The sequence below is a fragment of the Centroberyx affinis genome, unplaced genomic scaffold, assembly GCF_046629955.1.
Source record: "Centroberyx affinis isolate AG114_WGS23_722 - 3 ecotype Tasmania unplaced genomic scaffold, CSIRO-AGI_Caff_v1 ptg002079l_1, whole genome shotgun sequence".
In the NCBI taxonomy this organism is placed as follows: Eukaryota; Metazoa; Chordata; class Actinopteri; order Beryciformes; family Berycidae; genus Centroberyx; species Centroberyx affinis.
The window spans coordinates 1-68,440 of record NW_027280407.1 but is presented as its reverse complement, the minus strand read 5'-3'; the positions used below and the strand labels follow the sequence as shown (position 1 = coordinate 68,440).

At 41.7% G+C, this 68,440-nt stretch overlaps 6 protein-coding genes and 1 non-coding gene across 8 annotated transcripts; 2 read left to right on the top strand and 5 right to left on the bottom strand.

Moving 5' to 3' along the window:
• Positions 1–10,073: 10,073 nt before the first annotated feature.
• On the bottom strand, positions 10,074–25,402 carry rel (v-rel avian reticuloendotheliosis viral oncogene homolog). Its single transcript, XM_071531426.1, has 11 exons — positions 25,307–25,402; positions 24,765–24,803; positions 23,223–23,362; positions 22,506–22,654; positions 21,605–21,696; positions 15,312–15,452; positions 14,295–14,399; positions 13,858–14,076; positions 13,580–13,645; positions 13,354–13,434; positions 10,074–12,751 (listed from the first exon to the last, which is right to left on the bottom strand). Exons 1-11 carry the CDS (start codon positions 25,311–25,313, stop codon positions 11,811–11,813), a joined length of 1,980 nt encoding a protein of 659 aa, XP_071387527.1. The 5' UTR covers positions 25,314–25,402; the 3' UTR covers positions 10,074–11,810.
• A 1,675-nt stretch (positions 25,403–27,077) lies between these two features.
• On the bottom strand, positions 27,078–40,310 carry papolg (poly(A) polymerase gamma). The gene is made up of 24 exons (XM_071531423.1): positions 40,025–40,310; positions 39,090–39,248; positions 38,756–38,822; positions 38,483–38,564; positions 37,849–37,958; positions 37,488–37,541; positions 37,109–37,220; positions 36,778–36,867; positions 36,147–36,285; positions 35,930–36,002; positions 35,513–35,633; positions 35,077–35,161; positions 34,610–34,663; positions 34,186–34,305; positions 33,455–33,564; positions 32,968–33,089; positions 32,648–32,811; positions 31,434–31,534; positions 30,795–31,003; positions 30,534–30,617; positions 30,387–30,446; positions 30,063–30,166; positions 29,853–29,953; positions 27,078–29,552 (listed from the first exon to the last, which is right to left on the bottom strand). The coding sequence occupies exons 1-24, from the start codon at positions 40,039–40,041 to the stop codon at positions 29,377–29,379; spliced, it is 2,514 nt and encodes an 837-aa protein (XP_071387524.1). The 5' UTR covers positions 40,042–40,310; the 3' UTR covers positions 27,078–29,376.
• A 910-nt stretch (positions 40,311–41,220) lies between these two features.
• hcar1-3 (hydroxycarboxylic acid receptor 1-3) lies at positions 41,221–43,435 on the bottom strand. 2 transcript variants are annotated; one of them, XM_071531429.1, is made up of 2 exons: positions 43,330–43,435; positions 41,221–42,754 (listed from the first exon to the last, which is right to left on the bottom strand). In XM_071531429.1, exon 2 carries the CDS (start codon positions 42,662–42,664, stop codon positions 41,657–41,659), a length of 1,008 nt encoding a protein of 335 aa, XP_071387530.1. In that variant the 5' UTR covers positions 42,665–42,754; positions 43,330–43,435; the 3' UTR covers positions 41,221–41,656. The 2 variants fall into 2 exon arrangements, with proteins under 2 accessions (XP_071387530.1, XP_071387531.1); XM_071531430.1 differs by having other exon boundaries at positions 41,221–42,747.
• A 5,278-nt stretch (positions 43,436–48,713) lies between these two features.
• On the top strand, positions 48,714–50,189 carry LOC139654382 (transmembrane protein 229B-like). Its single transcript, XM_071531434.1, has one exon. It carries the CDS (start codon positions 49,163–49,165, stop codon positions 49,679–49,681), a length of 519 nt encoding a protein of 172 aa, XP_071387535.1. The 5' UTR covers positions 48,714–49,162; the 3' UTR covers positions 49,682–50,189.
• A 391-nt stretch (positions 50,190–50,580) lies between these two features.
• haao (3-hydroxyanthranilate 3,4-dioxygenase) lies at positions 50,581–59,016 on the bottom strand. Its single transcript, XM_071531433.1, is given in 11 exon segments — positions 50,581–51,088; positions 51,462–51,544; positions 51,803–51,871; positions 54,703–54,848; positions 54,964–55,007; positions 55,130–55,197; positions 55,200–55,227; positions 56,050–56,156; positions 56,304–56,387; positions 57,501–57,579; positions 58,867–59,016. Coding segments are annotated over 11 exon segments (870 nt in total). The 5' UTR covers positions 58,956–59,016; the 3' UTR covers positions 50,581–51,015.
• Positions 59,017–61,737: 2,721 nt separating this feature from the next.
• LOC139654373 (trichohyalin-like) lies at positions 61,738–62,946 on the bottom strand. Its single transcript, XM_071531422.1, has one exon. It carries the CDS (start codon positions 62,944–62,946, stop codon positions 61,738–61,740), a length of 1,209 nt encoding a protein of 402 aa, XP_071387523.1.
• Positions 62,947–66,569: 3,623 nt separating this feature from the next.
• trnai-uau (transfer RNA isoleucine (anticodon UAU)) lies at positions 66,570–66,663 on the top strand. The gene is made up of 2 exons: positions 66,570–66,607; positions 66,628–66,663. It is a non-coding gene; the product is annotated as a tRNA-Ile (tRNA).
• The last annotated feature ends 1,777 nt before the right edge of the window (positions 66,664–68,440 follow it).

Here is a 68,440-nt window from a genome sequence, read left to right as displayed (position 1 = left end):
TGTGTGTCTGGTGAAAAGTTAAATTAACAGTCTTAGTTTGGACATCTACAATGAGCATTACCTGCACTGGGCAAAAAAAACTGAAATGTGAATTGAATGACGATATTTTCCTTAACAAGCAAACCTAAATGAACTCACCCACATGACACCAACAACCTGAGCTGTAATGCTGTTGACTTGATTAGTGGCCTTTCAAATGAGGATAGTTTTGCACATGACATGATTGTCTCTGTTAACACACACAACATTTGCTTCTTCTGTTCTGTGAAATACACCTTAAAACAGAATTCAAATATATTCTCTTAAAGAGTTCAACCACTTTTTTTGTGACTCTGCATAACTCCCTTCCAAAACAGAAACAATGGCTTCTTTTGTGGTATAATTAAGAGAAAACTGGTAACACTTTACAATAAGGGTCACTAAGTTAAGGGTTAGTTAATGCTTAATAAGCATTAATTAACCTTAATTAACAGTTAACTAATGTGTCTGGTAATCATTTACTAATGGTGTGTACTAATGGTAAATAATGTAGAAATTAATACCTTAGTTAACATGAACACCATTAGTAAATTACGCATTAGTTAACTGTTAATTAAGGGTTAGTTAATGCTTATTAAGCAGTAAATGCTTATTAAGCATTAACTAACCCTTAACTTAGTGACCCTTATGTGTTACCAGAAAACTTGGAGCAGCGCTATTGACAATGAAGACTGACATTGTGGAATGATTGAGCTTATGCATCCAAATTAGTTTTTTTTTTATTTTATTTATTATAGCCACTATTTGCTCAAAGTCACTCTCCATTTCAATGTTGATGTGAGACTTGTCTTTTGATGACATCACAGCATCATAAATCTAGGCTATAGAATTCTGGTGTAGGGTGGATCCTCTCTTTGAGCCTTGCCAGTCTGTCACGATCAGGCCAGATGTCACTCGGTTGAGGCTGTAGTGAAGGGTGTGTGAGTGGGCGGCTTGTGACGCTCGCTTTAGAGGCGGCCGCCGCCTTGGAGCTGGAGGAGAGCTCCACTGTGAGCGCAGCAGGCGAGTGTAGAGGTGCGATGGTGTGGTTCAGGAGGGAGTCCTGTGATGTCAAAGTGTCGGTGTGGGGGAGGGCTGTCGCATTCGGGTCTCTGGGGTTAGACTGCAGAACATGCCTCGATGCCGCCGCAGTGTAGGTGTGTGTGAGTGACGCCGCCGTACGTGACGGTCGCAGGATCCCGAGGCGGAAGGCGGGAATCCAAGGGGTCTGTGATGTCGTTAAGGCGTGGGAGGGCGCCCTGAGCCGACGGTGGTCCTGGTATTTGGGGTTTTGCGTGGAGCACCTGTGACCTTTTGGAAGCGTGATGTTGTCGCCGCTTTTCCCACGCCTCCTACACCTGTATTATATTGTGTACACCTGTCACAATATAACAATGGTACTCTTCTGTTCATGTAGAGTGTAAAAGTAATCCTCAAAAGGGAGGTCAAAGGCAGGTCGAGCCGAAGTCTAGGAGACCTGATGGCCAAGAAGCGACCGCCTCTTGCTTTTCATCTAGACTTATCTATGTAAACGATTCATCAATATGAATTTGACCCAAAGGCAACACAACATCAGTGTACCTGCAGTTCATCTTGTGAATTCGGCTCAAATATTCTCTCTAAGGGTCGCGATACTAGGAATTTTTGGGTGGGCAACGTAGACGGGAAACGTTGCCGGCAACAGGCAACAAAGTTAGACACAGGGTGAAATGTTGAATCAAATGTTTCCTGATAATAAGATATTCCTTTGAGATCTTTTCTCTGTTGCTCTCATAAGCTAAATCTGTCAAATGTCTGTGCTTTCTTCTTCCAGAAAAAAACAGATATACTGGTCTGACCAGGCCTATGACTTCATCCTCAAGGTTGCAGAGCGCAGCATTCCTTTACTAATTCTGCCGAGATAAGAGAAATTCCAGTGTTCCTACTGGTTCTACGGTGTATTTTGCTGGGCAGCACGCTGGATTGGCCTGAAAGTGATGTCGGTACTTTTCATAAACATTGGTTCCTCTTGCTCTGTCTGTGTGTGTGTGTATTGCGCATGTCGTGTTTGTATGTGTGTGTGTGTGTGTGTGTGTGTGTGTGCATGACATATGTGCCTGTTGGGGCGACAAGATATGTTGACATGGTTCTACATGGCTGCATTGTCAAAAAGGGAACCGAAATACCTGATTGCATCACTGCGGGAACAAAGTAGCATTTGATAACACTGAAAGACTTAGTATGTTTTGTCTACCCACTAATGTACTGAAAATCAATATAATCAACTTCTGTAATCGGGGCTGTAACAGTGACATATGTTAATATTGAATCATAAATTGTGGATTGGAGTGGTTATTCCACTTACATTAGCATAAACCAGGTGTTAGGTTATTCACCTGATTTACTCACCTCATACAACATAAATTATAAAACAGATAAAATGAATGAAGCAAGGTTCCTGTGTGTGTCAATGCCACATGTACCTATTGAGGGCCCTGGAACAGACAAGTATACAGTGTTTTGGTCAGACATTCACAGTGAGAGCTCCATGGGATTTTCCCTGCTCTGAAGTATGAGTTACGTCTTGCATCAGTTAGCCATTCTAGCAACACACAAGGTGACAATAGCTATAATTAAAATGTGCTTCAGGAAGTTTTATAAATGGCAGGCGCAGAGGAATCGCACTCAAAGGATGGGAGTAATAACTGCTCTCCATGTTTCATAGAGAGCGTTTGGCTCAGTGACGCACACTTAGGCATTATGTCTCAGTGGAAAAGATGAATATTATGCGATCGTGACAGTATTTGGGCGTAAGTGCATGAACTGATGCGGAAATAGAGCTTTTACGGTAACACTTTACATTAAGTGTTCATTGTTAACTAATGTATTTACTATAATATAATAACATAACTAATTAATTAAGCATGAATAACAACATTAACAAAGCTAATGCTAAATGCACATGAACTGTATTAATGTTATACATGTTTGTTAATGTTTACTAACATGAATTAAGTATGAACAGTGACATTAACAAAGATGAGTTCGTACTGAATGCACAATAAACTGCTTTAAGTAAAGTTGTTATAGATGTTTGTTAATGCCAATGTATCGTCTAAATTGAAACCCTAACTCAATTCATGTAAACGTAAACATATCCTGGCATTAACTAAAGAAAGTAAGTCACAACGAGAATTACCTAACATGAATAGTGGGTCATTCATGTAAAATACCAGCACCACCACCAACAACAACAACAATGAAAGAAGCAAAGAATACAGAAATTAAAGAATAGAGGAAGAGGGATACACATCTTTTAATTGCTTTTTTAAGGTATTAAGTGTATAAACTTCCTTGTGTGTGTGTGTGCCGTCTGTGTCTGTGTGTCGTGTTTCAAGGCATCAATGAAGAGCCTGTCGTAGCCCCATTCAGGTGGATGTGTGAACGGACACCAGTGTTGTCAGCAACTGTTGGCAGTGAGAGAGGGTTCCGAGGTTCAAAGGAAGGGGAGAGGAAGGGAGGGCAGCCGAGCGCAGGGGAGGAGACAGAGCAGCAGAGGTGGGGCATTACTGGAAATAGGTGGCTAAACAGGTCTAGCTTGCCTTTTCCAGGACATGGTTAGGAAATACTGAGAGACATGCTGTGGTCTCTAGGACATACTTTCAGTGTACAGGCACTAAAAGCGACTGCACACACTGACGCAACACGTGTCCATGTGCAACTACAAACACATATTTGGATTGTGACTGATGACATTCATTAGTTAACCCCTAACTCACCATGACATGCCTGACCTGAACCTTTACCCTAAACTAAACCTAATCCCATGTCTAAGGCAAGGCAAGGCAAGGCAAGTTTATTTATATAGCACATTTCAGCAACAGGGCAATTCAAAGTGCTTTACATAAAACATTAAAAGCATCGAGACAAAATGAAAAGGATAAAATTCAAATAAAAGACCAAGAAAAATAAAGTTCATTAAAGAGCTAAGAGTATAAAAACCCCCCAAAAAATAGGCTAAAATAGAATAGGACAGGTGTAAAATACAAGAATAAACCTTAACCCTAAACACAACCCCAGACAATAAACTAACTTTAACCCTTACCCTAATTGAAACCTAATTCTAATCTTAACCCTAAACCCAAATCCCAACCCTAGATTTGCCCCCTGTAGAAGTGAGGACCAGTGAAAAATGTCCTCACTTTCTTCATCTTGCTATGCCTGTGATGTCATTCGGTCCTCGTAAATATAGAAACATTTACCAAAACACAGGATTTGATGTTGCAATCCCTTGTGTCACAGTCCAGGGCTGAGCATTCACACACAAGCCCAATTCAGATGTTAAGAGAATGATGTCCTAACCACAAATGCAACAGCACACGAACACGCACACACACACACACACACACACACACACACACACACACACACACACACACACACACACACAGCAATAGTTGCTGGTATATTCCAAAATTCACCAACCACTTTCACTATTTTACCAGCCAGCTAGATATTTATGAAAAGAACAGATCCTGCAAATGATGGATGTTGCCTTGCATGATGGATGTTGCCTTGCATCTACCTCCAGCCTGGTCTTACGTAGTCTATCTGTTTATTTACTGATCACCTAAAAGGAAATATGAGGTCTTCTACGGAATTTGAGTGAGTTCCAACCAGGGCCGGGGTCAACTGAGTTTCAGTTCAATCAATTCAGGAAATGGACTGAACCAAAAATGAGCGCAAATTGATTGAATTGAAAGAACCAAAACCAAAAGCACACATGCAGGTTGTTATACTGTGCATTGAGGTTAAATCAAGGTTGTTTGTGGTTCCTTACAACAAGACATGTAGCTTGCTTCCTGTCTCCTTACAACGAGACAGGAAGCAAGCTACATACAGCTTTTCCGCTTTTCACCTCCGTCTCCCAATGCAAGAGAAAACAAACATCTCCAATCTAGCACGCCCTGAGTTCCTAGGTAATGACGCCACTGGAGGCATTGTTTGTAAAGTACCTTGGGGTCGCTGAACACAGAATTTATCAAGAAAAACGATTAGAATCCCTTGTCAGATCATGAAAATATGAAAACAGAGCTGAGAACTGTAATTCTACAGCAGATTCAGAGCTACATGATTGTCAACTACATGACTGTCATGGATACACAATATAATTTTCAAAGGTCTTCAACTAGTGGCACCGGGTGCAAGTGGACAGAGATGAAAGACCTTTTCCCCTCTTCTGACATTTAAACTGCCAATATAGGAGATCTTATTACCTTTATTTACAGTGTGTCTTCAGTTATACTGTCACATCAGTCTGAGTCAAGGCTGAAAATCACCTGAAAATTACCTCAAGGCCTTAGGACAGAGATGCCCAACCTTTTCGATAAGGATTTTGCTCAGAACCCTTTGGCATATAATTTGGGGAGGTTCCAGGTTTGCTCTGCCACATGCTGGCCCATTTTGGGTAGAGATGTAGAGATGGAGATTTACCATCAGCGGGTCAACTTGGCTCTCATTGTGGGTTTCTCTACAATTCAATTACCACAAAACTCTGACTGGTTTGGTTACTGGGGGATAACAAGGCCTGACGGTTACATCATTTGGCTCCCTGAGTGAAACCAGATAAGAATTCACTATGTGGGTAGAGAGAGTGCAGATAAGGCTGGTGACGTGGGAGTAGGTAACTATTTTCTGATATAGCCTGCTAGTTTAAGCTAGTATAGCATGGGCTAGCTTGGCACTTAAAGTTCAAGTTCAAGTTCAAATTCAGGTTCATTTATTTATATAGAACTTAATCACAAGCATGTCTCAAAGGACTTTCCAGAGAATAGGTCTACCTAGATCTAACTGATCAATCAATCATAGGACAGAATGTAACACAAACACAAGGAAGCAGACCAAAGCACAACAGCAAGTTTTAGCAAGACATAGCAAGCCTTCCTATCCATAGCCTAACCTACCCGGCACCACCAGCCTTAGACCCTCAATGCCTACAAGGAAAAACTCCAAAGAAAACCTCATTAGGAAAAAATGTGAGAAACCTTGGGCGGACCAAGTCAAAGAGGGATCCCCCAGTAGTAGATGAACTTCACTTCAGATCATATTTACAGGATTCCTTAACATTTTTAGACATGAAAATATAATGCAATTTCCATGACCACCCTCCATGACCCAGGCCCATGACACTTCCAGACAGCTAACAAAAATCCCGGACCATCATCTCTAGACCTGCAGTCATCACTGATCAAAATTTCGCTCATCTAACTACAATGACACTGCATCTACACTTAGGCTTGAACCTAGTCTACAAAATCACACCCAATAGTTACCAACCTTACCATCAATTTCAACAATAGGCTAATGGGATGGCTGAACCTCTTGGCTTGAAACAGTCCGCTCAGCTGATCAGAAAATGAATCATACCAACATTCATAAGCTAAACCGGCTTACCCTGCTGTGCTGCTCAGAAGTTCTGAAGCTGAATTGCTTAAAGGACTACATCGTTTTTTAGGAATTTGGCCCATTGGTCACCTTATCCAATATCTCAGAAGAGGATTGGCACCAAAATCATCTCTGTCTGGTAAATAACTGTCCGGTATGCATGCTAATTCTTTAGCATACAGTAGCCTATGTTAAGTAGTCGTAGGCGATTAGCATTATACATGAAATTTAATCTTTTAGTAATACAAAAATGGTATTGTTTTTTTTATTGTATGACCTGTAGATTCATGACTTCTGAAAATCTCAATCTTCATCATTACTGAAGTCCATTACAAATCAAAGCACAAAAACTTTAGCTGTCTGGCTAAGTTACACCTTATGGGAAGAGAGATCTTCTGCCATTGAACGCACTTTATTTTGTCAAATTTTATGTCTATTTTACCAATCACCTAAGCCTGTAATAATGCTAGTCACCAATGATTATTTAACATACTGTATGTTAAAGCCATGCACTGGACAGAGCTATATGCAGATCTACCGGACTCACTTTGGTGCCAATCCTCTCATCATATATGGAAGATCATATAATGGGCCAGACTTCTAAAAAGCCATCATCTGATGTATTACTCAGTCACGAGATAGACTTTGGACCCAAATAGTGATAAATAGGGCCACTTGCTGCTTGTGTCAATATTGTGGATACTGTCCTGTCATGAAGCATCTTTTTAATGTTTTGGAAGTAGGTTTCAAGTAGGATTAATTTTTTATGACATTTGGTACTCTACAGAACTTGAGTGCTGCCCTCAGAGGGATGTGTGGTACTGAGCCAAATGTGTTTTCCAGGTCTAGCAATACAACATTGTGTTGGAAAGACTGAATTTGGTGCCACATCAGGCTTCACCATGAGAATCATGCTATTTTTGCACTATGTGTCACTGAGTTGGTTCCTTGACAATTCTGGTAGACTGTTGTTTACCTGATAAGGGACTCCATTAGGGCTTGGGGGTGAAGGTGCTCTTAGTTGGATATCTGGAGGATGCCTCAGCTCCCTTTGCCTTTCCCTTGTATGTGTATCTTTTCTAGGTGACTTCCTAGCTCTGAGTTTTTGAAGGGATTTTGAAGGAATCCATGTAAAACACTTTTTCCTTATGAGCAAATTTCCATGACATTTCCAAAACATTTAGGATATTACTAATTTTCCACAACTTTTCTAGAGCCCGAAAACACAATTACATTTCCACCTTTTCTACAGCCATTGAAGGAACTCACAGCATGTCGTCTCATATAATATCAAGTCAACCTATAGCTTTGAATCCGTTTTCAATGGATGGTAAACCCCTATTGAAGCAGGATTAAGGGGATCATCCATCATATACTTTTCTCATCTTCTCAAAACTATTGTGCAACAGTAGAGCAAGATAGCAATAAAAGCAAAAGGATCTGTCCATTGCAGTTGAGTGTAACAGGAACACAATGTTTATGGCAACTGTCAAACACAAACTCTATTCAGGAAATCTTTGTCAGATGAAGATTTTACAGCTGTGCGTCTGACTTCCTTATTCCTAAGTGTTTCTTGATAAGCAGCCAAATAATAATATTGCAGGTTTGGCAGCAATTGCACCATGAATGATGGATGGGACTGATACTGGTACTGTCCAATTTTGTACTTGTTAGTTGTGATAAATTTTGTAGACAGTTGTCTTACTATGCTGCAGTTAATTATATGCAGTGATGTGGCCAAGATAAAAGTCTATAAGCTAAGTCTCTAAACAAAAAGCAATTATATATTCAGAATAGTAATATTTAATTGTTTTGAAAAGGACTTATTTTCATTTAACTTTCATCAGCCTGATATTTATCACTACTATGAATTTAGATCATAAAGATTTGTATAAGCTCGATAAATAAAAATAAATCAATGCTCAGTATTTTTATTTTTATTTTTTATTTTTTTAGCTTGGAATAAGTCAATGTAGAATTCATATAATATGATTTCTTAGGTTTTGTAAATGTTTTTAAGCTCAGTGGTTGAAAATAAAAGTTGATAACAAGATGGGCCTTTCTATGACATGGAGGTTTTGAAAGTGCATTGACCGAACACCATGTCCACTTGCCCAACAGAAATTGCTCAACAGAAGTGACAGTAATTATGGTCACTACTTTTCCTTTATTATGCAATTGGTAACTTCTAGGTTCAACCATATTATATCCACAAACCTGATAACCCCAAATCCTGATAACAATGATAACAGCAAAGTGGGTAGCTCTGACCTTATACCTTACGGGCTGAGTCATGGTGTAGCTCTAAATTTTATTCCATTGGAAACATTAATGGGGGGAGGTGGGGGCGTAGCTACATTGTAATATCAACTCTCCTGGGTGATTAAGTCTCAAGTTCAATGTTAATATGGCTTGCAACTATGTGTAGAATTTTTAAACATCAATATATCATTGACAAATTATTTGTAATACCTTGGTATATCATTACTGTAAACAAATGAGGCCAAGATGATTGGCAGCCTCTATCTCAAGCCAGTGATATTGTTAGTGCTAGTTGTTCTCAAATTTTAGACTACATATCCCATAAAGTCTGTTGCTTCCTGCTGTAAAGAGGATGTTTCTTGGGATGGGTTTTGTGCCATAGAGCAATATCCCTTTGTGCCATAAAGCAATCCCGCAGATTTCCCGCCAAATCTGCTGCCACACATTTAAAATGCAGTCTAGAAGCTGGTAGCCTTAGAACACTGGCAGCCTGCCAGTGTTCTTGGCATTTATTGGTGTTAAAATGCTACATATAGCACCTTTAAATGAGTCCAAGGACATTAAAGTAAAAGGTTATGAGACTGTACCAAAAATTGTCGAAGTCAAAGCTAGGATTTAAGTTAGCTGTGTCTGACTGAGGTAAAAAAGGGAAGGAAAAATGCTTAGGCCACCACCAAAGGCTTGATCATGGTGAAAATCTGCAGTCATCTGAGGACAAGCTCAGTGCAGCTCACTCTGAAAGTGCCGAGTCATCTGGCATAATGCGTCAGTGTATTGTTGAGACATGCTTCAGTCAGAGTCAGGTAGACATCCTTCACTGTCTCCCTTTCAACACCTTTTTATCTCCACCAACAATTTATTACACCTCACTGCCAAGGACTGTCTCAAGCTCCACACCACTGCAGTCTTTCCGCACACACTCATGTTTGACACTTGTAATGTTTGCAGTCTAGGAATTTACCCTTTATTAGCTGTGACCAGACTATTCCTATTGATGCTCAAAACTCATTTTTATAAGCAAGCTTTTCTGATTTTAATGAATTCCCCTTTTATCTAATTTTATGTTTATTTTATTGTTTTTTGTTTTATCTTATTGTTTTGTTGCTTTATTTGCTGTGTCATGATTTTATCTACTATTTGTTTTGTGGTGCTATTGTTTTATTATGTCACCTTGTCTTTTTATATACTGTGAAGCATAGTACAGTATAGAGGAAAAAGCCTGAATTAGGTTCACAACATTAATGCAACCTAACTCTCTTTGTATTGTGTTTTGCTGTAAAAGTCAAAGTCATCACCTGAAATGTTTATGGAAACATGTTATAAATTACAGATAACAATGACATATATTTGGATTTCCAGGTCATGTATACAATCTTTGTCGTATTAAGATGATAATTAAGTGCACAAAATGTGGAATAAAGACAGATTCCTTTTTTATTAAGAATAGATCATGTAAAAAAACCTCAAAAATACCAAATCTGCTTTAAAAAAGTAGTCATCAAAATAATTGCTTTCATTTAAGACAAAAAAACAAGCTTGTAGAAGGCATACAGGTATATGACATGTAGGTAAGCAATGAACGTTAGACTAAGCTAGGCTAGAGGTGACAGGGTCGCCTTGGAACCAAAGAGGACCATCCTGTAACCAGGTCACAGGCTTGATTCCCGCAACAACCAATAAATGAAATGTCCATCAATACGCCATGTGTCCCGCCAAAGTGTCCTGGAGCAAGACGCTGCACCCCTGCCTGCTCTCTGTAAGTATCTCCACGTAAGAGCGTTAGCTAAATGCCTAAAACCAAAAAAAGTGGCATATCTGATGAAAACAGCTGATCTGATCTGATATCAACGCTCTGAGAACTCTGGATAGCACATGTGATCGCTGGTATGACATAGTCATTACAAAGGAAATACACCACTGAATGTGCTTCCCCCCACTTCCTCAATGGAAATTTCAGTACCTTGCCATTTCTTGAGAGCTTCAGCACGATAACTGCTTTCACTCTCAACTCTGGCTAACATGTATGTACAGAGCGCACTTAAAGAAATGTTCCACTTCATGGGGGTTATTTGGCACTTGACCGCCATAGAAACCAGAATATAAACTAATCACCAAGATTGGATGCAGCTGGGAGGAGTTTGTATCGTTTTCACTTCCCATTCATTTGAATGAGCCACAAAAATAGCCTGAAAATTTGCATTTAACATGTTTGTGAACAGGTTCAACAACAGATCCCGCTTTAAGACAATAAAGCAGCTGTCGGTCCTTCATCATTTTGCATTTCTATTCTTGCTTCACACTAAAATTATTATTTAAAAATAAAAGTAGACCCAGTCTCCCAAACAGGGACTATCTCTCCTAAATACTATCCCTCCGCTATGTTGTCGTCTGTCAATAAAAATGCTATTTGGCGAAATTATGTTCTAAAATGTTGGACCAACAGTCAATTGAAAATCACAGCAGCAGGATCTGTTGTTGAATATGTTCACAAACGTGTTAAATTTCAGTTTTCAGGCTATTTTCGTGGCCTCATTCAAATGAATGGGAAGTAAAAGTCCGAATTCGTCCAGCTGCATCTGATCCAGTGATTATATTCTGGTTTTCATGGTAGTCAAGTGCAGAATAACCCCAATACGTGGAATATTGCTGAAACAGCAAATGCCTTGATATAAAATTGACATAACCGCTATCACAGTGACACACATAAACTGAGATCTGATATATAAATCTTTAACAAAGCAATAAAAAGTAAGCCCATGACAGTTAAGTCATCTGATATGCTGATGATAGCATTGTGGCAGCCCATGTTAAATAAAGTACTTTCAAAACCAGTAATATCCATTAACCCCCTTTCATTTGAAGATCAGCCACCTAACACACCCACAAACCATTGATTATTATATGTTGACAGTGAATCGAACTTGACCTGAGAGAGACTAAGAAAGCAGTACATTCACTTCTTAGAGCATCTGGATCTAAGGTTGGTTTGGAAAACATCAGCATGTCTTCTGATCTCATCACAGCCTCACGCGTGATTCATACACATACAAGTCCCAGTATTTCCTTGGAGCTGCTTGTGCTTTTTCTTGATAAACTTGCCGACTACTTCACTCTTTGTAGTCACTGGGCCGAGATTTGATCCAGTCGGCCAAAGATGCAAAGTGGGCATCGTGGGCCATGCCGTTGTTAGAGAAGGGGTTCTGCAGATTTTTGAGGGACTGCATGTTGCTGTTACTACTAACTTCATGCCTCATTGCATCCATGTTGGTGCCGTTGCTCATGGGCCGAGGGAGCAGGTTGGTGTAAGTGCTTCCTTGGCTGTCCATGGGGGATTGCATGAGGGTAGCGTGGCTCTCCTGTCCCACCTGGATCTGGGGCTCCTGCTTCAGCTGGAAGGTGGCCTGAGGCCCTCCCACCAGGTTCTTCAGAAAATCATCATCCCCTTCAATGCCCTCTAAGAAAGGGAAAGAGCCCCTTCCCAGCCCCAGGGTACCCCCTCCATCTCCAGGACCAACCCCGTTATAGGTGCCCTGGCCTGGATTGAGGGAACTGAAGTTGGTCCACAGAGTCTGGAGACCCTGGTTCTGGGTTCCTTGATGGTTCTGGACCCGGGCTTCAGAGACTGGCTCCTCCCTGTGGTGCTGCAATTGGAAGAGGTGCTGGGTCTCTGGTTGGGCCTGGCTCATCAAAGGGCCCTGGGGCCCCGGGCCTGGGTCCAAACACTGCAAGTCCCTCATGGAGAGCTGAGGGAGGATATTACTGCCGCTGCTATGCTCCACCCTCTGGGAGTAACCGGATCCACGGTTTGACTGCTGTTGCCTACTGATATTAGTGCGCGATAAATTGCCCATGGCACTAGAGTTGACGGTGATCGTATCCATGGAGAGCGCCGGGTTCGGGTTTGGCCACAAATGGTTTACAGGCACATTAGGAGCCTGTGTTGTCATCATTGCGCGCCGAGGGCCTGGCTGGTAGGGTGGGCTAAATACAGCGGGTTGCTGGTGCATCGCAGGTGTGGGCTGTTGCTTCATGTACATGTTGGTGGGGTCTGGTAAAACAAATAGTGATTTTTAGTGTGATAGGAGTGCAATATTATGCTTGTGTTTGAATCTTACCATGCTTTCAAACTGCCAGCAACTCAATCAACAAGGGCCGTTCCTTTCTTATAAAACTGAGCGATCAGGGAAACTTAGCCAATATGTGGATAGTCAAGCGAACTTTTCACAATCATTGGCCGTCAACAGCCATTTCTGTGCTTCCTCGTTTCCCTACCGATGTGATTTTAGTTCATGAACAATAGTTCCACCTGACAAGTGCAAAATGGATGAGAAGTTGATGACAGCCATTCAGAGCTTCCCAATAATTTCATTTAGCTTTTTCTGTTCATTTTCAATTAATGCTACCTAATGAGGGCTTGCTAGCTGGATTAACTCATCAAAACAATGTAACGTTATAACGATATACGAAAGCAGCAAAAAATACGATTTCCTTGTTCAAGACCCATCATCCAAGTTGCTTGCAGTGTGAACAGATGGTTTGATACTTTGCAAAAATTCTGCAAATGTTCATCAGATCTGGATAGAAGTTGATGTCAGATTTAAAATTGAGCTTTGCTAGTAGCATGGAGCAGAGCGTGTATAAAGTATTTACCTTTTCTCATGACTTGGGCCATCATGGGACTCTGTGACACCGCCTTTGGCCTGTTTGCCGCCAAACCAGCAAAAGGACCGGCTGAAGATCAGAAAGAAAGGCCAGAAAGCTTTGTTACACTATATGCATTGATATACTCAATACACACACACACACATACATGCAAATAAGCACACATGCAAGCACATGGGATGAATCTTCCTGTACTATATGCCGTAATTCTTACCGGACAATCCCGACATCTTCATCAAGTGCTCTCTTCTCCGCTTTTTCTCATTGCAGCCGTACGGATCTGCAGAAAACACAAAAATAATCAAATATGTTATGTTCATTATAGCATCAAGGATGTGTGGCAATCATATATGGTCGGTCCAGGTGTGCCAAAGTGAGGGCTGAAGTATCTGAATAACCTTTTCACTTGGTGGAACTCGAACTTGTCTTTTCACGTATCCCTCCTCAATAAACACAAATAATCCCCCCCCACATCATCATCAACCCGCTCACCTTTGTCATCAGGCAGATACCGGAAGTCCATGGGCTCGCTCACTTCCTGGTCGGTGGGCCGGCGCAGCTGCATGCGCACGGTCACGGAGCCCGTTATGGACGGGTCGTAGTAGGGCGGGGTCTTGAAGACGATGGCCACCTGCCGATGGACGTCGGCCTGGGAGAAGGAGCCCCTGGCCTCCCAGCCGTCGGAGGAGAAGAACCGCACCTCTATGTCGTCTGGAGGAAGGGGGGGCAGGGGGATGAGGGGGGTGACAGGGATGGAGAAATGAATGAGAGCAAGAGGAGATGGGCGCTACCGGCTGAATGGATGAATGTTTGGATCGATGGAGGGTGGATGGTCGGGTGGACGGATAGAAGAATAGATGGATAAATAAATGAGTGGGAAAATCATTTATAAAAGCATAACAAAGTGAAAATACTACACATCCGTATACCTTTCTGTACTTTGTCACACAGCAGGAAGACCTCGTCCCCGCCCTTGACGCTGCCGCAGTTCCTGTTGACTCGACAGATCCTCAGCTCAGCTGTGTTAGGGGCCCCTGATGATGCACACGCACAAGCAAACACACATAAAGTGTTAGACAACAGCACCGGAAAGTCACATCACGTACATACAGTAAGGTCAAATTTGCTCTTCCACTGTAAAGGTGTCAGTCTGTTGACATGAGAGCGACCTTCTTTTTTCTAGTTTGTTCGTGCACAGGTCTGAAAAACAAGCTGCGGCTCCGGCTCGGCGTTGCATCGGCCTCGATTTGGAAGGCGATGCTTTCAGTTTACGAGCCGAGCCTCACCGGGTGAGTCACATGTCACATGCCTGCTGACAGAAGAGGAAGTGCTCCGTGGTAACAGTGTTGTTTGAGGGTTTAGTGAGTATAGAGAACTTCCCCTTTCTCACTGTGTGTGAGGAACACCGAACTAGTTCACTGGGTGCAACATTTGAAAACAGTGTTGGGTGAATGTTGGCTGGGCGGTCACACACACATACACACACACAAGACTCATAACAAACGTGTGCACACACACTACTGGTACAGGTACATTCATATTGTTCTCTCGCACAAACTGCAGATACACACATGCCTACTTGTGCAACTTCTCAAATCTTCGAATCTCTGAATATACTATTATTATTATTATTATTATTAGAAGTAGTAGTAGTAGAAGTAGTAGTTGTGGTAGTACTAGTAGAGGTAGGGCAGTACTAGTAGTAGTAGTATCCTGGGTTTCAATAGAGAGTTTTAGTATCCTATGATGGTGTAAATGCTGTTTCCACCCTGACAAGAATAAAATCGGCTATTGACAGCTTTAATTCAAATCAGTATTGGTATATGCCTTCAAAAACAACAACTGGTGTAAACACACCTAACCTCGGGTAGCCTGTATTCCTGTGATAACCTGTGTAACTGTCTAGGTGTGAGCAGTGTTTCTGCAGGCGGAGCTCGGCCACTCACTGTTGTCGTAGATGGGGTTGGTGACGATGGGGCTGAGGGCCCGGCTGTACTGGCCGCTCTCGTCCTGCAGGAAGACCTGGATGCACAGGCGCACCACGTTCAGGTCGTACTCCTCTGTCTGCAGCAGCTGCTCCCGCGGCACTGAGGTCACACAAACACACACACACACACACAAACAGGTGTCAGTATCACAACCGTATGAAAGACAAACACAAATGCAGGTAACACTTTACTTGAAGCGGTGCTCACTGAAGGCATTATAAGCAGTGATGTAGCGGTAAATAAAAAGGTGGGTAAACTATGATGGTATGTCATCATCATAAGGTAAACAACCACCAATATAAGCAAAAGATAATTCAGATTTTCAGAAAAGTGAAAGCTTTTTTCCCTTAAAAGTCCCTATGATCAAAGAACTTATACCAGTTTGATATCACTTTTAATGTGTACTATGAATTTCTGTCATGAGGATTTAAGTCAGGTTACACCCCTCATTATAAGCCATCATAAGGCCTGTAAGCATGATAATTAATACAATCAGAAGATGAAATCAGAAACCCAATGTTCAAAAAATGTAATGGGTTGAATACTTTACGGAGCAACTTCATAGTAAATGATATTAAATTGAATGTTATTTTCTGATATTTGCCATGATTATATTGTGAGAAAAGCTGCTTGTAGTGCCTCACATTGCACTTGCAAATGCTACCAAGGACTACATATCTTTATTGTATCTAAACTGCAGCAACAAAATCGTTAGATAGATAGATAGATAGATAGATAGGTAGGTAGATAGATGGGTAGATGGGTAGATGGGTAGATGGATGGATGGATTCTCATGCTTGTCAGTCAAATCTGTAGGCTGTAGCATAACACGTCACAGATGTGGTTCTTCAAGCCTACTCAGCCTACATACTCATCTACACACACACACATACACACGCACACACACACACACACACACGCAAACATCACACACATCACCCGCAGAGGCAACATACACAAACACACACCTTGCAGTGAGAGCTCTTACTGAGAGACGCCCACGCACACACGTACACACACACACACACACACACACGCACCAAGACAAGGTTTTCACATCTGCCTACTTTCTCTTCCTCCATCTCTCAATTTCTATCTCTCTGCTCACGTTGAGGCCATCCCCGCCCACAGATGTGGCCGTGTCGCCACGGTGACGCTCGGTGACGTCACCGCAGGGTGGAAAGAGGTGTGTGGGTGTGTGTGTGTGTATAGCACAGGACTCTGTGATGAGGTGACCATGACGACTCCTGATATGTGACATCAGATGCCTATAGTATACATGTAAATGCAAAGAGTGACACTATACTGGAAATAGGGTTAGCACTTCATTTAAAGTGCATTGTGCGGCATTGCAAGCACATTATAAGCCCAATAGATGCATAACTTCTCTTACAATATAATCAGACACAAATCAGAAAATTACATTCCATATCATGACATTAGCTGTAGTGTTGCATCACACACTCAATTATTTGTATATTGTCTTTGTTGTATTATGCTCTGATTAAAACAATAATCAGAGCATGGGCTTATATTTGGTCTTTGGTCTTATAAAGTTAAATGTTACCATAATAGGAATAAGGCACTGTAATAATATAATATGGGACCTATGTCTGCACTGCTGCCATGCATTTTTTGTTAAAAAATCGAATTATTTTGACAAGACACAGGTGCTGTCTGACCGAATTTCACACTGAATTTCACACAGTGTAATTTGTACTCAGGCTCTTTACATTTCCCTATGAGACGTTCACATAGACGTATGTATTTCACACAGACAGGCCCCCCCCCCCCCCCCCCATGGAGCAGAGGCTCAGTGTCTTGTACAAGGCCAACGCAGCAACAGCATAGTGGGGATTGAACCTGCGAACTCCCGGGGAAGCGGACGGCAACAAACATCTCTATCAAGCATCTCTATTTTTTTCCGATTTCTGTTTGGTCATCAGCTTTGTTTGCTGTGGGTGGCAGAGACAGAGAGTGGAGAAACCGAAGGAGGGAGAGGGAGTGTATGAAAGTGGAACTGTCGAGAGAAAAAAAACATATCGGTGGAACATACTAAGTTGGTATGGGTTTGCGTGCGCGTGTGTGTGTGTGCGTGTGTGTGTGCGTGTGCGAGCGAGTGTATGCACATGCGAGAGACAGATGCCGGACAGGTGTAAGAAAAGTGGGTTGTGAGAGTAGGTGGAGGTGTGTGTGTGTGTGTGTGTGTGTGTGTGTGATGGAAAGAGAGCGAGCCCCGAGCTGCAGCTGCGGAGGACATGGTCACTGGCAAGGCTGGAATGAGGCGATGAGGGGAGGCAGTAGGGGGGGGGGGGGGGGGTCCAGGGGTAGGAGGGGGGTAGGTGGTAAGTGGTTGGTGTTAATGCGAATGTGAGAGTGAGAAAGAGGGGGAGGCAGGTGTCAAGCCTCACCACAAACAGTGTCTCCACTCGACTGTGTGACTCATGGCTTCTCCCGGGGGTTCAGGTGGTGTTTATCACCGAGGCTGAGAGAATGACTCCAGTGCACTATTTATATGATATTATATAGTTCTATTATATCCTATGAGACATTATAGTTATAGTATATAGTATTATAGTATAAGTAGTGTGAACAAACAAGACCATCGCCGAGAAGACTGTCAGCCTCTACCAGCCTCTACACTGCATTTTACACCGGGTCGGATTCGGCAGGGAAATCTGCTGTATTGCTTTACGGCACAAAAGGGACTCGAGTTCCTTTGTGCCGTAAAGCAATCCAGCAGATCTGCTTTATGGCACGAAACGGCAAGAGAGCGCTGTTCTTCCAGAGCAAACGGGGCTAAATCTTTCTGATCACTTCCGACATGTCGATCCTCTTCAGTAAAGCCAAGGAGAAAACAAACACGGCAGATATGGGAAGTGGGACATCCTCTTTGTAACCGAAATCAGCAGGGTTTATGGGAAATGTGGTCCTAAATTTGACAACTGGGATATTATTACTGAAATTGCAATTTCATTTGCATTTGTTACACTACACGTCACCGGGGAAAGCGACAACATTACCGCTATTTCTCATCCACAAAAATAAACAAAGAAATGAGACATATGCTCAATCATATGTGTAACCGCACACACACACACACACACACACACACACACACACACACACACACACACACACAACAGTCAATTCTGTACTATTACTATTAGAACTGCCGGGATGTAGACATCGGCCTGAGCAAAAGTGGACCAAGCGTACACGCAGGAAGTGAAGGGAGGTCAGGGTGTGTGTGTGTGTGTGTGTGTGTGCAAGTGTGTTAAAGTGCAGGGGGGGGGGCAGCTTATCTCTCCCACCACAGGAAGCAGCTGAGTTTCACAGCAGAAGTGAGCTGAAGAGAGAGGGGAAGGTTCGGGCCGTATTAAAATGGCACCCCGGGTCCCTCCACATCAGTCTATGGCGCAATGGCTTTCATCGACGCCAGTGGTTCTCAACGTGGGGTCCGGGGACCACCAGGGGTCCTTGAGGGCGCTCCAGGGGGTCCCCAGCAAACTGATGAATTGTTAAACGTCAGAGAATGTAGAAGAATGACTGTTTTGATCATAGTTTCTCTGTTATCTCTCTACCTACAATACAGACAGTCATGGGATTCTGGACAAAATCATATCTAACAATAACAAATATTCTCAGATTTGGGTCTGAGAGACAAAATCTCATCAAATAGGGGTCCGTGGCCCCAAATGTGGACTAAATGTGGGGTCCTTGATATGAAAAAGGTTGAGAATCACTGATCTACGCCTTGGTGTGGCAGTGCAACCGGCCAATCACATGAAGGACCATATCAAATCCCGCCTCCGGCCTTTTCCTACCTCCTGCCTACCGTTCTACCTTTTCTCCTCAGCTCTTATTACCATTTTGGACACTTCTCCATATATGATCATTCGAGAATCACAAGACTATTTTGTTCCATCCATTGTCAGTGCTGACTGACTCTTGTACTTCTCAGTATTGGCTGCTTATAATATTGCTATTGTAGCTTATTCTACTATTCCATAAGTCAGTAAGAACATCAGCTAAATACCAGACATTTTAAATATAGTGTTAATTGTCAACTTCTGTAATTCATACTCTGACAATACATAATCAAAAATGAAGATCCATTCCCCATTAAACTGGACAATGACGAAGCTCATGGCTCTTCATGGACAGAACACTGACCAGACGTCCTGTGTGACCGCTTCAGTGTTAGAGGCCAAAGCCTGGGTGAGCTGTCCGTTCACTTCCCTATACTCTCCCTTTCAGCCAGAGAGGCACGTACACACACCTACCATATACGGCCTATCCCAGCCCATTTGTGAGACTGAACAACCCCAAAGCCAGAAACACAGATATTAGACTCAAATTGGTCAGGTCTACAGTCTGGAACTGAGATGGGTATGATGGTAAAGGTGGGCGTGAGAGCAGCCAGCGGCATTTTCTAGGAAAACAGCACGATTTCCTGATACCACCACACAATAAAGCTCATTTGGGTATAGAAACTCTCCGGCCACAAACTCAGTCACCCGTCCAGTGACTAAAGATCAGCTCCAGACCTCATATCCGATGAGTCTTACTTCTGTTGTTTTGCTTAAACGTATTCATTGCTCCATCCCGAGACCACAGGAATAACTAAAAGACCCACTAAAAAACGAAACACTCTTGAGTGATGATAAGCAAATAAAACCGCATAGACGTGGTTAGATACTCTAAAGCTCGACAATGTCAGGTTTAGGGGGGTCCGTATCTCTATATTCAAGTTGTGTTGAAATTCCCTCTAATTGAGTGGGAATGAGACACAAGTTAAATTCTGGTTTCGGGTATGGTCACTTCCCCGCCCACACAGCAAGTGAGGAATCCAAACTTCAGTGTGAAATCCACACTGTCTCCTAAACAGCAGCGACCCACATCTCTGTCCAGAGAAAGCTGGACTCACCAACATTAGATCTTCTCCTCTCTCGTCTCTTTGGTATCTTTGGTATAAAGTGTCATAGACCGGCCGGGTTGGTAAACAAGAGCTGCCAACATGCAAAATTGCCTAGTGCAGCTTCAAAAATGTACAATATTCTCTCATATCTGTAACAGCCATTGGATAAGGGTCACCAAAACCTGTGCTATGTTAACGTAGATCAGCATCAAACACACACTATGTCTTTGAATAACAAAAAGCATGTATTTCCTAATTCATTCTCACCATAAACCGCCATTCCATTCAGGTTTATCCGCATGGATTTACAAACCTATAAAGCACCATACTCTACTTTTCTCATGATCTCTGCGAGCAGGGGGAACCCCCTCGGCCCCCCCCTCCCCCTTTTAATGAATCCTGCATTCCCAGCTCTCACGTGGCATCCTGCACTGTGCTGAATTGAGCAACTGTGACAAAGAATGGGGAAGTAGCCCAACGCCTGTTGTACATGAGAGCTGCTGTCTGTCTGCATATGGAGGACCGCAGCCTGAAAGCGCATTGAGGAAATGGCATTACTGTAGCCAGGGTGGTGGCAAAAGAGCGGGTTTTCAACTTGATATCTGGAAACTGTTGTTAACGGCACCAGAGCTGGGTCAACCAGCATGTGCAAACCATTGTTTGAAATTGATTTAAACCGCTTAATAGTAACAGCAACAAGAACAGTAACAGTAACAGGAACGGTAACAGCAGCGGTAACAACAACAGTAACAGCAGCAATAATAGGGTAACACTTTACAATAAGGATACATTAATTAAGGGTTAGTTAATGCTTAATAAACATTAACTAAGCCTTAATTTACTAAGGTATTCATTTATACATCATTTAATAGTTTATAAAGATGACTATTCAATAATGTATAAATTAATACCTTAGTAAATGATTAGTAAATGATTAGTAAATGATTACCAGACACTTTAGTTAACTGTTAATTAAGGGTTAGTTAATGCTTATTAAGCATTAACTAACCCTTAATTAATGTACCCTTATTGTAAAGTGTTACCAGTAATAGTAACAGCAACAGCAACAATAACAGCAACACTAACAGCAACAGCAACACTAACAGCAACAGCAACAGCAGACTTCAGATCGTGTCAGTTAGGTTGCTACCAATTCGCATCAAGTACTTTGTCTAAACTCTATGCCACTCATCATTTTGCCCCCCCCACTAATTTGCTACAGCTATCAACAAACGCTGTTGACGCTGACCTAAGTCTGAGCTGTAAAAAAAATCATAAAAGCAATAGATAGAAAAGTGATGGCAGTAGAGAGAGAGGGAGGAGGACTCACCGTTGAAGGGGTTGATCCCTCTGGCCACCCTCTGCAGGATGGCGTCTTTCACTTCCCTCCTCCTCACACACTGGATGCCCAGGTTCTGGAAACTGCACGAATGAAGCAACAGGGCGATGAGAAACGGGAGGGCTCCGGCACAAAATGCTCACAAAACGGTCTATGTTAAAACACCGGTGGCTCGACCGCATGGGGCCAGACCTGGGAGAGGCAGTAATTCCGAAAATGATTTATAGTATTCAGTTTAACAAGTACCAGATGGACTGAATAGGACAGTGCAATGAGTGCTAGAAAGCAGATTAAAACAAACACTAAAAATGATTTGCTAATACTCTTTGACCCAGGTCTGCATGATGAAATCATAAAGTAATCTGAATTCACTACTGTAATCCATGAGGGATTCGAAAAATTACACACATGAAGAGATACTGACTCATTCACACAAACTCATTGACACACATGCACAAGTACACACACGTTCGCACACACACACACACACACACACACACACAACCTCTTTTTTTTCTCTCTTTTACACAGCAAATAAGGGTGATGTCACTTGGGGAATTCCCACATTGCCATCCTCATCACAGAGATGGTTAGACAAATATGCTGTGTGTGTGTGTGTGTGTGTTTGTGTGTGTTTTGCTTTGTGTGTTCATGCCCCTATGTGTGTGTGTGTGTGTGTGTGTGTGTGTGTGTATGCGTTCCATCTGAGCGGTCACCTTTCTACACATGATGCTTTTCGAAACCATCAAGTGAAACATGAATTACTGTTAATAGAAATGATATCGCGTTGGTGGTGTGTTTTTGTCTTGTGGTGCGTTTATGTGCGCGTGCCAGAAAAAGAGATTTCTCGATTGCGTGCGGGACGCTAACGAAGTGGGGGGGGGCGACTCACGCGATCACCCTGCGGTCCGGGCCAAACTCGGCCTCGTAGTAGCCGTCTTTACAGTCCTTGCCCACCAGGTCGTGCGGGTGTGGCCGGTAAGGCTCGTTCTTCGTCACCAAATACACGCGCACCTTCCCTTTGCCACAGTAGTTCAGGATCTATGGAGCACAGAGAGACAGAGAGAGAGAGAGAGAGAGAGAGAGAGAGAGAGAGAGAGAGAGAGAGAGAGAGAGCTCCTTTAATTGTCATTTCTAGGTAGTAAAAGCACATGCCATACCTAGGAATGCGTGCATGCAAAATTATATGGAAAGACAGAAGAAGACGAAGAAGAAGAAGAGGGGGAAAATGTAATGCGAGCAGATGTGGCCGCACAGCTGCTCACTCCAGCTAACTGGCTGTGAAATTGTATAGTGAGCGCCCAGCACAGTAAGGCCTTGTTTATCTGAAAAGAGGTGAAAGAATGAAAGAAAGGAGAGGCTTCAGGAGAGTAAAATGTTGGGAAATGTTGAAATGTGTTGAAAACTCCAGACCAAGCGTGCAAATGACATTTAAAAACCATCATAGAAAGTATTTGAGGGTAAGCTCGGGATACATTTCTATGACTGATAACTCATCTGACTCAAATCCACTCCATAGATGATTTTAGATGTGTACATGAAACATGGAAGTGAGTTTAGGGGTGTGTGAGGTTCAGCTGGTGGAGTGCGTCGTCCTCCCCGTCCTCACCTGCAGACTGGGGTAGGTCCTGTTGTTGTCGGAGCTCCTCTCGCCCGGGATGCTCCCGGCCGAGCGCCCCTCGCACTTGTACCGGAAGCGCATCCCCCTCTGCTTGGGCTGCTCGAAGATCTGGATCTCCGGCTCGGCCACTGCGGGGAGGAGGAGGAGGAGGAGGAGGAGAGGTCAATGGAAAGATGTGTGTGGGAGGAGGGAGAAGGATGGACGGGGGGAGTGGCTGGTGAAGGTGATGATGCAAGCACACCCAGTTAACACAAATCATTCTCCACTTCTCTTTTTTTTTTTTTTTACCCGTTTGGAGTGGCAAGTGGGCGGTGTTTACAGATTTTCAGATGTTTGTCAGGTACTCAACTCACTTTCAAATACTTTTCAACCTTTCTGACCAGGAGCATCAACTCATTAAACCCTAAGGTATAGAACAGGCCTGTATCTAATACCATTTACCATCAAAACTTCAAAACCTGCTTTTATCAACTAAAATTCCAGGGACAAAGTGGAGCAATGACTGATGGTTGACATTACTATTTGGTCAATGTGATCAATTATTAGACATAGGTGAGTAAATTATCAGCTTAGAGGGAACATTGATCCTGAATGCTTCCTTATGTGATTTTTTTAGACATGGCAAATTGCTTGATCTTTGTTCTCCAATAGAATGACAGAAGCAGAAACAAATTTTGATTCACTCAGGCTAAGGAATGGCAAGAGCCGCACCTCGCCATACCTAACTGACACTCATGATTCTGACACATTGTTTACTCCTATAAGGCCAACCCCAGCCATTCGCCAGTACTATGTGACTGTCGTCTGATGTGAGGCAGCAAGAAGCAAAAGCTGCAACGAGAAGTCAGCCTCAGAGGAACTGAGAAAACGATCTGGGAAGTGTTGATTTTTTTTTTTTTTTTTTTTTTTTGCGTCTACTGTGTTGATCTTTTAATAACGCAAGAGTTGTGTGGACATGAGAGCAAAGTGTTTTAGCAGGATTGTTTTTTGGTTTTATTTGGTCGATCATCAGTGAAGACCAAGCAGCAGGGATCACTTTGAAGTTTTGTAGGTCAGTACATGGGACAAGTCATGTTACATTTCTGTCCTAATAAAGACATGTAGGTTTGGTCTTTCTGTCCTATTCTGGTATGCAAAAGCTGCTTCACAGTAGATGGAGAAGACGCTCAAACCGCAGAATTGAGGACACACACACACACACACACACACACACACACACACACACACAGAGCCGCACATTTGTAATCCAACACAATATAAACACATACAACACAAACTTCGAAAACTATAAAGACAGTAATTACAAGAGTCGCTCTCTGACTTTCTCTCTCATACACACACACACACACACACACACACACACACACACAGCAGAAAAAAAGGCAGTGTCACTTGCTTACCAATAAGAGAAATGAGGAAGTGAAAAGAGAGGGTGATATACTCAGTGATTTTCTTTGGCATTTATGAGCTTTGACTTGTGGAGGCAGGCAACTCATTTAGACAGTAAGAGAGGCATTGAAATGTACTTACTTATGTGTTGATCGTCCCCTGAAAAGGAGGGCATATGAACTGTGGAGGAAACATGTTGGCATATATATTACTTACACTTATATATTAAGTGTAAACACAAACAGTTGAAAAAAAAAAATATATATATATATAGGACAGTAATAAAAACATTCAAAAGGGATTATATTCCACATAAACTAGTATGTAGTCTTCATCAAAATCATTCTATTCTGCTCTAGTCGCCATGTATTTACTGACACTGACTCAAATGACAATGGCAATCATGCAACTGGGAGGAAGTGTTATGTTTTGTTAAAAAATTAATCTATTTGACAGACAATTTTGTCACATATTGAGCAACTGAAGAGTTAACCGCTGGTTTGGAATTCTACCTTAAAACCAGAAATAATCCTAATAATCAAAAATCCCACTTGAGAGTCAGTGAATGGTTTTTGAACATCAGAGATGCTGCTATTATTGTTATTAATCCCACTCATTCTTAACCTCCCAGTCTACCACCATCAATCACTACTGTTATTATAAAAAAAGGTGCTGCTACTCACCGTCCATGATGCACACACACCCTTATCACAGGTTATTGTCTGTTTGAGAACCCAGCACTGAATGAGTGACAGTAGACAGGAAGATTAATATTTGTACAGAGAGAGAGAGAGAGAGAGAGAGACACTAGCCTGGGAATTCCCCTCTCTCTCCGCCCCCCCCCCCCCCCTTCATCTGAATCGGACCAATGGGAAGCAGGGGTGCCTTGTGGCCACGTGCTGGGAGTGTGTAATCAGACCGAGAGGCTTCACTCCTGCCTGCTTCCGTCTTCGCTTACTGAGCCTTCAGAAACTATTCAGCCCCCCCTTGACTTTACATTTTTTTTTGTCACTGATTGACACACAATAACCCATAATGTCAAAGTGGATCTTTTTTAACTACACATTTTTTTAAAATTTATATTAAAAAATGACAAAGTGAAGAGTGAATAAGTGTTCGACATGTTTGCAGTGACACTTGAGTTAAGGCGTATCCAATTCCCTTTGCATGTTTGAGATGTCTCCACAACTTAGTTTGAGTCCACCTGTGGCCAGTTCAATTACTTGCATGTGATTTAGAACAAAGACACATGATGTGTCTATATACAGTCACACAGATGACAGTGCATGCCTGTGCAGAAACTACCATGAAGCCCACGAGTTCAGAGACAGAATAGACAGAGATGTGGGGGAAGAGTAGAAAACAGTTTCTGATGTTTTGGAGCACAGCAGCCTCCATCATTAGGACTATTAGAATAATACAGAACTATAATACAGAACTTGTAAAAAAGACTCTTCAGCTGTAAGTGCTGTTTGTCTCCCTCGCCCATGAACAGCATCTTTACTGTGCAGCACGGTGGTGGCAGCATCATGCTGTCGGGGAGGGAGGGGGTTTACAGCAACAGGGGGACTTGAAAGGATAGAGGAAGAATGACTTGAGCCAAATACAGGGACATTTCTTGAGAATTTAAATTAGGGAAATTAGGGGTGACGATTTACGTTTCACCAGGACGATGACCCTCAGCGTACAGCCACATCAACACCGGAATGGCTTCAGAACAAGAAAGTGAAATGGTGAACAGTCCAAACACTAAAACTGGATGAAATTAAAACATCAACTTTTTATGGAAATTAGAAGCTAAACTAAAATTGAACTCTAATTTGAAAATAAAATATGAGGATATTAAATTCTGGTTGTGGCCTCGTCCTTTTCTTGCACAAATTAGTTAATAGTTCAGTATTCATTGATGTTCTGATATCAGAGTACAGTTCATGCGCTGTTGCAGTCTGGTGGAGGAGACCTTACATGAGCTTCAACAGGATGTGAACGATCTTGACAGTTAAAAGTCTTTGGCTCTACATCACAGCAGCGACCACACTGCTAGAGCTCAGGGCATCTTGAAACACACACACACACACACACACACACACAGGCTGGGTCATTATAGCTCAAATTATGCTGAGCAGGTATCTCTGAGTTTCATCAAGTTAAATTTAAGACTGGAAGAGCTTTTTAATGCTGCTTATGAAATATGAGACCGATTTTGCACACAACCGTGAAAATAAAAACTAAACCCTATCAGTATATAGATCTGCATGACTCTGCAGAAATCTCACCAGAAAAACACAAACTAAGACATAAAATGCTGTATTTAGCTGTATCAAAGACCATTATGGCCTTGAGTTTAGACAATGGAATTGAAGACATTTTAAGACTTTCCCAGGATCTGCAGACAGTCTGTGACAAAAAAAGAGTTGACCAAAAAAACCACAAATGGACACCGGCCTAGGGTTTAAGGGTTTAATGGGTGTAAAGGAAGTGATAAACACATACAAAAATACCCTCTCAATACATTTTAGAAACAAACATCTAAATGACCTGTTTTGTTAAATGTTCCGAACAGCAAAACATGAGATGTCTGAAACAGAGTGGTGCAGATTTCATTCAAAAAAGACCTACCTGCTATGAATGCTATAAAAAAAGATCACATGGTACAAATATGCAAATATAAATAAAGTGATAAGAAAACCCCCAATAATGAAGAATAAGCCTTTTTGAAAAACGGATGCTTTCTGTACATTTCGTTGGGGAAACTGACGCTGGAAAAAAAAAAAAAGAGCACCCCTGTGTCCCGCTTCTCCAGCTGTTCCGATGAAGAGGGCACCTCATTAGCACTTTACATGGATGCAACAGCATTAAGTTTGGTGTAATAGCACATGCATATACCAATCCTCCGTGCTGAAATCCATACAGGATGATGCCCCGCTTCAAGAGGAAACGCTGCAGAGTCGGGGCCCCGAGTCTCCTGGCCCCCGCCGTGACCCCAGGAGATGCCTTTTAAGAGCCTCCACAGGAGGCGCAGAGGGTTAACACCCAAAACTAAGGGAATTCTCTTTCTCTCGCCACCACTCGACACACGAAACAACCACGTATGCGTGCACGCTCACACACACAAGCACGCTCAACCACATACGCATGCATACACACACATCAAAAGCTTTGAACCATTTTCACAAAGCACCACAAATCCAGCCTTGGACATGGAGGAGCTCACAACCAGGACCTCGCTTCGACACGACGCGCCTTAGCGGCCGTCGAAGCCAGGCTCAACTGCTGTTCCGATTGAAGGGAAGGATCGGGAATTTTGGACCTATACCTGAAGCTTCACTCACAAACAGACCGTGTTGAACGGGACCTAGGGGTCAAGCAGTTTGTCAATCAATTTTATCAGTTTATCAATCACATAAAAGCATACAAAACTGATCTTCAAATACTTTCCTGTGATCATCTAAACTGTCTACACCCATCTGACATCTATGTAGGCTAAAACAAACCGTCACAAGTATTTGCAGCTGATATTTGACCTAGCTGTGGTAGTTGCTGTAGGAGAGTGAAACATCATGAATAAGTTCAAAACCCCTCAACCTTCCCTCTTAATCCCCAAATGAACAAATGACGCGTGAACATCCCATCCAGGTCAACTGCACTGAAGCTGCACTGGACAGAGGGCTAACACACTGATATGGTTCTTCTAATGTTCTTATCCAAGAGCTAAAGAACAATGAAGGTGTTCTACTGCACACTGAAAAGCTTCAGACCCATTCCATTACGTTCATGAAATGTGTGAATGTGTATTGCAGTCACTGTTAAGGATAATTATTCCTGCTCTTACCGGCACCTGAGAAAAGGGCATCTACTACCTTTGCTATTAATCCAGGATCTGGATAATATGGTCGTCTGTGCACTGCAGCTCCAATATGGAACCTGGAATCCTCTTTGGGTTGCACTGGTGGTCCAGAGTCATGGTTGTGATGTCTGCCATATCCAAGCAAACCCCCAGTAAATCCTCCCTGCAACTGTATCCAAACCTATACAGTGTTTACAAAAAATATTCAGGGCTGGAGACAATTTGTTTTGGACAAGCAGTAGAGAAAAACAAAAAATACAATTTTTTAAACTTTTTTTTCTTTTTAGATAATAAAAACTACAATAGAATGGTCAAAAGACTTAACAGTGATCTCTCGCGGTTTTTTTTTTTTAAGACAAAAAAATTATGTACATCAACATTTACTGTACAGGTTTCTGTTCGGAGGGGGGGGGAAATAAACAGCGTATTCCGGGAGTGTGTGTAGCAAGCGTGGATAAATGTTTAAGGCCGTTTTAAAATGTGTTAACAGGAAAAAAAAAAAAAAGAAAAAAAAAAAAAAAAAAAGGAAAATGAAAAAAGAACGACACCTCATTTTCCATCTGTTTTGTGTACATTTTTAAACAGTGTGGGGGAGGGGGAGTTAGAAACTACCGGCTTTAGTTCTCATGTCAGATATCTCCGTGTCTGAACTCGGTGTTGGGATGAGCGCCCTCTGGCTTTGGTGAGTGTGACAGAGGGTGCTGACAGGGAGGAGGTAACCTGTACCGAGAAAGGTCCCGTCTGACCAACCAACTATCCATTGGCAAACCGGTAACCGTCGGAGGAGCTTTGAGGTGCGGCGTCCATCCCGCTGCTTCACACTAAAGACTGACCAACGTCTGGCTTATTGCAGAGCCCCGCCTCCACACATCCGAGTATCTATGCATCCAGTCTACAGTCGTGTGCTCAGGCTATGTGGATTCTAGCCTTCTCGGTCTCTTTCAGCCTCTTGGCCTGCTCCTCCAGCGAGGGGGAGTGGGGTCTCTTGGAGGCCGCTCCGTTCATCGGGTCGGCCCCTCGGCTCACTAATGTGGGGATGGAGCTGCCGACGGGCGCGGCCACATGTTTGGACGCCGGGTGTTCTACAGAGATAGGGAGAGGACAACGGAAATGGGTCTTGGTGATCAGCACCGCCATCATGTTATTTACCAGGGATGATGGTGAAAGAACAATTCACAATTTACTAGCAGTACTGAAATTAGAACAACTGAGACTTTCGAGAACAAACTAAGTATTTATTAGACCCCCGGTTTTCCATGATTGAGGAAGAAACGTTTTTTTGTTTTTTTTATAAGTGCAGATTTTTGAAAGGTAGAAGAAGATCATCTTTCCCATGGAAAGCCGGGGGAACTAATTCATACCACTTCTTTCTCGACACTCACTTGAGCCAATGACAGGAATGGACATGCCTTTTTCTTCGCTGGCAGGAGGGGTGTCGGTGGTTAAGGAGTCCTCAAACACTGGCGGCTTGGGAGGGGTGATGCTGCAGGACAAGAGATCGAAACAAACACATCAGAAACACAACCGAAAACACCTGAGTATTTTACCTATAATCATTTGTCCAGATGGTGCTGTAAGGCGGCTGCGCTCACTTGTGGCGGTTGAGGGCCAGTTTGATTGAATTCTTCACCACACGACAACTGTTGCTGGCCGGGAGGGGCGAGGAGGCGTCTGGCAGCTCCATACTAGGAAGTCTCTGAGATAAGGAACGGTGACACTATCAGTCCACACAGACTTAATCTACTCTGTGGTTTGTGCAAACAATGAATCTCAAGTCCAAGAAATTAGGTGCTTTACCAAAACCCAAGTCCATCAGATGGAAACAAATGACACAACTACAATTAAAAGTCAACAGAGAAACAAATCAGTTAGAAAATATCTCACACAGGCTTAAAGATTTACAAAGGATGAATTACCTGTGTTCTTGAGGTATCGATGGTTGGAATGGGCTTAGCCTTTGATCCGGAAAGAGCAGTCTAATGGGGAAGAGACAGAAGCCAAATGTGAGAATGTTGAATGTAATCAGTCCACAGAGTCAAGAGTGCAGACAGAACGACACCTACAATATTGGGTCCATCTCCTTGTGTGTGGAGGTCACAGGATGGTGGGTATGGCTCTTTGAATGCAGAGTCATCACTGGACACCACCTTCAGTAAAAAAAAAAGAAGAGAAAAAGACAGCCTCAGGGACTGAAAGCAAAGATCAGCAGAGAGGTAGACATAATGTATATTTCCAGGCCCACAAAAGATAAATTCTATGATTTTCCCCCATGTTTTCTCTGTACTGTGGGACCCTGGACTTTGAGCAGTAAACAGCCTCTCTACCTCTGTGTCTTTGTGCCTCTTGGCCAGGTCCTCTTGTGTAGGTGAGTGTGGTCTCTTGGTAGGAGCTCCGTTGATGGGACCCTCCAGGCCGTTGGGCGAGGGCTCCTCTCTGGGGCTGCTGGCGGCGTTGGGCTTCACATTCCCGCTCACCACTGTGGGGATGGAGCTGCTGGCTGGTGGCGAAGGGGGCTTCGCTTTAACCGCTGGCTCTGTAGTGAGAGAAGGACAGACAGAGAAGAGAAGGGATCAGGACTATTAATCCGCATCTTTGAGATGTTTAAACATGACTGGCTTTCTACAAAGTTATCAAATCAATATTCCATCTGTTTTCCAGATCTTATGTTCTTTACTGGATTTGAATCTTTTGGTGGGTGTTTAATCTAATGTATGCTGATAGTGGGTGGGAAATAGGACTGTCAACTAGACCATCTCACTCTGTAGATGATTATTGCTCACAATAACAAATACTACAAAATGACAGAGGGTTTACAGTAACATACCCAACAGACATATTTTCTATCTATCTTCTATCTTATATCTATTTCTTTCCAGACTTTACAGATCAGTGTAGGAAATATGATAGGAAGTGATTGTGTATTCAGATGCCTATGTAATAGACACTAGAAGAATGAGACTCACTTGAGCCAATGACAGGGATGGACATGCCCTGGTCTTTAGCAGTTGGTGAGGTGATGGACGGCAGGGAGCTGTCCACAAACAGAGGCTTGGGAGGGCTGACGCTGCAAAACACAGAGAAGAAATCACTTTAACACATTCATTCACTTCATGTATTTTAGGCATTTGGTGTATATCCTCTATCCATAAGTGCAAAATCTTCTTGATGCAATAGCTGTGTATGCAAACATCACTGAACTGCAAATGTGTGTATATGCGGTTAGGACTGTGTGTTCCTCTGTGTGTGTGTGTTTAAGAGTGTTATGTATACATGAGCAAAATCCTTGTAGCCGTTAGTTCACAGTAAGATGAAACATTAATGATCCTCAAGAGGAAATGAGAAAAAACAAGTGCAGTCTCACTAAATGCTTAGTCAGTGGACATTCCATTCCCTGATAGGACATGGTTCAAAGTTCAATATGAATTTTGTGATCGGACCGATCGAACGCACTTGGGCGTGTTCCAATTCGCTGCCTGTCAATCAATGACCAGGAGCAGTACAATTACGTGATAGAAAAGATATTTTTCAAGAGGGAACATTTCTGGCAACCAGATGAAATAACCGACGTGGGAGCAGTAAGTGTGTGTGTGTGTGTGTGAGAGACAGAGTTGAGTGAGTCCTAGGGCTGGGCAATATATCGATACTGTTCTAGCTGTTCTATTATTTGCCTTTACCCACTTAGTCATTATATCCACATTACTGATGATTATTTATCAAAAATCTCACTGTGTAAATATATTGTGAAAGCACCAATAGTCATCCCTACAATATTGTCGTAATATCGATATCGAGGTATTTGGTCAAAAATATTGTGATATTTGATTTTGTCAGTATCGCCCAGCCCTAGTGAGTACTATGCAATACATCTCTATACAGAGATTGTGTTGTGTGTGTGTGTGCTTCAGTGAGAGAGCTTGGTAGATATATTTAATCAAACTGATCACTTGGATAGATGTAATTGCACATAAGTAGAAAATAGAAGATCAGTTCTCTACACAAAGCCGAAAAAAGTATTTCTTGCAGCACGGAGGTTTGGAGCTGTGGTACAAGACATTTTTTTGTATCTGTTTTATGAACAGTTTTTCCAGTATTACAGTAGTAGTACATGACAAAAACTAGAATATAAAATATATAGGCCTATACATAAATGCCGTCTCCGGGGGTCTCCTCGTCATACCTGTCGTCTGTGTCTGAGGCAGGCTTGGAGGGTTTGCTGGTGGGGGTCGGGGAGCTGAAGGGAGTCCCTGAGTCTGTATCTCTGGAGCTGTCCAGATGACTGCTGTCCAGGGAGATCCGCTTGGAGCTCCCTCCGTTAGAGCTGCGGTTCAACTCCGCTATGCTCTGCATTGAGGAGGAGAGATTTAGGAAAAGGGGGTAGGAGAGACAGAGAAAAGTGAGATGAAGAAGGGCGAGCAACACTGAGACAACAGTTAAGAGGTTCAATGATTCAAATGATAATGGTATTTTCTGCGTAAGATGCATAGGAAGATAGCTTACCCTCTTCTTCTTCTGCACCAGCTCGGGAGGAAGGTACTGGTGGAGCTGTTTCTTCTTCACATGCGTCGCTTCGATCTTCATCCCGTCCTTTAACATGTTGATGTTGTTGGCTTGTCTGTACACTGCAGGGAGCCATGGGACATAATGCCATTTTGAGGTTCAGTGATTACTGGCATGAATGGACATGCTTTGGACCTTGACTTTCTTCTGAGTGTAGGCCATTTTTTCCATTTGTACTCTTTTGGCACTTTCGGCACAGTATTCCCAAATAATGCTTAGTGTTTTAACCTACTTTGTGTACCAGATGGACATCAGGACAATTCATATATGGTTACCTAAGCAGTCGTAGTCACAGAAAAGTATAATAAACTGACTTCTAAATATTTTCATGCAATTGTCTAAGCTTTCTGTCACTGTATTTTTCTGGGTAGCAAACCACTTCCACATTCGACCCCGGGCTGTTCATAACATAAATGACAGGACCTACCAGTGTCTGTAAAGGACTGGATGTCGTATGTCAGGTCAATGTTCACGCTCTCTGCATTCTCCACTTTCTTGAAGATGATCCCGATGAACCACATGGACACAAAGTCGTTCCTGTTGGGACAACAGAGAAGCAGCTCAGCAAAAATGATCTGAGCTAAAATTCAATGTTTCTACCTCACTAGTCAGAAGTGCTAAAACCTGAAGACCATTAGCTGCATTTTAAACATTATTAAATTATATTGTGACGAAAAGGCTGCTAGCGGTGTGTGGGTTTAAACAATTTCCTACATATTCACATTTGAACCAGCACCTGACTGGATGCGTATATAAATATGGTCTCTGCTCTCCAAAACGCTCTATACTTTCTAAGTCCCCTGGACCGATTAGTTTATAAGTGTTAATTGCAGACCAGAGGCCTAAAATTGAGTTTTTGTTCCTGGGAAATTGGCAATAGCCTCCTGTTACCATCTGTTAGTGATGTTAGAGCAAGTCAATAGCATATAAATGCATACCCTTACTTTCAAAGCTGCAATCAAATCACAGCTGCAGTAATAAGGACTTTTGAGAATAATGGTATCATACGGCATTGGCAATTTCTCAGGAACAAAAACATAAGAAAATCTTTTTGAATGTCCTCAGAAGGGCTTTGATTAATGATTGGTAGAATAGCCCTTTTACAATCCTGAAACATCCTATTAAGCCTGTTCTATGCATGGATAAAATTGGACTCACTCGTTGCGGTTCTCCTTGGACCCGGGAAAGGACTGGGGGTTCACATGGGCCAGGGTGATGTACTCATTCCTCTCCAAGTTTCCCACCAAGACACGGATCTTCGACTCCACCAGACCAATCCTGAGGGAAACATCAGGGTTTATTCGCAGAGCTTCCAGTGTTGCCAGTTTTCTTCTTAGTATTGCAGTATTGTTTCTTGGTTATTATAAAAATACTTTCTTTATTCCATTGTTTGTATGCAACATCTGCTATATGTGGACCCTAAGACTAATTTAAGAGCAATAGCTTCAACTAATGGGGATTCTTCACACTAAAATGAAGAATAATGAAAAGCTGCTGGTTGAGTTGAAATGACTTGAAATGATGATTCATTGATGATTCAAATCATACAGGACTATGTGACCTTAAATCCTCTGGCACTCACCATTCTAAATGGTTTTCTTCTGTGGATGCACTGGCAGTCAGAACAATGTAGTGCCTGCAACAAGCAGAACAGAAATTAATCTTAAGTAAAGATACAACAAATCTACAAAAGAAAAGTCACAGATTCACACAAGTGTAGGTGAACCAAAGCTAGAGGGGCACTCATGTCGGCTACACAGATTCCCACCCAAACCACTGTGATCAACCGCTATACAAATAAACTTTTTGAACTCATTTTGTATTTTTGCTAGCGTGTCATGCATTTGGCAATGCTAACGATCACATATCTGACTGTCTCTGCAGACAAAATGTTAAGAAAAAAAACTTTGTAAAGGCCAGGCTTACAGAGAGACTGGCAGCATCACAGTAAGTTTGCTATACCCTGAAAGTTTCCTGATGGCCCATGTGTATCTACATCTTCCACTCATGTCACCTTGGTTAACAAAATCAGACAAGATGAATACCTACTTGTACTTTTGAAAAAAGTTGGGTGGCTCGAAGAGTTTGGACCATTCCGCTTTCCCCTGAAGAATCTCATCTGTGACGCTGAGACCTGTTCGACACGGAGGGAGAAAGATGTGTCAGGATCGACAATGAAACAGCATTGTGTCACTTTGCAAAATCTAAACCAAAGATGGAGACTCATCGCTGCTGGAGACAGCTCCGGTCTCTATTAGCAACTCTGACCACCTGCCACTCTCTAATGTGACCAAAACAACAGACATTATGTTCCGTTACCACTAATAATTTGACAGCCAGGCTAATAGAGAGCCATCATGCATATCTCTACTGATGACACGATGTCTTCACAATATGTTCAGAAACATGCTTGTTACATATTAATTTTCACAGCACATTCCCAAATAACTGAGGTTTTCTGACTGACACACTCAGTTTTACATACCGTATTTGAACTCCTCACTCATGATGGTACGTGTTGATGTGGACACATTGTATGTGGAGTTCTGCTGGGGGTAGGCAGGCGTGATGATGGGCATCAGGTGGTATCTGTCAGATGGGTTCACCTAGGGACGAGATTGGTCACATAGCAGGAATTAAGGCTTTCACCCACCTTACTGGCTGAGGAGGACGATTTCACACCCACACACTCAAAGGCATCACAAAGCCAATGGTGTACATCCCACACACACACCATCTTCTGAGCTACCTCCAAAAGACCAACAAACTCCTTCTCTCCTAAATCAACATATGAGCTCTAACCAGACAGTGTTCCCTGTGCATGCATAGCCATGCACATACAAAACAGGAGCTGAATAACATTCAAAGACCCACGCTGAACCCCCATAGACTTGATACTCACTCTAGGATCCCACACTGGCAAATTCAGATTACTGTCTTCAGGCTGTTTCAACAGCACTGGATTCGGCCACTCCCTGCAGAAAGGAAACAACAAATGTAGCAAAGTGAAAATAAACCCTTAGATTCAGATTTGTCAATTTTGTCCATAAAGATGTATGTATAGATGATGGAGTTGTTCAACAGATAGATAGGTATAACTGCAGGTGCTTGGTCCTCACCATTTGGAGAACACCAGGAAGAACTTGTGGACCAGTGTGGCAGCCACAGCGTTGGGGTAGAGCTGGCAGGTCCTGGCCACCAGCATGGCCCATGACACTCCACCCAGAAAACCCAGCATGTTGGAGTAGATCCCACGACCTGCAGGCACACAGCACATTACAAAAAGGTGGTGCCATCTTAATATTCTTAAAAAAAGGTTTTTATGGTTTTATGAAACAGTAGTGCATGGTGTCAGTTTGTCATGTAAACAAAAATGTGAGACACTTGTCAGTGGTGGAGACTTCCTTAATTCTATACACAGCTTTGTAACTGCCACTTGTTGAAAAATGTATATATTTTGTTAGCTCTCTGATGCGATTATAACAACAGAAATTGTTTTTCTCTGCTATTTCTGTCTTTTACATATAAGGAAATGTGGGAAATGAGATTTTAACAATTTGATGGTTTGCATAAGAATATCACACATTTCTCCAGAGATGTTGGGTGTCTCCAACAAGTGGTTAGGAAGTGTGCAAATAATGAATTGACTTTTGTTGCATATTTTAAACTGAAAATGTACAACAGAAGAACATATAAAAAGCCGTTACAAAAGTATCTCTGACATCCCAAGAGAGCCTAACATCCACTTACGCTTTGCCCAGAGTTTGATGGCTCTCAATGTCAGCCTAAAATTTTCTTTGTTTGGCACCAGGTACAAAATCTCATCAGTCACTCGACAGCCTGTTTTGAGGGGAAAAATATCACAAACTTTAACAAAAAAAAAAGTATACCAATTATGAATCACATATTACATCCTGCCAACAGTTCCCATCTTGCATAAATGCTCAGTCAGAGGAAGCCAACTACTGCTGTACTTATTGTACGTCACTCTGGATAAGAGCATCAGGAAAATGCCTTAAGAGTAAATATAAACATCTCCTCTATTGTACATGTGCTGTCCAACAGAAGCCATGTAGAGTACCGTTAAGGCTGCGGATACAACGGATGTCCAAGTTTCTCAGGATGGAGTCTCCCCTCAGGTCCAGGTTGTCTGGAATGGACTGCAAGGCCAGTCTGGCAAACAGCAGGTCAATCTGGTCACAGAGAGAGAGAGCAGCATTGAAGAAGCATATACATTAGTCACACGGCTCCTTTAGGGCAAAGGCACAGAAGCACCAAGGTCATAGAGTCAAACACATTCAGTACTAGGATTAAACATGAAAAACACTGGGTACAATAAAATTATGTTGTAAGCAGTGGTTATCAATATGCAGACACCAACATCACGGAGCGTGAAAAATGTAAGAATTTGTCGGAAATATGTAAACAATATACATCACTTGGACCTCAAGCTAACTTACCTCTATTCCGTCAAATTTGAATTTTATCACTGGTACAAAAGCGTCCTCCACAGCCTGGAAAGCACAAACAGAGGCAACATAAACAAATCTGGAGCCAGGCCAAGTCACATGGTTCATTGGCACTATCATGGTGGGAATTTAACAACAGTCACCAGCTAAATGTTGGTAAATTTTTGATTTGGTGGGACGTTTTGTCTACTAGCTACTACTAACTGACCATTGTCTGGAAATCCTGTTCCATTCTAAAAATCTAGCTGGTTGGTAAACTTGAAGTGGCTGGTGAATTCTAGGATTTAGGTCACTTTGGCCTGTAGAAAATTTAGTTTCCTGCCCTGTGCTGTCGAGTCTGGAGAAGACTTACCCTCAGGTCTTTGATCTCTTCGTGCTGTTTTAACTTCTCAAAGAAAGACTGGAAAAAGTCAGTTCTCTCTACATGGCGTGGAGCCACACACAAGGCATCAATATCGGCTCCTGCAACAAATTAAACAATGTTTTAGTAACTTCTATGTAACAAATTACCAATCTATTTATGGAACATGTTATGGCCACAGTAAAGCCTAGGTCAGCTTAACGTCCGCTCAGGAAGCTGTTCACACTATGCAACGGGACAAAGATGGTCGCCACACTGGAGACAAGGGATCACATCTACCATTCAAAAATGCTTATCCATTCACCCAACAGTTCACTGTAAATATAACTACATGGTACAGAAGCTACAGTTTACATTTAGCCTAGATATCCTGTTCCCAGGATCACTCTCAGATTTCAGTTTTGGCGCGTTGTACCGCTTCACACAACAGGAGCCCGACTCGGCTGACAAAATCAAACAAATTGTGTCAGGCTAATGATAGTCCACTGTCTTCAGCCTGTTCACACTACAGGATCATCTAAAAATCGGCATCAAAATTGTGTAGGCTGACCTAGGCTTTAGCTGCATCCTCATAGGTTGCCAAGCAAGAAAAAAATAAACATATCAGAAATGTGATTAGAAATACCTTTTGTGTGCACTCCAAGACGGTACGAACCAAATGTAAATATCTTGCCCCCTACATTACTTACTGCTGATGGTGGAAGGTTCTGAGGAAGAGAGAAGCACATATAGAAACGCCAGTATGACTCTTTTCAACTTAACGGCATACAATACATAGCTTGCATTGAATTGTTTTAGTATTGTTTACTTGACAGTCATCTTTAAAGACTCCATACTGAATCACTTGATATTGTGTTTACTCTTCTAACAAGGCAGCCGACATTCCAACAGCACCTACCTTTGACTCACTGATCTCTGCTATCCATTCTTTAACAAAGTTATTCAACTTCCCAAGAACTGCAAGTCTGAAAGGAGAAACAACTTCCATCAGGTGCTACATTTACAACTCAGCGCCTTCACCAATTATATAATTAGAACCATCAGAGACTGCACAAATCATGCATATCAATTTCAGTTCTCAATTTAATTTCAAGTATGTGCACTGGAGCAGCAGGCTTGCAAACACATGTAGGATTGCAGCTGTAGAAAGTATGCAGTCAAGAATGGATATAGTCAAGATGCCCAATGGATGTGTACAAGTAAGTGTAACATTATACTCTGTTGATCCTCACCTGTGGTTCAGTTCATCTTCATCTTCAAACACCCCAAATGGTTTCATAGCATCACTGAGCTTATTGGTGTATTGGTGGTCTATTTCTCGTGGGGGTGCATGGCTAATGGCAGAGGTGATGCCATAGTGTTTCTGAGGCTGCTGCCCGCCAGGCATGGTGCTGTAACGGAAAAGGAGCAATACATGAAACGCTGAAAGCTACCAGAACAGGAAACTTATTTTCACGTCAGACAGTTTTCACCAGCCACAATGATAAAAATGACTCAAAACTGGCGATTGGTTACCAGGTAAAGTAGCTGGTAGAACTAAGAAACTTATCAGCCACAGACAAAATTCGTCAGGTTCTGCTGTTTGCTAGTGTTATGCTCCTATCCCTGCTGTTGCCGAGTACCCAGATGTAAACACTGACTTGTTCTGACAGCAAGGTGCTTAACTTCCTTCATTTAAAAAGCCAGGCGCACTAAAGATCTGTTCAACTTCAAATCTGTGAAGAGAGTTCATCACTAATGCTAGCCAGTGGGAAACAACATCGTTGAAAATAGTTTGTGTAGTTAACCCGGGCTAGCGGCTAGCGAATATTAGCCGCGAAAGGCTACAAACAGGTTGGAAGCGCTAACGGACGGTGGCTAATTTAGCAAGCTAGCAGACATTAGCTGGTTTGCTACGGAAGAATGTCACTTTCCGGTCCGACTGATTTAAATGGGTTGTCATTTTTGCAAACAATAACGGACATTCTTATATTTTGTTAGCTAGGTCAACATTATAGATATCCCACAACCATCAAGCCAACTAGCTAACCAACGGTTGCTACAGCAGGCCTTGCTGGGTTGTTGTGATAGTTTGCTAACGTTAGCTTTTTAGCCTATTCTTTTGGAGCCCCTTCAATGCGACCAAATATGCTCACAAGTGGATGAATATGCCACATGCATCACTCACCTTGACATTTCTTTCATGACACTCTACAGAGCTTGCACTGTTTTTCCTGCAGTAAACCCGTATAAAACTTGTAAAGTCAGCCAGTGGAAATGAAAACAGCCTCGACCTGATTATAACAATGGTCACTTTCCAGAAAGCAGTTCAAACCTTTCCACTGAACCGGAATCACTTCTTATAAGATATAAATGTGCAATCTTGGCAGAATATACATATCGAATTTATTTAGTGCCGCACGATGAAATATTTAAACACCTAAACACACCTTTAATTGCTGTTAGGACTTTTTTTTTCCCCCAAAGTACAAATCTAACGTCGTGATTCGAGGAACGGTGTCAGAGTCGGTTGAGCGGTCCTCCTGTATCCCATGATGCTGTTCGCGAGAAACTATTGTAGTGTTTTGTCACTGCCATCTAGTGGTTGGATCAGTGAATAACACCCAAAAGTCTGGCCAATTTTTATATATTTATTAATTTGTGAGTTTGTTCATCATTTTGTCATTTTATCCGTTTATTTTTTAAAATAAGATAAAATTTAAATTTTCTCCATGTGGAAATTAGATTATTTATTTATTTGTTTGCTTGTTTATCTATCTATCTATCTATCTATCTATCTATCTATCTATCTATCTATCTAGTTATTTGTGCAATTTTTATAAGTATACATATAAAACCAATGGTTTGATCACTGTTGGTCAACTGAATTTGTAGATTTTCACATACTCAAATGTAAGTATAGGGCAATATTATTCTCGAAATACTATACATTGCCTATAAATGACTAATGAACAGTTAAAATTAATTTAAATCAGCTGAATCAGATTCCATTGTGATACACAGACCTGTGGTAATCTGTAAGACTAGACCAGAATTAGGGTCATCACACAATGTCTGCCTCATAAGGTCAATTCACTTTCATTTCACTCTCACTCTCACTTTTCATGGCAAGCGATGGCGGCGTAATGTGAAAAGGAGTGTGTATGTGTACTTGTTCAAAACCCACATCACCTGCCAGATCAGCCATAATGTACAAGAAAGGGCATGTCTGAAGAGCTGGAATGTAGCGGAATTGTTTGGTAAGCAAAGCAAAGCAAGCAATCACAAAATCTCCACACTCCCAAAACCAAAGGAAAGAAATTCTGCCAGGAGATATGTATTTATTTATTTTGCTTTTATGAAGGCAAAGACTTTCTTTATCCCTTCATTATCATAAACACACATATCATTCCTATCATGAACACACACACACACACACACACACAGTAGGTTAAGAAATAAAATGCAATAATATAATAATATAATAATAATGTCTGTATTGAAATTGTATTTAATTATTTGTTGTTGTCAACCCTGAATGTGATTTCCTAGACTAGTTTTTCCTAGACTGAATCACAGTTTACTTTTAGCTGACATTCTTATCCACTGCATTACAATGGAGTGAGCAGGTGGAGGTTGAGTGTCTTGCTCCAGGACCTGCTCTAAGGATCAAACCTAAGACCTTGTGGTTACAGAGCAGAAATCTCACATTGTGAGTGAAGAAACCACAGATTCCTCCTATATGACATCCACTCTCACACACTGTCCTCTTAAATGTCTACTGACAAACTTTTCTCTGCGAAGACGGGCTGGCTTTTCGTCATTCCGACGCCCTTGAGCCCTCGTTGGCTGTGCTGCTGTGGCGTCTCACCTTCATCTCCGTCCCCCTCAAGCGGCTGATGGAGCTCTTGAGGGCATCGTGAAATATGGAACTGGAGAAACAGTAGATGACGGGATCCAAGGCGCTGTTCAGGTAGGTGAACCCGATGGACAGGCTGAAGAGCTGGGTGATCAATCTGAAGGAGTCGCAGTCCTTGGGACGGAAGTTCTTGACGTACATCCCGCCCAGGCCCGTGACGATACCCGGCAGGAAACAGATGTTGAACACGGCGACGATCACCCCGACCGTTCGGATGGCCCTCCGCACCACCTTCTGCCTGCCCATCTGCCTCTGGCGCAGGACGCAGAAAATCCGGACTGAGCAGAACAGCAGCAACAGCAAGGGCAGGAAGAACTCTCCGATGTAGACCGCATAGTGCAGCTTTATCACCGGAGGAGGGTCCTTGTAGGAATTGAAGCTCCGACACAGGGAGTTGTTGCTCCTCTTGTCGAGGAGGTCGATGGCCAACAGCGGCACCCGGAGAGCCATGACGACTGTCCAGATCAGGCCGGCCACCCAGCCCACCTGCGTCATGGTCAACTGGTTGATGCGGTGATACGGGTGGACCACCTTAAAGTAGCGATCCACTGCCACAGCGGTCATGAAGGCGATACTGCCCGAACGGTTGACCGCCAGCATGAAGAGGTTGATGCGGCACCAGGCCCCTCCGAACACCCAGTACTCCTCGCGGAGGAGGTTGTCAATGCGGAAAGGCACGCTGATGAGGAGCAGGAAGTCCGCCAGAACCAGGTTAAAGAGGAATAGAGTATGGGTCTTCCAGGTCTTCAGGTGGAAACAGAAGATCCACAAGGCCACTATGTTTGTGGGCAAGCCCACTATCATCTCAATGATGAGAACGGGAGGCAGGACGGAGGCCACCAAGTTTTGGGTGGCTTGGCAGTACATGGTGTTTGTCTGATTCATCACCTCTGGGACACCTGAAGCCATTTCAGCTGTTGTCGGAATACTGTCCGATCTCTTACAGGTTTCTTCACGACTCCTTATGTTCACCAGATCTTAGAGGGTATGCTCTTGAAACTCCCAAAGAGGAGAGAATGAGAGAGAAAAGCATTTTATTGCTCAGTTATTTCATGGATCAAAAAAATTGGACAAGCAGGATGTGTGTTTGTTGATTGATTTCCTGCTCATACACGCTATCTACTCTTCTGGTGAAAAGATTTTATCCAAGCCTCTTCCGTATGAACTGAACATCCCATTTCTGCCACATCATAAGGTCCTTTCAGAACTGTTCAAATTTGTGATCAAATATGAGACACTGTGTCTTCTAACAGAATCAAAACTGTGCTCATGGTGTTCATTCACATCTTACACACCATTCTCTCTATTGAAAGTTTTCATATTGCAATGCTAGTGATAAGGAACACACACATGAAAGTGAAACCTATGTAGGCGAGTTCTACTTGAAATGTTATTCTGCAGTCTAAAAGTATTTTAGTAGTGTAAACTTGAAAAGGATGTGCAATGGATGTGCAGTACAGGATGAAAAATTTCAACTTTGCACCATGATAAGCAGAGTCATGCAAGTCACTGTATCTGCATATACATATAACAACATTAGTTTTTAGAACTAATGGAAAATCATTTGTACTCACCAGTTGCCATCTATAGTCAGTAATGACTAGTTTCAGAGGGCAAAGTGTCCCATCAATGTATTTAACTGACGTTGTTGTCTACTCTTAAGTGTGTTCCGTGCTTTAAGGCGCCTCTAGCAGTTATGACACAAGATCCTTGAGATACTCTCTTTATTAAAGCTGACTTCCTCTGAGGGCTGGCTGTGACAGAGCCAATTCTGGTAATTTGAGACCACGATCATCAAAACAGGCCTTTACAGCACCTTCATTCAACATGTTGCATCAAGAATCTTTCTGTTGCTCTAAGTGATCCTTATGTAAACTGTATCCATATGTGACGCATATCAGGGAATATTGAGTTGATAGTGAAAGAGTGACAGTTTTGAGTGAGTTTGACTTAGTGGGAGGAAGGCATTCAATTAATTTCAAATCCATTCTCAGGTTTCGAGGCAGAATGGTTGCCGAAGTGCTAAAATCACACCATGGATTTGGTCTGTGGTATTAAGTACACATGCACTCTCACACCGCATTAAACAGCACAATGATTATTGTGATGAGCATGCATGCAGGAATCAGCAAAACAAAGTACTTGTCTACAAGGACACTGTGAACAAGAGATAGTTAATCATGACATCTTCATCGTTTTCATAACAAACTTTAATTCAACATTTTTTCTTGGCAGATTCTTCTTCTTGTTAGTCAACAGGTTTCTGGTTGAATCCCTGGTACTGTAAGGTTCAGCAGTTAAGTTAATTCATATATTTCGGTTAATTTACTAAAAATATATTTACAATGTTTACACAGTTAACTATTTACATATTTATGTTTACACAATTATTATTTACACATTTACATGTTTAAATCTTTACATCTGCATCTTTAAAACAGTTGCAATAATCTGCTGAATCTACCTCTGTGGTTCCCTCACATTTAGTTATCTGGCCTGAGTTTAAGTCCTTGCTTCTGATTGGTTAGTTCAGACACATGGGAGTCAGAACAAGGAAGTGTTGTGGTTGTGAAACTGATGTGTGGAGAAAAGTAAAGCGTTGCTTAAGAAGTTATCCGTCTCCATCCGGCTGTTTCTTCTCATTAAGAGTGATCCAACCACCACCTATCGAACCCTCACATTACAGTACTAACAGTGCCTAATCCTGCCAAAGTGGCCCTGATCAAGGGTGCCTAATGCCTCATGTATATGTTTGTCATCCTGCTCCAAGCTCCAGTGTTGAAAATTAGTTTACATTCGCTAATAGGCTTTGTTGCAACCAATGTTTCCTTGCAAAAAGTTAATTATAACTATCATCATATTGTCATCATCCATTGACAATGTGGATAAGGCTATATTTTCTTATGCTCCTCACTTCACTTCATCTCATCTCACTTTACCTTATCTCATCCCAACTCATCTCATCTCACCTCACCTCATTTTACCTCATCTCAGCTCACCTCATTTTACCTCATCTCATCTGACATCACTGCATTTTACCTCATCTCACCTCATTTTACCTCATCTCATGTCACCTCATTTTACCTCATCTCATCTAATCTCACCCCAACTCATTTTACCTCATCTCATCTAATATCACCTCACCCCATTTTACCTCACCCCATTTTACCTCATCCCACCTCAGTTTACCTCATCTCACCTAATCTCATCTCACGTCACCTCATTTGACCGTGTCTCATCTCACCTCATTTTACCTCATCTCATCTCACTTTACCTCATTTTACCTCATCTAATCTAATCTCACTTCACCTCATTTTACCTCATCTCACCTCATTTTTTCTCATATCATCTCACCTCATTTTACCCTGTCACCTCATTTTACCTCATCTCATCTCACCTCACCTCATTTTACCTCATCTCACCCCATTTTACCTCATCTCACCTCACCTCACATAATCTCATCTCATCTCATCTAATCTCAGTTCAATTTGATTTGGTTCAATTCAATTTAATTCAGCATACCATACCAATTAAACCTGGTGATTGATGAGTGATGTCTGAAAAGCAACTCTACAAAGAGTTAGTAACTATTTGACCACTACTGATCAGTGAATGTGCTCAACAAATGTGAAAGGTCAGCTCCCTGTGTTCTTTGTGGAAGGATGCAGATTTCCCTAACCAAACATTATCTCTTTGATGATGACTCTGAGCACTACACAGATACACACACATACACAGTCAAGCCAACTCAACTCACCACTGTGTGTACAATCAGACCTTTGTTGACTCGATAACTTCATGGTCCTTGACAGCGCTGTAGTCTCCCTCCCCAGCCCTCCCAGTGTGTTTGCTAGAATCACTGGACTCTGATCTAGAGGTCCGCCATTCATCTCGCCACTTTATTATCGTACACACTAAACAAACATACAGGGCCTAATAGTGGCACCATGTCAGGACTGACATCTGCTTATCTACACAGAGAGACTTTATGGCACATTGCATAGACTATTTTTATACACATGGAGACACTGTATGTTGTGTATGTGTGAAACTATGGGTGGAGCTAGACATCCATCTTCAAGTGTTAGCAGCTTCTTTCTCAGCATTTCTCTCTAAGCCCTGCTGTGTTTCATGGACATTGCTGTCATCCTTGTAGTGTATTCCAAAATTGCATCCTTTATAGCCAAAGCTTTTTTGTAGTTACTTAATCTCTTACAGAGGTTTCAATCATAGAGACATTTTTAACTCCTTTAAATTCCAGAATGAGCATCTCTAAATTGTAGCTGAGACGTTCATGCTTCAGCAACCAAAATGGCCAGACATTTATTAGTGAAAGGCTAATAATGAATATAGAAAAGAGGCTTTAATTCAATTTGCACATTACATCAAAATGCAAAACCTAAATATACTATACTACAAATACAAACTCATGCAAAAATATTGAATTACATCTGCATGAGGGTACATATCTCAACATGAAGCCCATAATAACTTTGCCAATAGAATATATACGCAAAATTATGTTTGTGTCATGTATGTGCATTAATAACCTTTTGAACCAGGTGTTTCTTCGCTAAGAAGAAGTGCTACAGTTACATCATGTCCCTGCTATAGACATCAATAATGATTTGGATGTACTGTAGTGTGAATTGTACATAACTGAAAGAGGAGTGTCATCTATCAATATGCTTATATTGTTGAGCAGCTTCACTGACACACCCAGCTACTGTTCTTTACTGAGAACCCGCAGACTGATGCAACACATGGCTCAAATACAGCAGAAAAGGGAGCTTTTTTAATACAGACTCAGTGAAGTTTAACTCTCTGACACACACACACACACACACACACACACACACACGCTGATGCACTTATTTGTACGTGCACACATATACACACGCGTGCTTAAAGCAAAAACACTCACACAACAACAATTTCCCACTGTGGGATCAATACTGGTATTACAACTACACACAAACACACACACACACACATTACTTTTTTCTCAGGTGGTCCAGGGTTACTTCCTGCGTCTCCCGCTCAGTTCATGACCTCAGCCTGTAACAGAGACATCGCTGTCTCTCTCTGATAACATAGAACAGCTTAATGTTTAGCCCAGGATCCACACACACACACACACACACACACACACACCACACACACACACACAGACACGCAAACACACAGGGAAGCAGCAGGATTAAATCCAAAGCCACACAGATCCATATGCTGCCCAGGGATGGAGACGAGAGCACTGCATGTGAGGAGGACTCCAAGTAGCGATGTCCAAGGTGAGAACTATGACCATTAATGGCACTAATAGATCATGTTTAATCACTGTTGAAGGCCACACAGCGAGGCGTAATGTGGCATTTACTGTCACTGCATCTTAATCTCAGTTGTAGTAAATCAAGTTATTGTGAGACTATTGTGAGACCATTCCAATACATTTTCATTTTGAGGAATTACTCAAAAATGACCAAAGCAATGACAGTGACAGTCACTGAGTTGATTTGTCATTCACAAAGCTGCATCAGTACATTTTCCGATGCAGAGTGAAAACTTGTTGAGGATTCTCCAAGCCTTTAATCTGTTAAACTGGGCTATTAGCCTGGTAATCCACATTAGAGCGTGTCTTCCCTGTGAAAGGAAGGACGAACATTACTTTAAACACTGTAGGTATTATTATGTGGGGGAAAACATGGGCACTTCCACTTCCAAGGAATATTATGGTGTAGTGGTTAGACAGACATGTAGCAACTGATAATGTAATAATTGCCAGGTGATGTAATTACTTGTCAAAGTATCATAACATGTTAAATGCATCAAAATTGTAGTGAAACCTCTTAATAAATTGCTGGATAATGTAATAACATCACATTATCACATTAACCAACGATTATTTGTACCTAAGGGGATTATTAGTTCATAAGGGGTCTATTTTAACTGATGCGCTATAATAGTATTATAATGTAGTAACTCAAATTATTACAATCTTCTAAATCTTATGATTTAGAATTCTGATTATTACATCATCAGATAAAAATATGTTAAATATATGAAGTAATAATCACCAGTTTATAATGTGATATTATTATATGTCATCTGGCAATGTATTACATTAACAGATTTTACTACGTTTTATGTTATTGAATAATGTGGATTTTTCAGTTTGTTTTCATCACATATCAAATAATAACATGAATTTCTAATCTTTTTAAAACGCTCAACATAGAAAAACATGCAATAGGCCTATCAGATATTGAACTCTGTCCTCTTGTCAACAATGAATGTTTTGTTGACTGAGTAACTTTTACTCTGAGTAGTTACTTTTTAAATGATATCGGATATTTTGGCACTCTTTCCACCCATGAAGTGTGGCGGGATGGATGACAGCAGCCATGTTATTGGGTTTATCAAGTCATGACACCTCCAGAAGGCTCAGAATGAAAAAAATAAAAATCCCTGCTTGAGTGCACCTCATCAAGGGTAGAGGTTAGTTATTCATTTCTTCAACCTTATTTTCTATCCCTGTCCAGGTATTCAAACCGAGGAGCTCTAACTTTCAAGGTCTCACAGTCTAGAATCAAAATTCTACGATAAACTAAACATCATGATGATGACAAGATGATTCTGCTGAGGTAGACAAACATAGTAGTGGCTTTTGCCATTATCAGTTTATCAAGTGTAGCTGTTTCCTTCCTCTAGTTCACCAAAACACGTTTGTCAGACAGTTTGTTCGAGGAAAAGATTTGTTTTTCATGTTTCATTTCTTTTCATTTCACATTTCTGCTGTCCTTCTGTACCAAAGAAAAATGACTCACTTGATTAGTGCCTTGTGGTAATTTCCCTGGGTGTGATGCTTGTTACATAGATTTGGACGTGGATAAATGTGATTGTTGAAAGAAGAAAAGGTGACGCTGTTGCTTGTGGAAAATTACACGTTTATATGCACAATGGTGGAAGACAGCAGACATGTCTCTCTCTTCAGTTCTCTATCATCAAGAAAGAATATGAGAATTGTAGCGCACTGTTCAGCTAATTTCTTCCACAACTATAATTTACAGGCCTGTCACCCATACTGGTGAAAACAAATAATCAATGTGGTATTGATATGTCAAGTCAACTGTATCATTTACATTTTGCAACAATGCAACACTGTCATGATTGTGCATTTCATATTAATATTCAGCTGCAGAATAGATTATCTTCACAGAATATATTCCACATCCGTTTCAGTCGTTTCAGTGTTCAAGTTCCTCATTTCAATATCTCTAAAATACAGAGAATCCAGTCTGTAAAAGTGTTGTCATTTTGTCAATGAAGGACTCAAGTTACTGCAGCATTGGTTTTTCATTACTTTGTAACAAAACTCAATTTGGGCAAAAAAAATGTTAAACAGCTGGGATGAAGGTATGTTTTTTACATCATCTTGTGCCAGGGGCCGGTGAGGATGAGGAAGCCCCAGCGGAGCCGCACGGCAGCGGGTCGGGCCGCCCTCTGCCCCCCCTGGCTCGCCTGTACGTCTACGCCCTGCACGGCTGCCTCTGTGAGGTGGCCTTCACCGCCGCGTGGGACTGGTGCCACACCCGGGACGGGAGGCTGGCGGGACACAGCAGCCTGTGGGCGCTGCCTATGTACGCCACCGCCATCTACCTCATGGAGAGCCTGAGGGCCGGGCTGCTGTCCCGGCGCCGCCCGCTGGCCGCGCGGCTGCTGGCCTACACCCTGTTCGTCTACCTGTGGGAGCTGAGCTGGGGGCTGGGGCTGAGGCTGCTGGGGGCCTGTCCCTGGGACTACTCGGGTTATAGGTACAACCTGGCGGGACTGGTGACTCTGGAGTACGCGTTGCCCTGGGCGGTGGCGTCACTCATCGCAGAGAAGCACGTGATCAGGAACACGCTGAGGATAAGACTGGAGAACTGAACTGAAATCGGTCTATCCAGTCAGACAGCATTTTATGGTCATATTTTCATGAAGATATTTTACGTGTCATTACACCTCATTGTAACTGAGTTTTTTTTTACATTTTGTTATTAAAAAGCTGGTGAACACACTACATCTACCTGAGCTGTGTTACGTTAAATCTGTGTTCAACACTTTTCAATGAAAAATCAACACTAGATAAAGATAAAATTATGTGTTTTTAAAGCATACATCTACCCTAAAACCAAATTACATATTATTCCCACATTCTTAAGTATTTCAGAATGATAAATGTAAGAGATCCAAAAAGCAAATCTGTGAATCCTTTGTTGGCGAGAACTTTTTGTGGACAATGCAACAAAACCTGAAACAAAACAATATATGTTCATATTCATAAATATTGATCATACTGTCCATGATCATAGGAATAACACACATGAATATATGATTCATGTGTTTTACAGTGGATCTTCCCTTCATGGGTTAAAAATGAGTTATTTGATCCCTGTCTCCCAAATACCCACACCCATTTCTGGAAAAATCTGCCTCAGGATTTCAGTGGAAGTGTAACCCTACCACTATAATCATGACTCGTCAGTTCTGTAGAAAGGTCGTCAGAATAATGCTGATTAAATCTGATGTGGGGCAAGCTGAAACATAATGGGTGTCACAGTTGAACACTTGCTTTCAGTAAACCAGAGAAGAAATTTGAGCTTAAGGGAGTGCTTTCTAATACTTGTAATACGGCACTTCTGTTCACTTGTTCCATCCAATATACACAATTATCATACAGGGGAGAGTAACTGTAATAGTGCAGGAGAAGAAGTAGAAAGTGTTAAGATAAATGATCACCTCCCACAAGTTATCTCTAAAGACATTTATATATTTGATTTCTCTCAGCAGCAAAGGTGAATATAAAATTACATCGGTGATCACAAGATGAGCTTCGACGACGACTACAAAGTGCAAATTTACAGTTCAGTTTCAATCGCTTCTGGTGTCCATCAATACTGAAAAGGTTCAAAGTTCGCCTCCATTAACATATAACAGAATCTTGTAACTTCATTGTGTGTATGATTAAACTACCTATGTGATGATATTTAGATATTTAGTTAGTTTACATTAAGTGTAAGGAGCAAGAATTGATATTTTTTTCCATTTCAACTCCAGGATATCACAATTTACTTTTCAACTCTACAGCTCAGTTTACAGACGGTCAGGGTCATGTTTAGAGTTGTATACTTGGACTATTGCTCTGTGCAGCATAGGGTTTACTGTGTATTGTGTGTGGATGTGTGTGTGTGTGTGTGTGCATGGTAAGACAAAGGTCACGATCAGGGTCTCTTCCGCTCAGGGTTTTGAACCACAAACAGGGCGACAGTCCCTTCATCTCTCTGCCACTGGTACCTAGAGCAGAAAAAGCCATATAAGAAAAAAATATACAGCATAACGCAATTTCCAAATCACACGAGCCTGCAAAATTAATTCATTAATTTATTCTAAACAAGGTGTTCAGGTGCTGAGCAGAATGCCTGGCCTCGCCAACAAACCAATTTACATTTTGGCAAAATTCTTAAGACATGTTGAGACCAAACAAATCCCAAACATTAGCCTTTCACAGAATTCCTGCTAAATCTCCCCCCCTCCAGGCGCTAAAATGACACAACAAAAGCTGTATCAACACATATGGTGGTCATATCAGTGGCAGAATCTTCAGCAATAGTTGATTATTTTCCAATATTGTGCAGCCCTAGTGGATGACTCAGCTATATTCACTCACTGGCTCTGTTCGGGAATGAGTAAACTGTCTCCTGGAGAAAGGGGGAACGTCTGTCCATCCATAGTTACTCTAGAGGAGCCCTCCTGAGGGAGAGAGGGAGAGGGAGAAAGAGAGAGAGAGAAAGAAAGAGAGAGAGAGAAGGGGGGAGAGAGAAAAAGAGATGATGGTCAGGAATATGGATGCCCCAGAACATCTTGCGAGACTTAAAGTTGTGGCATTGCAAGTGTAAGTGAAAGAGGGTCAGACATGGACGCATAATACTTATGGATGGGGGCATCAAAGTAGCACTGAGGGATTTTAAGGACATATTAAGCTACATAAGGTACATGTAGAGTACATACCATTTGCCAAATCCACACATCACTTTGCCGTTTGTTCTCCTCTGTCAGCCCAGGTCCATACAGGATTGTCTGTAATGGCCATAAGAAAGCACAGTTCTTACATCTCATCCTTATCGCCATCATTATCAGCACTTGTCACAATGATAAGATACAGGCAACCAGGTGCTGAAACTAAAGTATGCAGGTTTTTATTCCAGCCAAAGATTACACATAGTGATTATTTCACTGATTAAGCCTCCATCTCAATCCTTCCCCTGCTCCCTCACCCTATCCACTACACCTCCGTTTGCACGTACACATCAAGCGTTCGCCATACTGAAGTGCATCCCAAGCCAATTAGCGGGGATGGGCCACGGAGTGTGCATCGATAATGACTTGCAATACACCACTACCCCTACGACGACCAAAGGTGAAAAAGTATGGAGGAAACATCTTACAAATTCAATTTCCCTGTTGACTGAAGTTTTTTCATGTATTTGTTTTCTTGTATTTCATAGATAACCAGGCTTTGTAGCCCTTTCTTCACACTTCACACACAAGATGACCAACAGGGTTTACGGCCACTAGTAGTGCTAGTGAGCAAAGTGGGTCCCTGCACAACAACAAAAACACTTCCCACGTGGTTTTCAAGCATGCGCACGAGCACGTACGAACACGCCATGAGCACAGAAGTAACATAGTACACAATAAAGTGCAGAGAGGGAGGAGGTTGTTCCAGGTTGTTTTTCCTCTCTGCTCACTCAATAACCATGTCAGCAAAAGAAAGAGACACAGCTGAGTTTGTGAAAACTCATGGGTAAAAGAGGACGTATTAATCTGTAGCCTTGTAATCACTAAAAATTAAGACTTTCTGAACGCCTTTGAAGGTAATAAATTTAACAATTCAACATTGTCACTGGGGTCTAACAACATACTCTATGTCTGTGCGAGTGAAATAATGAATGTAAACCAATCCATATTGTTTAACTCTGCTGCTCATCTTTAACAAAGTGACTTTAAACAAAAACACGGAATGTATGGCTATTTAATATTAATACTAATAATTTTCAACATCGTTTTCAACTGTCTAAATGACGCAGTCACTCTGGCCCATACAGTTAATAACTTATGCACGCATCACTTGAAAGAACACATATCTAATGTTATAACCCTTGGTTAGTTTATTGATATCTGTTGGGGGGACAGTCAACAAGACTAAGAAATTGATAACAACAACTGTGCAATCAAGGCGCCCATCGGTAGCCATGGTGAAGACTGCTTCCTGCGTCTGGTGTGTAGTATATTTTTAAAAAATACTAGTTATTATGATGGGCTCAGTAGTTTTATGACCCCCAACCTTACTGACATCTCTGATCATGCATTTGAAGACAATAAACCCTCCACTTATTTGCATCCAGACATCGCTCTTCTCTTTACTGAAATATTACATGTGGATGGTGTGGAGGGTGTGACACAGTTACCAGGGCTTCACCGGGATCAAAATTAGCACACTGTCTTCCCTTCAATGAGCCCTCTAGTGACGAAATGTCTGACCTACAACAAGTTCTCAGCAAGGGAAGCAAGGGATCAACCCAAATCAAAAGTGAATAGGCCTTGCAACTTTATATAGGAAAGAAGTCCTACATAACAAAATAAAACAAATGCTTAAAGTTTTACTAAAAATAATAATAAAAAAAATAGCAGCTAAAATTGTTTAGTCTCTATAAATCAAATAAAGCCTTTTTGAAGATATTGGGTTATTGAAATACTTAAGAGTAACTCCACACAAAACACTTTTTTTGAGTTGTAAACTAGTATTTAGTACTATTTAGTTATGAAATACAACAATGTCAGTCATACTGTCAACATTTGAGCACAAATGTGCTGGTGTTATATTTATCTCATTACACCTGGCTATGTTCGCCCTCCAGTGGCTCAAATGCTCTTCACTCCCACTTTCTTGCATTTTTCAAAATCGTGCAGTGGTCAAAGAGAAGCTCAAACCGGGTGCAAAATGACTCTTTAAAACACTGCATCTTTTCACAGCCTGCCCACTTTTGAATGGTGCAGAATATTATATCAGAACTGGAAGTTGCCGAATCAGCTTTTACATTTATAGGACATGCACTGTTTCTATCAGCCATCATTCTGTTACATTCAGCGTGGTAGTGGGCCTAACACACCTTCAACCAGAGGGGAGGAACTAATTGGTGAAATCACCTGGTGTAGTCTTTGGCTGGAATGAAAACCTGCAGACTCTTTACACTCCATGACCTCGGTTTATACATTTGCAATCAAACCCACTGTAACTCATTTTTCTCTACTATGGAATACAGGAGATCCAAGTGAGTCAGGGGGAATTTCCCGAGACTGAAAAATATCAAACTCCCCTTTGGGTTCTTATTTTCACTTTCACCATGCTGGCCCACGCCTTTATTTCTCAACGAGATTTGATGATTTTAGTTAGTTTCAATATGATGTCTGCTGACAGTGTTTGGGGAAAAATGACTATCAGTGATGCCATATCACTTTATATAAAATTATGTGAATTCACATTAGGTCTAAAAGTGTATGGTTATATGTATATCAGGATGTAATATTTTTACATACGTTTCCAGACATTTTGTGCAAGACCTGGAAATTATTCAGTTCATTTCCACTTCATTTTTATAGCAAAAGTTCTTTGCAGTCAGAAAAATCAGAGAAATTAAAAACAATGAACACAACTGAAAATACCTAGAAGCGAATGCAATACAATACTGAAGATACTCACTGTATTATTAAATATTTTTCCTGTTTCTAGGTACACTTTTGAGGATTGACTATATAAATTACAATTACACAGCTTTGTTTTTCATCATTATTCTCATAGAAAATTGTATACACATATTTCAAACACTCTGCATTATGAGCCCTCTTACCTCCGTCTCAAACTGAGCTCCGAACATGTTGATGGGCCTGCCACTGGCCAGGGCCGGCCTCTGTTTGTCCAGCCAGTCTTTGAAGCAGAAGGGGGACATCACATTCATGGTGTTCATCTGGAATGGAGGCTGTCTGAAGACTTCATCTACTCAACCACAGATAAACACCAAGGGAAATAACTAACTGTAAATAATTTAACTGATGAACGACTTACAAGTGAACAGGTTACAGGTATTTCAAGCGATTTCGTAAGAACTCACTTGGATCCGGTTTTCCTGTTTTGTACTGCTTTGATGCCAAGAACCTGCGGGAGCCAGGAATGAAGTCAGCCAACAACCACTGTATCAAAACAATCTCTGATGGGAGACTGTAATTACTGTAATAAATACTTGACACTGCTGTAGGCAAAAGGGAAGGTTGTCTTACTCTTTGATTATTGGCACCAGTTGGGTTCCTAGGTTCTCACAGTAGAACCACTTCTCAAATAGGAAAATAGGATATCTGTAGAGTTGTCCATATAGTACCTGAAAACACAAAGACACTCGGATGTTATTGGCTTTGACCCAATATTTAAAGTAATAATCTGCAACGTTTCATATAAATAAAGATCACTTTTGCTACTCTTTATCACCGATTGATACCATACAATAGTGATTGATGCCATAAATAATGCAGTGGTTCTCAAACTGAGGGTCGAGATCCCCCAGGGGGTTGTGAGATAATATTGAGGGGTCACAAGCTGATTTGTGGGATAGGAAAAAAAACATATTTCTACACACAAATGTATTATCATGTATAACTTTCTCTGATTTTTCTGTCATTTCTGCTTTTTTTTTTCTTGTGAAATACTGAATAGTTTTCAGCCTCTAGGCCTTCACTGATAATACAATGAAACAACCTGTAAAGGGAAAATCATTTTTTTGGTCGAACTGTTCTAATAATAAATACTAAATGTCTTTATTATTACAGTATGTTTGGGCCAACCCATGTTTAGCTGTCACACACTGTCATTGTGTCATCATTTGCATCAACAGTGAATAAAATCAGTCAGTTAAAATCTTACTCATCTTACAACATTTTGACATGTTGACATGATGGATATGATGACATTTTGTGCGCTTGTGAGATATTGAGCATCAAATATTTGACATCCCAGCTGGCAAAACTGTTATGTACTAATTCTATCATTTTAAATATAGAACCTTTCAATTTTTATTAAAAAAAACCAAAACAAAACATCAGATAGAACCTTGTAATTCCAAGCTCACGATTTAGATGAAGTCTGAAATGGGAGGTATATATACAGTATTAAAAGATGACAGGAGAACAATAAAGGAGAAGCTAACCTCAGGCAGTCCGTCTCAGTCAGCAGCCTCCTCCTCTCCACCACCAGTCCCACAGTGTTGGCCTGTCTCTGGGGGGAGTGGGGGATCCGAGCTGGCAGCAGGAACATCTGGAGATGGGGAAGGAACGCACACCAGCATTAATGGAATGCAGATTGATGGGAAAAAAACAGTCTAAACGTAAAAAGGATCACGCACTTGATGCAGAAATATGAAACAACAAGATTTCTTGCTTTCCAAAGTATATCACAGCTCACCTCTCCCTCTTTGATGTGCACATCCTTGTGTTTGCCGTTTTCAACCACCTTCAGACACATGTCCCCTTTCAGCTGGTAGAACAGCTGTTCACAACAATCAGGGGAAGACAAAAGGAGAAAAGAAAATAGTATTGGATTGAGATACTGAGAGTGACCTTGATGAGATGATATCACATCTTTTTAATAGCACACATTTCTTCTTCTGGCATCCTTCACTCCCTTTATAATAATAATAATAATAATAACTTTATTTATATAGCACCTTTAAAAACAGAGTTTACAAAGTGCTTTGACAGACAAAATAAAAACAGAATACTCAAATTATGAATTTAAAAGGCAATAAAACAATAATAAACAGGGATTAAGTTAATAGGAGGACACAGGTGGAAAAGAGCAAACATTCAAGTAAACAGTAGTATAACGTAGGATGAAAACCAAAATAAATAAAATAATAGAATAAAAGTAAGATAAAATTAAGATATAGTTAAGATAAAAGATAAAAGACGTAAAAAGACAATGAAAAGCCGGTAAAAGATAAAAAGATGATAAAAAGATGATAAACAGACTTCAGTTATGCAAGTGAACATGTAGTACTGCTGCTTTAGGTGCATTTTACTCCACTTTACTACAAAGAAGAGTACTTGTTGTTTCCAAGCAAAACTCATGAAAGATTTTGTGGATGTTTCAAAATCCACATTCAAGCCAAATTGAATGGATTAAATGGAGTAAATGATTAAAAGATTCCTAGTAGTAGGGGTAAAAGTGCAGAAAAGTACTATTACTCTAAAAATGCTATACTCAAGTACAGCAACTGGAGAACTTTGTTTTCCACCACTGCATAACACCCTGTTGCATCTTGCATGTGGCTCTCACCCAACCTCCCTCTATACTTTGACACTGTAAACTTCAAAAAACCTGAAAGCAAAGGATGCCACCGAAAGGCCCCCGACAAAGCAAACAAGCCAGCCTAAAAACGAGCTGAACAAGCATTGCAACACTGTGGTTGTTTGCCCTAGTTGGTGGGGAGAAGAGTCTGTCCTTGAGAGGAGGTCATCATATGGGTGAGTGAAGAGAGTGTGAGGGGGGTTACAAAGATAAAATTAAACTCAGCCAAGTTTGCATTGGTTAATTGAAACGTCTCCTGGCTTTGTTGAGTGCGTGTCCATGGTGGGAGGATGGAGCGGGGTTCTCTCTCACCTCTTCCCCTTCCTCTATATGGTAGTCCTTTCTGGTGTTAGGACCTCCAACGAACATGACGTTCAACTGGCAAAAGTGCCTGAGTGGGAGAGGAATGAAAAACAAAGCATGTAGGCTACTCGCATTTTTTCAAACCTGTAGCCTAAAGTTATTGTACTTGGCAGTTGAAGTGCTTTTTACTGACTTGTGAACTAAATTACACATTGCCCATCACATTATACAATTGCATCACCTCAGGATTGAACCTAAATAAAGATTGATTGTAGTCAAACTTATGAAACAATAGGAAAATAGGGATGCAAGTTTTCAGAAATTTCCTTAATCCATCGTCGGTCACGTTAATGACCAATTAATCGATTAATTATTATGTAAAAAACAGCTTTTGACATAGAAAATAGAAAATAGAAAATGCGTTTTTTTACACCTGTCTTTAGGCCTACTCAACAAGTTACTCAACCAAGCAGAATTCAAAAGAGTTGGGACCCCCGACAACGGACGTCAGTGTTTCCCACAGGCTGAAAATGTACTTTCTTTAGGGTTCATTACTGTGAATTGTCTTCACATTGTGTCCAACTGAACCCAACTGGTTGATTATGCAATGAAGACTCTGCACTAGGCACCGAAGGCATGGGGAGAACAACTGGGGGTATGTTCTCCCCATGCCTTCGGTGCCTAGTGCCCAGGTGGGCTATCTTGTAAAAAGGGCCTTTCTGTGTGGAGTCTGCATGTTCTCCCCGTGCTCACTTGGGGGGTTTCCTCCATATAACATCGATAAGAACCCCCACTAAAAACATGCAAGAAGATCGTCGCCTGACCAGTGATGGACATTAAAAAGAAGTTGGTCCCTGGGCAGCTGTAAATAGCTGCCCACCGCTCCTGGCCTGCCCCGCGGAGGAAGGACGGGCCAAGATGGGAAAATGCGGAGGATAAATTTCACAGCGCCATTGAATGTATGTGTGTGTGTGTGTGTGTGTGCCGGCCGCTGTGCATGTGTGTGCATGCGTTGTAGATGGTTGCATGTGACCAAATAAAGACGGGGTTTGTCCGTCCGGTTTCCTGTTTACTGCACTGCACTCATGTTAACTTTCTGAGTGTTAAGAATTAGAATTGAAACTTCGCCAGCCGGGGGAATGCATTCTCTTTCATTGTGCTTGTAGAGGTGCTGCATTTCAACTTTGTATTACAATGTTTACATGAGAAATAGCACATAACATACATTATCGATTAATATATGCTTGATCGATCAAATTGTTAACGGTGATTAATCGATCCACGATTAATTATTAACATCCCTATAGGAAAACACACTGTCATTACTCACACAGAACAATGTGACTACTGAATCAAAGTGAAACTTATTACTCACATAAGCTTGTTGCATACCGGTGGCAGAAATGCGTTCTCATTCTCTTCAATCCACTTCTTTACATTCACAAGAAGAGGAGCGTTGCTCATTATTAAAATCTTGTAACAATACAGTCACCAAAATTTGCGCTGCTATATCAAGCCTCTCAGTTCTGTTCCACCAGCTTTAACAATCTCATGGACACTGAAAGTCCAAAATGCAGAAGTGGGTGTTTTGATAAGTGGGGAGGAGTTCTGTTTTCTGAGCAGGTGAAAGGTCGCTTGCACTTTAACAATAAGTTACCTAGCGGTGGTTGCAGTGTGTGTGTGTGTGTGTGTGTGTTGGATTATATAAAGTGGCGGCTTTTATGCTGCCTAGCTCAGGTTAGGTCTGTTTCTGTGCTGCCCTTACATGCCATTATCCATACATCACTACTCATCTGATTGTATCCCAAGAAATAGCACAGTCACAAATAACACGTCACCATGCTAGTCAGAGCTTGCAAAAAAAACAACCCTGCATGGCTAGCATGGAAGTTATCAAGTGTTGAATAAAATAAGTAATGAAATTCACATTATTATGTGTCCATAAAATAAGGAAGGAAGGAATTATGTATCTTAAGCTAACGTCAGTAATGGCGTTTAATTATTAGGAAGCAAACTGTGAGCTAGCAGTTTAATACAAAGTGATAGTTAGTGATAGAAGTTTCTAACCTTCAAGGAGCATGTGACTTCTGTTACTCGGTCATGCCGATTTGCTCTATACAATATCAGGAAGATCAGACCCTACCTGTCTGAGCATGCAGCACAACTCCTGGTTCAGGCTCTTGTAATATCACGCCTTGACTACTGCAACTCCTTACTGGCAGGGCTCCCGGCCTGTACTTTCAAACCTCTGCAGATGATCCAGAACGCGGCGGCGCGTCTGGTCTTCAACCAGCCCAAAAGAGCACATGTCACTCCGCTATTCATATCCCTCCACTGGCTCCCAGTTGCTGCCCGCATCAAGTTCAAGTCCTTGATGCTCGCCTACAAAACAATAACCAAAACGGCTCCGACCTACCTGAACTCCCTCATTCAGGTCTACGCTCCCTCCCGCTCACTACGCTCTGCCATGGAGCGGCGCCTGGTGCTGCCACCTCAGCAAGGCCCTAAGTCTCTAGCCAGACTCTTCTCTTCTGTGGTTCCCCGGTGGTGGAACGAGTTGCCAAACTCCATTCGATCCGCAGAATCCCTCTCTATCCTTAAGAAAAGGCTAAAGACCCAGCTCTTTAGCGAATACCTCCTTTCATAAAAAAAAAAAAAAAAAAAAAAAAAAATTTGATGCACTCTATGCATTACCTCATAGCACTACCTTGTAGCACTCCCTCGTAGCACCTATGTCCTGTTGGACCAGAACTTAGCTTGTTGCACTGTCTCGTAGCACCTTTGTCCTGTTGGACCAGAACTTAGCTCTATAGCACTTACTCTCGTTGTTCTCTCCTGTCTAGAAACTTGCTTGTGTTGTATGCAAATCTCATGTGTAAGTCGCTTTGGATAAAAGCGTCTGCCAAATGTGAAATTGTAATTGTAATTGTAATTGATAGTTCTGACTGGCTGAGTCACGCTCAAAGTTGTTGTAAAACACGATAAACATCAAAAACTAGGCTACTTTTGCTTGGTGGAAGTATGACTGTAATAGTTATTATTGTTCTGTAATTATTACAGTATCACATCGTGCCTAACCAAGCCTCTTACCGCTCTACAGTCACTGGACAGCATGTCCTCATTTGACTTACCAGACTTACCTTGTTTTGGACCTCTGTCACTAAAGGATTGCCAGATTTACATCTTGGTAAAACCAGACATATGCGCGTGCACGTTGATGCCTGTAGGCTATAGAACTCAAACCTGGGCAACCTAAATGTAATAAAGTTTTATCAGTAACATGCAGCAACAATATTATACTTTCTATGCATGTTCATTATTACGTTTGATACTGAATTTATCGATAACCTCTGGAAACAGTCGGCCTGTACTCATCCTCAGGCAGAATGCTTACAGTCATATTAATCATGTGTAGCTAAATGCAGCTGTGCACAGCAAGCACTGTCAATACACTAAGATGAACAAGCTACATTTGGTGAGAATTTTCATGCAGAATGGGTGTGGGTGCTGAATCCCTACTAAAGATGTGTGATAGTGACTGAAAAACAAGGGAAGATCAAGAGAAGGGCCAGGAAAACGTCCCCACCGACTCCAATCCACACACACACACACACACACACACACACACACACACACACGTTGCAAACTGCTCATTTCACTTTATTTACCTGGGTAGCAAGAGTAACAGTAGTATACGATACCATCCTCTGTCTAAATCAAGTCTCAATCTGTCTCAATCACATACTTATCCTATCTATATTCAGCAATATGTTAAGACATGTTTTAGAGCTGCATTATATAAATAACTTATTTTTGACTAAAATGTCAGATGGGACCTTATTATTCCAAGGTCATGATGTGACATCAGGATGAGGTAAATGTGCCACAGCAGTTCCACTTTCATTTCTGAGTTTGACAAGAGCATTTAAATTGCAAAACCACACAAACATCCGATACGATAAAAACATAAAAACAACTATAGATCCAACACAGCTTTGATATTTTCTCTACAACATTGTATGTCCAGCTGTCTTAAATACAGTGTTGGCTGTAGAGCCACTTACAGAATTAAAACGATACAGGCGGTGCATTATTTTAAAGATATCGTTGGTGATATCGTTTATTAAGGGAAAAGGCAAGGTAAAGCGGGGAGGAGGTGTCAGGTGGTGGGTTGCAAATGGGTGAAGGGGTGAGGAGAGGGAGTGAGCACAGGTGTTAGTGTGCTAAGGTCTCGGCTTGAAGGAACTCAAGCGGAGTCCATATTGTCCTTTTTTTTCTTCCTCTTTGGGGTGAAGAGTTTAATAAATCTCCTCATCAGGGAAGGCTTCCTGGACTCTTTGTGGAGTTCTTCTCCCACCTCTTTTCCATCTTTCTCTTCAGAAAGATTGTGGATGGTCGAGGCCTCCTCTGCCTTCTCCTTCTCCTCATGCTGTTGCTTCAGCCTGATCACCAGCTCCTCCACCGCCTTGAGCCTCATGGACTGCTCGTGGTCTTTCTTGACCATTTCCTCCATTTCTCGTTTGAGGGCTTCCTTCTCCAGGTGGATGGCATCCTTCTCCTCCTTCTGCGTGGCAATCTCTTGCTCCAGATTTTGGACTTCTTGCCAGTGTTCGAGCTTCATCTCACAGATCCTGTTTTTCATTGCCAGCTCATAGGCACTCTGGAGATTTGCTTTGCATTTCAATGCTTTGCGGAGGTCTTCATTCTGTTGGCCCAGGAGCTGCTTCTCGTCCTTCTCTGCCTTCAGCTCAGTGGAAAGCTGCTTTCTGCAGTGGCCCATCTTTCTCAGAAGAAGTCTCTTATCCAGTATCACCTGGTGTTGTTCAATCGTCTTCAACTGGAATGTCTCCAGTTTCTCAGCCAGCTCATCGGTGTTATGGAGCCTTTCTTTGAGTTCCTCTATTTCTTTGCGGAGGTCGTTTTCTCCGCAGAGGAACTCCTCCTCTCTCTGAGGGGTAGTGGCCTGCTGACTTTCCTTCTGGAAGGCCACGTTCTCCCTCTCACAGGCCCAGAGCTTCATTGCCTGTTCCTTCAAGTCTCTGCGGAGCTCCTCGTTTATCCGGCGGAGGCATTCCTCCCCTGCATGGATGTTCGTGGCCTGCTCCCTGAGCTCCTCCTTTTCTTTCTGGACGGCAATACTGTCCTTCTGGCAGGCCTCCAGTTTCACAGCCTGCTCCTTCAGGTTCCTGTGGAGGTCTTGGTTCTCTCTGCAGAGGAACTCGTACTCCTTGTCAGCCTTAGGCTCCTGGCATCTGCTTTTGGCCATCTCTTTTTTGAGTGCCTTCAGCTGATGCTGCAGACCCATATTAGCGTGGATTTGGTCCTCGTGTTCAGAGGCCAGCTCCTTGTAGTTGCGCTGAAGGCCCGCCTTCTCTGCCTCACACACCTTTAGCTTCCTGGCTAGCACGATGGGATCCATGGTGTCCTCATCGTGAAGTTGTTGTTTCTGCTCCATGTGTAGAGAAGAACCTCCTCTTTCAGGAGGCCTCTAGCAATAATCTGTTTTTGCTGTCTGCTGCTACTGTTCTCTGCTCTCTGTTCTCCAGGTGATCGCTTGCTGTCTTTGCTCGAAATGAGCCTCTGCCACTGATGCAGGCTGTTTTATAACTGAGTTCCGATTGTGTCATAAAGGCAGCGTGATGTCAGTGCAAGCCAATTTGTTGATGAATGTTGGGAAGATTCCAAAGATTCAAAAGATGCACAATTTTAACTGCAGTGAAATGATCATATATAGCTCTGTCTCAAACAGCTAAAATGACGCCTTTGTAACATAACATATGTTAATCATGCCCAAAATATCCATGGCTTCTAACCTCGCCACCCAGTTATAATGTATAAAGCCAACCCGCGGTGTCAGCAGTCTTATTGTTTTAGGTAGTTTTAGGCAGTGTCTTTCCGGTGGGAGCAGCAACTCTGTCACATCAGAAATGTCAAATCTTAGAGCAAAAATCCTTAAAAAGTTCATAATCTGGCATCAGAAGAGAAAAGAAAGACATTAAAGAGAGGTGAAACTATTCAACTTCCATTATTTCATTTACAAGAAGTTAACATATTTACAGAATGCAGAAGAATGACTATTTTGACTCTAACTACAATACAGATAGCCATGGAATTCTGGACAAAATCATATCAATAAAAATATTCTCAGATTGGGTCCAAGAGACACAATCTTATCAAATGGGGGTCGGTGGCCCTAGTGTGGACTAAATTAGGTGTCTTTGATATGAAAAAGGTTGAGAATCACTGGACTAAGGGTTAGGTTGCTTCATCAAAGGGAGTGTAAATATTTGAATTCCATAATTAATTTAGTAATAAATCAGACTAGTGAATGATAAGTAGTAGCTGATTTAAATGTCGTAACACGTAAGTAGAGACAGGCAACTTCTCAAATGGAACAAAGCCTTTATCAAATGGGGGCCTGTGCTCTAAAACTTAACATTATCTATCTAGGGATCCTTGAAAAATTTTGGGGACCCCTGGTTTCAATATATCTTTGTAACTTAATGCAATAAGTCAGTTTCCATTTAGAGAAAAAGATTGAACATTTTAACAAAAGCACTCATGATTTACACCTCGGTTGATTGACTGGAAAAATTTAAGTGGACAAAGTGGAGCAACAGCTGGTGACTGACAAGATATTATTTAGCTGTTGGGATGAATTATTACACCAACCGGTTACCAAACTATCAGCTATAGAGGGATTGGTCCTGAATGTGCGCTGAGGGCGCCTCTGGAGGCGAAAGGCTTTCTGTCTCCTTTTGTTCTCACTTTGCCTGAAAAGCCTGAAAAAGTTGCATAGTGGTGTGCTCCAGAATAACACAGTGTCTCATAGCAAACCTGGAATAGGCAGAAGACCTTATATACCAACCACACACACACACACACACGCACAGGTTGTAACATAACCCCAAAGTGGATGCCTAAGATTCATATAATTGACTGTTACAAGCTGAAGAACAGGGCTAACCCTCCTCCGTTTTAGTATCCTTGCAGGCAGTGGTGGAAAGTAACTAAGTACATTTACTCAAGTACTGTACTTAAGTACAATTTTGAGATACTTGTACTTTATTTGAGTATTTCCATTTGATACTACTTTATACTTCCACTCCACTACATTTCAGAGGGAAATATTGTACTTTCTACTCCACTACATTTATTTGACAGCTTTAGTTACTTTTCAGATGGAGATTTGACACAATGGATAATATAACAAGCTTTTAAAATACAACACATTGTTAAAGATGGAACCAGTGGTTTCCAACTTTTTGGCTTTTGACGTCTTACAAAGACGTCTTACAAAAACCAACATTTCAGATGTCTATGAGTTGTTAACAGCTCCACCAAATAGTGATTTTTCCCTCTAAACCTCACATGGTTTCATTTCAATAAATGTTCAAATGATCCAATATTTCAGCAAAAATGATTAGAGAAAAAGTACAAAAACTGAAAACAGATTTGTTTTTGTATCAGAACTTTGTTTTTAATTATTTCCCATGAATCATCTCGACCCCTCAGATTTATCTGGTGAACCTTTGGAGGGGCCCAATCCCTAGGCTGGGAACCACTGGACTAAACTAGCTAACCGTATAGTTCAAACTAGCTCCACCTCCAGCAGCTACAACAGTAACATGCTGCTTACACACTGATGCTTCAGTATTAATAATCTAATGATGTCATATATAATAAAATATCAGTCAGAGGGACCAAACCACTACTTTTACTTTAATACTTTAACTAAATTTTGCTGCTAATACTTACTTAAGTAGTACTTGTAATGGAGTATTTTTACATTGCTGTATTGGTACTTTTACTTAAGTAAAGGATCAGAGTACTTCTTCCACCACTGCTCGCAGGAGCACTTGAGGCCAGATGCAATGAGGCAGTTGTCTGATATCAGACAGAATTGTCAACTCGTTACACTCAGTTTCCAGAATCAGTCAATTCAGTGGAGTGGACGGATTCAAAGGTCTGGACCCAGGCAAATGAGGCAGAGGTCGACAGAGTACAGTTAGGCTAAAGTTTACTCGAGTGAAATCGGCGAGGTAAAAGTAGGCTGCGCAGGACATTTACCAATCGCTTGTCTGCGTGCAGTCAGGCTCTGATGGTGGGATGCCAAAAACACACACATCATCGTCTTCATTTACATCTTCATCGCCATCCTTATCGTCACTGCAGCACACATCTCTGTCCAAACATTTACAGGAATTTACCAAATGCCACATTTACAAAATGCTTTTTGGTTCTGCCAATGTCTTTTCTCCCCCTCCCACAACACTTTTCACAAACTAAATTTGGTGAGAATAGAAAGTCACAAAAAAGTGTATATATAATATGTGATTCATCATTTTTCTAAATTTAAACTGACGTCAGGTGCTCCAGGTATGTTACTAGCCTATTAGATGTGTATATACATACAGATACATACACATCTATACAGATGTGCCCCAAGTACAGTGGAGAGAGAGAGAGAGAGAGAGAGAGAGAGAGAGAGAGAAAGAGAGACTTACTTCTTTTATCTCCATCATGTAGGTCAGATGATACCAAAGCCTGTTCAAAACTTTGCGCTATGCGTTTATACAGCCCACACAATAAAACAGCCACCCATGTGGGGTGAAATAGTCACTTGTGATTGGTGGAGATCACAACCGCGCTAGTCATGAGCCTATCAAAACCTTTCTAGCCTGTTAAAGCCGCAAATGCCCACCCATGATAGGGAAATATCGGCCAGGGTCGAATTAGTGGAATAGGCTATTATTGACAGAATGATTTTGACCGGACATTTGAAGGTCCGGTCGACCTTTCTGAGCGAACCCGGGCAATGCATCTGAAAACCGGACAGTCCGGTCGAAAATCGGGCATCTGGCAAGTGGCAATCCTATCACCGAGTCCATTACGGTGTCACTTCGGGGTCCGCTCGGTCAAAGTGATTCCTATACGTTTTAACGGGGCATCGGTTTACAAAGCAGCGGTCGTTGAAGCGCTAATCAAGAGAGTGTGTTATCATTAGAAACACACACTCTAACAGCAATTGTTCACTGTGGCTTGTTTATAAACCCAACTGCGGAGCAGGGACAGTGAGCTCCAGTGGCGCAATCGGTTAGCGCGCGGTACTTATATGACAGTACAATGTAGAGCAATGCCGAGGTTGTGAGTTCGAGCCTCACCTGGAGCAGTTATTTTCTACTAGTGCAGCAGTGATGTATCTTTATGTAAGTTTATACACTAAATAGTAGAAATCTTTTCACAACAGGGAGGCGAATCAATACATGTACGCCTGATGTAACACTGTATGTTTATAGGTTATTATGAACAACTGAACCTTTCAGAAAAATAACTATTGTCATCCTGTGATAAATTTGAGAAGGGCACCATACAAATGTAGCAAAACTAAGACTGTATAGGAATATTATAGTGATACCATAGGAAATATAAAGTACCACAGACACACTGTGGGTCCCTATTGGAATATTATATAAATATTATAGGGGGTTTGATATATAGGCAATCATCAAGACAGTAAATAAAACATCTTTTTAGCTTTTACATTAAACCGTTGTGAAACCAGTGTTTTACCAACGTTGCCATTCAGTACTGGTAGGATGTATCCCTCATTTATATTCCTGTTTTGTTATAACCCTCAAAAAACACAACAACCTCAAAATGAACAGTACTTGGCACATGACAGGAAGGATATGCCGCACTGCCACTTATTCCATTCTTACAGAGCAACAATATATTTCAGTTGGGTTGACTGGAACAGTATTTCATCATTACCATCAGCAGGAGGCAGCATCTCACCAGCTTCACACAGGCCCACTCTATGAAAGTGAGGCGAAAAGAGGAAAATGACAGCTGCATTTTGTAGTTTCTGGGAACAAACATGACGCGCATCATAATCAATCACAAATGTTAAAAAACGGATTTTAAATCTCACCACACATCCCGAAAATGCACCATTTTAAAAGGAAAAAAAGAGAACCAATATGCTTCTTTGTATTGTAAACATATGAGACAGTTTCATCACAGCAAAACTGCTTCTTTCAAGCTTAAACAGTGTTCCAGGGACCCAATTTCACTCTTCCAACACTTCATTTATACTCATATAGCCTACTTAATTTAAAACATTTCAGATTTTCAATATGTCCTCCTAAAATGTCATGGCGCAGCTTTAAGTTCATTGGAGGAATGCAAAAATGAGTTCACATGGAAGTGATTATTATATTGTGAGTCATGTTGTGATGACTTGCAATACAATAGGCTTATGTGTATTTCATTTATTACATTCAATGATTTGTCATCGACGTCACTTTAACTTGCTGTACTGTGGCCCACCAGTAGGCGTCGCTGTTGCCCACGATTTGAGTGTGCTTGGTCTTTCCCTCATGATGCAGATGTGACTGCTTGAATTTGACTGGCTGCCTGGTGTTTGAATGAAAACAGTCGATCCAGTTGTGTTCTTGCCCACTTCTGCACTCTATGTACTCTCTCTTTCTCTCTCTCTCTCTCTCTCTCTGTCTTCCTGTCAGTCTGTCTGCACATTTTGCACGTGCATGCAAACTAAACAGGTATAAGCCATTCACTTGACAGTAGCCTACGAGGGAAGACTAGGAGATAGGAAAGGATTATGGCATGCTGCTATTGCACTGTAATGCATTATCCTCTTGGTTTTTAATACAGCAAGCATCATGTGTGTGTGTTTCCAAAGCAAAACTTGAATGAACTCTGTCGTATGATGTTCTCGCTGTCACATTTTCATGCAGAATGGGTGTGGGTGCTGAATCCCTACCAAAGATGTGTGATAGTGACTGGAAAACAAGGGAAGATCAAGAGAAGGGCCAGGAAAACGTCCCCGCCGACTCCAATCCACACACACACACACACACACACAGGTTGCAACATAACCCAAAGTGGATGACTAAGATTCATATAATTGACTGTTACAAGCTGAA

Excerpts from the sequence above, each read along its gene's own strand:
- LOC139654373 (XM_071531422.1), bottom strand. The coding sequence starts at position 62,946 with ATGGAGCAGAAACAACAACTTCACGATGAGGACACCATGGATCCCATC.
- hcar1-3 (XM_071531429.1), bottom strand. The coding sequence starts at position 42,664 with ATGGCTTCAGGTGTCCCAGAGGTGATGAATCAGACAAACACCATGTAC.
- rel (XM_071531426.1), bottom strand. Across the intron at positions 14,077-14,294 it reads GTGTGACAAAGTACAGAAAG|ACGACATAGAGGTGCGGTTC; the intron begins GTATACGGATGT and ends CCCTTCCTCCAG. Across the intron at positions 12,752-13,353 it reads GGCCCAAGTCATGAGAAAAG|ACCCCACCAACATGTACATG; the intron begins GTAAATACTTTA and ends TTGTTTTACCAG.
- LOC139654382 (XM_071531434.1), top strand. The coding sequence starts at position 49,163 with ATGAAGGTATGTTTTTTACATCATCTTGTGCCAGGGGCCGGTGAGGAT.
- papolg (XM_071531423.1), bottom strand. Across the intron at positions 37,542-37,848 it reads AAGAGATCAAAGACCTGAGG|GCTGTGGAGGACGCTTTTGT; the intron begins GTAAGTCTTCTC and ends TGTGCTTTCCAG. Across the intron at positions 29,553-29,852 it reads CATTCCTGTCATTGGCTCAA|AACACCCGGCGTCCAAACAT; the intron begins GTGAGTGTCGAG and ends CTATCTCTGTAG.